Source organism: Arachis stenosperma, chromosome 9 (genome assembly GCF_014773155.1).
Source record: "Arachis stenosperma cultivar V10309 chromosome 9, arast.V10309.gnm1.PFL2, whole genome shotgun sequence".
In the NCBI taxonomy this organism is placed as follows: domain Eukaryota; kingdom Viridiplantae; phylum Streptophyta; class Magnoliopsida; order Fabales; family Fabaceae; genus Arachis; species Arachis stenosperma.
In genome coordinates this window covers 67,441,842-67,513,930 of record NC_080385.1, presented here as the reverse complement: position 1 = coordinate 67,513,930, position 72,089 = coordinate 67,441,842, and the positions used below count along the sequence as shown (strand labels likewise).

At 41.3% G+C, this 72,089-nt stretch overlaps 2 non-coding genes across 2 annotated transcripts; one reads left to right on the top strand and one right to left on the bottom strand.

The window, feature by feature from the left end:
* The first annotated feature begins 35,283 nt into the window (after positions 1-35,283).
* Positions 35,284-35,391, top strand: LOC130952226 (small nucleolar RNA R71). The gene has a single exon (XR_009074406.1). It is a non-coding gene; the product is annotated as a small nucleolar RNA R71 (small nucleolar RNA).
* A 25,326-nt stretch (positions 35,392-60,717) lies between these two features.
* On the bottom strand, positions 60,718-60,825 carry LOC130953837 (small nucleolar RNA R71). The gene has a single exon (XR_009075998.1). It is a non-coding gene; the product is annotated as a small nucleolar RNA R71 (small nucleolar RNA).
* Between the last annotated feature and the right edge of the window lie 11,264 nt (positions 60,826-72,089).

Sequence of the window (72,089 nt, the reverse complement as noted above, 5' to 3'; positions counted from 1 at the left end):
CACCTTCTTCAATTGATCTTCAAGCCTTGGTTTGGGCCTTTGCTCTTGATGGAATTGGGTTGAAGGAGGCCTTGGTTGATTGCTCTTGAAGTTTGGAGAGAGACCCAAGTGAATCAATTGAACCGGATGTGAGTTTTGCAAAGTTGGGTTTTTAAAGTTAGCCTCAAAGTTAGGGGCTAACTTCATGGCTAACTTTTTTTAGCAGCAAACCCCATTCTCTGCACTTCACGTTTGGGCCAACGTTAGGGGGCTAACTTTGTCCCTAACGTTGGCCTTGCTTCATGTTGGAATGGCGCCAACGTTAGCCTCCAAGTTAGGGGCTAACGTTGGCGCTAACGTTGCACACCCCTGGGAAACAATTCAAATGCCAACGTTAGCCTCCAAGTTAGGGGCTAACGTTGGCGCTAACGTGGCTAACCCTTGGGAGCAATTTTAGTTCCCAACGTTAGCCTCCAAGTTAGGGGCTAACGTTGGGGCTAACTTTAATTCCAACTTCATTTGTTCCTGGTTCAATCTCCCTTGATTCATTGTCTCATCTTAGCTTCTAGCCATTCCTTCTCACTTCAATCCTTTTCCAAGCTTTCTTCACCTATCATAAATCAACCAAACTCATCAAAGCTATGCTTGAGATCATGAGATAATCATTATATCCTAATATGCACCAATTATGGCATCAAACCTCATGAAAAAGCATTAATTCACATATGGTTGATTCAATCAAAGGAAGCATGAAAATCTATCTAAATTAGCTTGCTTAAGCCTCAAGAAAGGGCATAATTCAAGTGAAAACAAAAGAAAAAGACTAGTAAAACTAGGCTAAGATGACTTGTCATCAGTGGTGTTGAGCTCTTCTCCACTTGATGTTGTTTTGGAATTGGTTCTTCCAGGATCTTCTTTCCTTTCTTCAAATTCTGTGGTTTGTTGTCTTCCTCTGTGAGTTTTTCTGGGACATTCTTGGTTGTCATGTCTTTGTTGATGGCTTCATCATTCTTTGTTGGCTCAGTGTCATTATGCTTGGTTGCCCCTTGGTTACCATCTGTTAACACTTTTCCACTTCTTAGTTGCACGACCTTGCATTCTTCCTTTGGGTTGGGAATGGTGTCACTAGGTAGTGAACTTGATGGTTTTTCAACAGAAATCTTCTTGGAGATTTGTCCAATCTGCCTCTCTAGGTTCTTCATGGAGGCTTCTTGGTTCTTTGTTGTTAATTCTTGGTTCTTCATCAGTTTCTCCATGAGCAGCTCTAGATTGGTGATTCTCTGTGAGTCTTGTGAGATGGGTTGATTTTGGGGTGTTGATGGATGATGATAGGTGTTTTGGTTAGTTGGGTGGTTATTGGGTGGGTATTAGTTAGAATTGGGGTAGTTGTTTTGTGGTTTTCTGTATGTATTTTGACTAGTGTTTGGCTGGGGGTTGTGGTTTGTGTTTTCCCAATTGTTCTGACTTGTGTTTCTTTGCCATGGTTGTTGGTTTTGATTATGGTTGTCTCCCCATCTGAGGTTGGGATGGTTCTTCCAAGATGGATTGTAAGTGTCACCATAGACTTCATTTGTTCCAGGATTTTGGTTGTGCATGTATTGGACTTGCTCTTGCTGTTGCTCTTCTTGAGTTTCTTCACTTTGCACCCAAGTGGTTGGAGATTGGCTTGTGGTGCTCACTGCTGCCACTTGCAAGCCATCAATTCTCTTAGCCATTTGCTCAAATTGTTGTTGAATCTGCTGCTGCATCATCTTGTTCTGAGCTAGAATTGAATCAACTCCTTCCAACTCCATTACTCCTCTTCTCTGTGATGGTTGGCGTTGTCTTTGATGAGCAAAGAAATATTGGTTATTGGCCACCATATCAATGAGGTTTCGAGCTTCCTCTGTGGTTTTCATGAGCTGTAAAGAGCCTCCGGCAGAGTGATCAAGAGCTTCTTGAGCTTTAAGAGTGAGTCCCTCATAGAAGTTCTGCAACTTGTCCCACTCAGTGAACATCTCTGGTGGACATTTCCTCAATAGAGCCTTATATTTTTCCCATGCTTCATATAAGTTCTCAGACTCCATTTGAGTGAACGTTTGAACCTCAGTCTTCAACCTTAGGATTCTTTGAGGGGGATAAAATTTAGCAAGGAACTTGCTCACCAAGTCATCCCAAGTGTTGATGCTTTCTTTTGGAAAGGTCTCTAGCCATTGAGTGGCTTTATCTCTGAGAGAGAATGGGAAGAGCAGCAACTTGTAGCTATCAGGAGGTACACCATTGGTTTTCACCGTGTCACAGATTCTCAAGAAGGTAGACAAATGTTGATTTGGATCCTCCAAAGGCCCTCCTCCAAAAGAACAATTGTTTTGAACCAGAGTGATGAGTTGTGGCTTGAGTTCAAAATTGTTTGCATTGACATTGGGAGGAAGAATGCTACTCCCACAATGCCTAGCATTTGCAAATGTGTATGAAGCCAAGACTCTTCGTTGATGTTGGTTATTGTTGGCTCCTTCTCCTGGTTGATTGGGATTTGAGGTATCCCCTTCCATTTCTTGGAATTCCTCCTCAGATTCTTCTTCTCCAATAACGTTCTTCCCTCTTTCAGCTCTTCTTATTCTCCGAAGAGTTCTTTGATCAATTTCAGAGAGGATAGGGGAAGATCTTCCTGTACCTGACATACAAACACACAACAATAAACACACAGACCCAGAAAATTAATAAAACTTCAATCTATTGCTAGAATGAGGTTTTAGTTAGTTTAAGCAAAAATTCAAACAGTTAGTGTGTTAGTAAGAATTAGAATAACAGAAAAGAAAAAAATGCTTAATCTAGACCTCCACTTCACTTAATCATTGTCAATCTATTTCAATCCCCGGCAACGGCGCCAAAAACTTGTTGTGTGGAAAGCGATCCAACACAAAACTCACCGGCAAGTGTACCGGGTCGCATCAAGTAATAATAACTCACGTGAGTGAGGTCGATCCCACAGGGATTGAAGGATTGAGCAATTTTAGTTTAGTGGTTGGTTTAGTCAAGCGAATCAAGTGTTGGTTGAGTGATTAGTGTTTAACAGAAGATAAATTGCTTGGAATGTAAAGGGGAAAGGGAAATGTGCAGTAAATTATAAAGCAGGGAAGTAAACTTGCAGAATCTTAAAGAACAAGAAACTAAATGACTGAAACTTAAAGTGCAAGAAAGGTAAATTGCAGTAACTTAAATGGCAGGAAATGTAAATTGCTTGAATGTAAAAGGGAATTGAGGAATGGGATTGCAGGATCCAAACAAAGAAGAAGTAAATTGCAGCAATCAATTAAGTAGAAGATGAATTTAGATCAAACAGAATAGGAAATTAAAGTGCAGCAAGGTTCACAGAAGAACCAAAAGTAAAATTGGGTCTCAGATCTCAAGAGACTAGGTAGCAGAGCCTAGATCTCTATTTGCCTTCCTAGATCCAAGTTAACAAAGCAATTGACAAGAATTAGAAGAGGAAGCAGTAAAGAAAATGTAAATAGATTCAATTATGCAGAAAGAGAAGTAAAGAGAATTTGAATGGGAATTGAGACAGAATTTCCTCAATTTCTCACACCCAAAACTCAGAAACAGAAGATTAGAAATGCTCAGGCAAGAATGAGGAAGAAGAGAGATCAATTCTCCTCCCCAATTCTCAAAAATCTTAGTGAAGTCACCAAGAACAAGTGCCAAAGCTCAAAAGAAAGGTAAAAGTAAAATTCAAAAGTGAAAGTAAAAGTGTGTTTGTAAAAATCCTAATTACATCAAACTAACTCCTATTTATACACTTTCTATTCTTGGATATTGGGATTTGGATGGGCTTTTGAATTGGTGAAGAAATGAATTCAAATGGATTTTAATTTGAATTTTCGGCCCATGAAAAGTGCTCCCAGGAGGCTGCCCTGCCCTTGTGGAGGGCAGGGCAGAAAATTGATGCTTGGTGCATGAGATTGGTGCGGCGATGTGCGCAGAATTTGCTTCTTGGTGCGCAAAGTGCTGCCCTGCCCGCGCCAAGGGCAGGGCAGGAAAAGTTGGTGCTGCCAGGGACGAGCGTAGCGCGCGTTGGTGCTGCCAGGAACGAGACTTGGTGCGCCAGGGACGAAAATTGGTGCGCTAACCACAAGATTCTGCCCTGCCCGCGCAGAGGGCAGGGCAATGTTCCTTCTTTCATGTCCCATGTTCGAATCACGGAGGAAGCACACGCTACAATAATTTCCTTGGTTTCTTGGCACGGTAGTGGACCTTAGTGCCTAGCTTCCTCATGGTCCCTTGTTCGATCCTTGTAGCATGCATGGGTGACATTTTTTTTTTGAATTTCTTCCTTGGAGACCTGATTCTGCCCTCCACAAGGGCAGGGCAAGGTTCTCTTCTTCTTGGTTCTAAGGCACAAAATTGTGCTCTGCCCTTGGAGTGGGCAGGGCAGAGTTGCCTTCTCTTCTTGGTTCTCTTATGTTGCCCTCCTAGAGGGCAGTGTGCCCTTGTGGAGGGCAATGTTGCCTCCCCCTTTGCATGCGGCACGCTTCTTCTCTCCTTTGCCACACTTTCCTTTCCTTGGGCTACACTTCTTAGGCCACGCTTTTCCTTTTCTTTTCTTTTCTTCACCTATAATAAACCAAAACAACCACTCCAAGTATCACTAAATTCAAGAGGCTTATAAATCATTTAAAGTTCAATTAAAATTAGCTTAAACCTCATGGATTAACATTAATTTCATGGTGGTTGCTTGATTTAGAGAAGTTATGCATTTTCACTCCAAATCACTTACTTAGGATGCAAGAAAGTGCATAAATGCTAACAAAACAAGTGAAATTAGCTTGAAAAATGGGTATATGATGACTTGTCATCATGGACCCTTGAGATGAATCTCTCCATCTCTCATGACTTGGAGGTAGAAGCTTTTGTCTTCCCATTCCTCTTTCTAGAGGTTTCTCCGGCCTTAGGTGCCATAAATGGTTATGAAAAAACAAAAAAGCTATGCTTTTACCATACCAAACTTAGAATTTTGCTCGCCCTCGAGCAAAGAAAAGAAAGAATAGAAGAAGAACAAGAAGAAGAAATAGAGGAGAGGGAGAGATGTGTGGGTTCGGTCAAGGGGGAGAAGTGGTGCACGAAATTGCAATCACACTTTTACAATTCCGCACAACTAACCAGCAAGTGCACTGGGTCGTCCAAGTAATACCTTACGTGAGTAAGGGTCGATCCCACGGAGATTGTCGGTTTGAAGCAAGCTATGGTTATATTGTAACTCTTAGTCAGGATATCAATAATTCTCAGGTTTAATTGTGAAAAGTAGAAGAACATGAAATAAATACTTGTTTTGCAGTAATGGAGAACATGTTGAGGTTTTAGAGATGCTCTATCTTCTGAATCTCTGCTTTCCTACTGTCTTCTTCTTCATACACGCAAGGCTCCTTCCATGGCAATCTGTATGTAGGGTTTCACCGTTGTCAATGGCTACCTCCCATCCTCTCAGTGAAAATGTCCAACGCGCTCTGTCACAGCACGGCTATTCATCTGTCGGTTCTCGATCATGTCGGAATAGAATCCAGTGATTCTTTTGCATCTATCACTAACGCCCCACAATCGCGAGTTTGAAGCTCGTCACATTCATTCAATCTCTAGATCCTACTCAGAATACCACAGACAAGGTTTAGACCTTCCGGATCATCAAGAATGGCCGCCAATATATTCTAGCTTATACCACGAAGATTCTGGCTAAAGAATCCAAGAGATATCCACTCAATCTAAAGTAGAATGGAGGTGGTTGTCAGGCACATGTTCATAGGTGAGAATGATGATGAGTGTCACGGATCATCACATTCATCAAGTTGAGGAGCAAGTGATATCTTAGAATGGAAATAAGCGTGTTTGAGTGAAAAACAGTAGTAATTGCATTAATCCATCAAGACACAGCAGAGCTCCTCACCCCCAACCATGGGGTTTAGAGACTCATGCCGTAGAAGATACAATAAGAAATGTGTAATGTGTCATGAGGTCTAGATACAATGTCAAAAGATCCTATTTATAGTGAACTAGTAACCTAGGATATACAGAAATGAGTAAATGACGTAAAAATCCACTTCTGGGGTCCACTTGGTGTGTGCTTGGGCTGAGTATTGAAGCTTTCATGTGTAGAGACTTTTTCTGGAGTTAAACGCTAGCTTTTGTGCCAGTTTGGGCGTTTAACTCCAACTTTTGTGCCAGTTCCGGCATTAAACGCCGGGAATTCTGAAGCTGATTTGTAACGCCGGTTTGGGTCATCAAATCTCAGGCAAAGTATGGACTATTATACATTGCTAGAAAGCCCAGAATGTCTACTTTCCAACGTCTTTGAGAGCGCGCCAATTGGGCTTCTGTAGCTCCCAAAAATCCACTTCGAGTGCAGAAAGTTCAAAATCCAACAGCATCTGCAGTTCTTTTTCAGCCTCTGAATCAGATTTTTGCTCAGGTCCCTCAATTTCAGGCAGAAATTACCTAAAATCACAGAAAAACACACAAACTCATAGTAAAGCCCAGAAAAGTGAATTTTAAATAAAAACTCATAAAAACATACTAAAAACTAACTAAAATGTACTAAAAACAGTGCCAAAAAGCGTATAAATTATCCGCTCATCACAACACCAAACTTAAATTGTTACTTGTTCCCAAGAACCTGAAACTCAAATAGGATAAAAAGAAGAGAACATACTATAGACTCAAAAATATCAATGAAACTTAGCTCCAATTAGATGAGCGGGACTAGTAACTTTTTGCCTATGAACAGTTTTGGCATCTCACTTTATCCTTTGCAGTTTAGAATGATTGGCATCTATAGGAACTCAGAATTCAGATAGTGTTATTGATTCTCCTAGTTAAGTATGATGATTCTTGAACACAGCTACTTTATAAGTCTTGGCTGTGGCCCAAAGCACTCTGTCTTCCAGTATTACCACCGGATACATACATGCCACATACACATAACTGGGTAAACCTTTTCAGATTGTGACTCAGCTTTGCTAGAGTCCCCAATTAGAGATGTCCAGGGTTCTTAAGCACGCTCTTTTTGCCTTGGATCACTTTTTATTTTTTTACCCTTGCCTTTTTGTTTAAAAGGGCTATTGGCTTTTTCTGCTTGCTTCTTTTTTTTTTTTGAATTCACTGCTTTTTCTTGCTTCAAGAATCAATCTGATGATTTTTTAGATCCTCAATAACATTTCTCCTTTTCCATCATTCTTTCAAGAGCCAACAAGTTTAACATTCTTTAATCAACAAATTCAAAAGACATATGCACTGTTCAAGCATTCATTCAGAAAATAAAAACTATTGTCACCACATCAAACTAATTCAACTAGTTTCAGAGATGAATTCGAAATCCTGTACTTCTTGTTCTTTTGTGATTAAAACATTTTTCATTTAAGAGAGGTGATGGATTTATAGGACATTCATAGCTTTAAGACATGAACCTTAAATTTTATTAATCATGAATTAAGAACAAGACTCAAAAATAAATATAAGATAAGACTAATAGTAATTGAAAACAAAAATTTAAATGACTCTAAAATAGACTCCTAATGATAGAGGTTATCACAGAGTTAGGACTCAACAACCTTGATTTTGAGAAATGGATGCTCCCTCAACTTGTGGGGTATTTGACCCTTTAAGGGAGAGCTTCTGACGCTTCAGCTCCTGTAGCTCACGCCCCTGCTTCTCTTGTTCCTTCAGCAATTTGCAGAGCATGCAGTTTTGATTCTGCTATTTTTGCTTAATTTGTTCCATAGTTTCTTGCAGCTTGGAAACAGATGCTTCTAGGCTGGCCCAGTAGTCAATTTCAGGAAGTTCAGGGAAGAAATCCTACGCCCTCCTTTTGATAGAGTTATCTTGCATTTGTCCTTCCATTAACTTCTTGGTGATTGGATGTTCAATTGTACTCCCATCCTCACCCCAGTATCTTTACATAGCAAAGAGATTGAGCTTGGGTAAGCCAGTTTAGCTTTAGTGGAGTTCTTGTTTGCAATTGTGTAAATCTCACAAGCAATTAGATGATGAATCTCCACTTCTTTTCCCAGCATAATGCAATGAATCATCACTGCTTTCTTGACAGTGACCTCAAAACGATTGCTAGTGGGCAATATAGAACGCCCAATGAAGTCTAGCCAACCTTTTGTAATTGATTTGAGATCTCCCCTCTTGAGTTGGTTTGGGACACCTTTTGAATTGGTTGTCCACTTAGTTCCAGGGAGGCATATGTCCTCTAGAACTTGATCCAACCCCTTATCTATTCTCACCATTCTCCTATTAAAGGATTCAGGATCATCTTGTAGTTGAGGCAATTTGAAGACCTCTCTTATTTTGTCCAGATGGAAGTAAATAATTCTCCCTCTAACCATGGTTCTATAGGTATGAAAAGCAGTTCCAGTTATTCTCTACTTATCTGTCAGCCACAGATTTGAGTAGAATTCCTGAACCATGTTTATTCCAACCTTTGTCTCAAGGTTGGTTAGAACTTCTCATCCTCTGATTTGAATTTGCTCTTGGATCTCCGGATATTCGTCTTATTTCAGATCGAATCTAACTTCCGGGATCACTGACCTTAGACCCATTATTTTGTGGTAATGGTCTGCATGTTCTTTTTGGTTAAGAACTTCTCTTGACTCCAAAGATTATTTGGAGTATTCTCTTTCTTACCTCTTGAATTGGTTTGTTTTCCCTTGGGAGCCATCATGGTCTTAATGAGCCTTAGCTTAGTGATCACGGAAAAGCACACCAAACTTAGAGGTTTGCTTGCCCTCAAGCAAAAGAAAGGAAAGAGGAGAGAGAGGGGGAGAGCAAATTCGAATGGTGGGGAGAGGGGGATGGCCGAACATGTATTTATAAGGGAGGGGGAGAGATTTCGAAAATTTTGAAGGAGATTTGAGAAGATATGGAAAAAATTTGAGAAGATATTTGAGTTTTTGAAGAAGATTTGGAAGGGATTTGAAAGAGATTTGAAGAATGATTTAGAAAATTGTTTAATTTTTGAAATTTGAAGGTAAATGATGAAAGTTTGTTAGGTGTTTATGCAGAAAATTATGGATCAAAATAAGAAAGTTTGAAAAATTTGAAGTGGAAAGCAAAATATCTGTCCCCTACCTTTCTGGCGTTAAACGCCCAGAATGGTATCCATTCTGGTGTTTAACGCCCAATTGGTGGCCATTATGGGCGTTTAACGCCCAGCCAGGTGCCCTGGCTAGCGTTAAACGCCAGAAACCCCTTTATCACTGGGCGTTTTGCTGAACGCCCAGGATGCTGCAATTCTGGCGTTAAATGCCCAGAATGGTGCCCATTCTGGCATTTAATGCCCAAAATGGTGCCTTTACTGGCGTTAAACGCCCAGAATGGTATCCATTCTGGCGTTTAACGCCCAGAGTACCCTTTACTGGCGTTTTCTTGCCAGCAAGCTCCTTTTCTCTGCTTTTTTCACTGAATCCTTCTATAACTCTGTGAATTCCTTCAATTTCGATGATCAACCTTGAAGAATATGTATCAAACTTAAATAAAACAGATAACCTACTAATGACTGGGTTGCCTCCCAGCAAGCGCTTCTTTATCGTCTTTAGCTGGACCTTTACTGAGACTCATTCAAGTCTCAGTTTTGAGCATTCCTGCTCAAAATTGCTTTCAAGATAATGTTTGATTCTCTGTCCATTAACAATGAACTTTTTATCAGAATCAATATCCTGAAGCTCAACATATCCATATGGTGAGACTCCTGTAATCACATATGGACCCCTCCACCGGGATTTAAGTTTTCCTGGGAATAGTCTGAGCCTAGAGTTGAAGAGTAGAACTTTTTGTCCTGGCTCAAAGACTCTGGATGACAACTTCTTGTCATGCCACTTCTTTACCTTTTCCTTATAAATTTTTGCATTTTCAAAGGCACTGAGTCTGAACTCCTCTAGCTCATTTAGCTGGAGCAATCTTTTTTCACCGGCTAACTTAGCATCCATGTTTAGGAATCTGGTTGCCCAGTAGGCTTTATGTTCCAGTTCAACAGGCAGATGACAGGCCTTCCCATACACAAGTTGGTTTGGAGAGGTTCCTATAGGAGTCTTGAATGCTGTTCTGTATGCCCACAGAGCGTCATCCAAGCTCTTTGCCCAATCCTTTCTACGGGCAATAACAGTCCGTTCCAGGATTCTTTTTAGCTCTCTATTAGAGACTTCAGCTTGCCCATTTGTCTGTGGATGATACGGAGTTGCTACTTTGTGGCTAATTCCATATCGGACCATAGCAGAGTATAGCTGTTTATTGCAGAAATGAGTGCCCCCATCACTGATTAGTACTCTGGGAACACCAAACCTGCTGAAGATGTATTTCTGGAGGAATTTTAGCACGGTCTTAGTATCATTATTGGGAGTGGCAATTGCTTCCACCCATTTAGATACATAGTCTACTGCTACCAGAATTTAAGTGTTTGAGTATGATGGTGGGAAGGGACCCATGAAGTCAATACCCCATACATCAAACAACTCAATCTCTAAAATCCCTTGTTGAGGCATGGCGTAACCATGAGGCAGGTTACCAGCTCTTTGGCAACTATCACAGTTACGCACAAACTCTCGGGCATCCCATAGAGAGTAGGCCAGTAGAAGCCACATTGGAGGACCTTAGTGGCTGTTCGCTCACTTCCGAAATGTCCCCCATACAGCGATCCATGACAATGCCATAGGATCCTCTGTGCTTCCTTTCTAGGTACACATCTGCGGATCATTCCGTCTGCACATCTCTTAAAGAGATATGGTTCATCCTATAGGTAGTACTTGGCATCTGAAATTAATTTTTTTCTTTGCACTCTACTGTACTCCTGGTGTATGAACCTCACAGCTTTATAATTTGCAATGTCTGCAAACCATGGAGCTTCCTAAATAGCAAAGAGTTGCTCATCTGGAAAAGTCTTAGAGATCTCAGTAGAAGGGAGGGATGCCCCAGCTACTGGTTCTATTCGAGACAGATGATCAGCTACCTGGTTCTCTGTCCCTTTTCTGTCTCTTATTTCTATATCAAACTCTTGCAGAAGCAACACCCACCTTATGAGCCTGGGTTTTGAATCCTGCTTTGTGAGTAAGTATTTAAGAGCAGCATGGTCAGTGTACACAATCACTTTTGACCCTACTAAATAGGATCTAAACTTGTCAATGGCATAAACCACTGCAAGTAACACTTTTTCTGTGGTTGTGTAATTCTTCTGTGCATCATTTAGAACACGACTAGCATAATAAATAACGTGTAGAAGCTCGTTGTGCCTCTGTCCCAACACTGCACCAATGGCATAGTCACTGGCATCACACATTAGTTCAAATGGTAATGTCCAATCTGGTGCAGAGTGACTGGTGCTGTGACTATCTTAGCTTTCAGGGTCTCAAAAGCCTGCAGACACTCTGTGTCAAACACAAATGGCGTGTCAGCAGCTAGCAGGTTGCTTAGAGGTTTTGCAATTTTTGAAAAGTCCTTTATGAACCTTCTGTAAAATCCTGCATGCCCATAGAAAGCTTCTGATTGCCTTAACATTGGTAGGTGGTGGTAATTTTTCAATTACTTCTATCTTTGCTTGATCCACCTCTATTCCCTTGCCTGAAATTTTGTGCCCAAGGACAATTCCTTCAGTCACCATAAAGTGACATTTCTCCCAGTTTAAGACCAGGTTAGTCTCTTGGCACCTTTTCAGGACAAGTGCTAGATGATTAAGACAAGAGCTGAATTAGTCTCCATATACTGAGAAGTCATCCATGAAGACTTCCAGGAACTTTTCTACCATATCAGAGAAGATGGATAGCATGCATCTTTGAAAAGTTGTAGGTGCATTACATAGACCAAAAGGCATTCTTCTGTAGGCAAACACGCCAGAAGGGCAAGTGAATGCTGTCTTCTCTTGGTCCTGAGGATCTACTGTAATTTGGTTGTAACCTGAATAGCCATCCAAAAAGTAGTAATAATCATGACCAGCTAGTCTTTCTAGCATTTGGTCTATGAATGGTAAAGGAAAATGATCCTTTCTGGTGGCTGTATTGAGCCTTATGTAGTCAATACACATACGCCACCCTGTAACTGTTCTTGTGGGAACCAGTTCATTCTTTTCATTATGAACCACTGTCATGCCTCCCTTCTTGGGGACAACTTGGACAGGGCTCACCTAGGGGCTATCAGAAATAGGATAAATAATCCCAGCCTCTAGTAACTTAGTGACCTCTTTCTGCACCACCTCCTTCATGGCTGGATTTAGCCTCCTCTGTGGTTGAACCACTGGCTTGGCATTATCTTCCAATAGGATCTTGTGCATGCATCTTGTTGGGCTAATGCCCTTAAGATCACTTATGGACCACCCAAGAGCTGTCTTATGTGTCCTTAGCACTTGAATTAGTGCTTCCTCTTCCTGTGAGTTTAAAGCAGAGCTTATGATCACTGGAAAAGTGTCACCCTTTCCCAGAAATGCATACTTCAGGGATGGTGGTAGTGGTTTGAGCTCAGGTTTAGGAGGCTTATCCTCTTCCTGAGGAATTTTCAAAAATTCTTTTATTTCCTCTGGTTCCTCCTGATCAGGCTGAACATCCTTGAAGATGTCCTCTATCTCTGATTCGAGACTCTCAGTCGTATTGATCTCTTCCACTAAAGAGTCAATAATATCAGTGCTCATGCAGTCATTTGATGTGTCTGGATGCTGCATAGCTTTGACAGCATTCAACTTGAACTCATCCTCATTGACTCTCAGGGTTACTTCCCCTTTTTGTACATCAATAAGAGTTCGTCCAGTTGCTAGGAAAGGTCTTTCTAGGATGAGAGTTGCACTCTTGTGCTCCTCCATTTCCAGCACTACAAAGTCAGTGGGAAAGGCAAATGGCCCAACCTTGACAATCATGTCCTCAATTATGCTTGATGGATATTTAATGGAGCCATCAACAAGTTGGAGACATATCCGGGTTGGTTTGACTTCTTCAGTCAAACCAAGCTTTCTGATAGTAGATGCAGGTATTAGGTTGATACTTGCTCCAAGGTCAAATAGGGCTGTCTTGGTGCAAGCACCTTCTAATGTGCATGGTATCATAAAGCTTCCTGGATCTTGAAACTTCTCTGGTAAGCTTTTCAGGATGACTGTACTGCATTCTTCAGTGAGAAACACCTTTTTAGTTTCTCTCCAATCCTTCTTATGACTTAAGATCTTTTTCATGAACTTAGCATAAGAGGGTATTTGCTCAAGTGCCTCTGCAAACGGAATCTTTATTTCAAGAGTCCTTAGATAGTCTGCAAAGCGAGCAAATTGTTTATCCTGTTCTGCTTGGCGGAGTTTCTGAGGATAAGGCATCTTGGCTTTATATTTTCAACCTTAGTTGCTGCAGGTTTATTCCCTACAGAGGTGGTTGGAGAAGCCTTCTTAGAGGGGTTACTATCACCACTCTCAGGTGTCTGATTCCTCATTGCCATTTGAACGCCAGGACTGGGTGTAGGATGGGCGTTTAACGCCAGCTTTCCACCCTTTTCTGGCGTTTGAACGCCAGAACTGGGTAAGGAATGGGCGTTTAACGCCAACTTTTCCCCTTTTCTGGCGTTTGAACGCCAGGAGTATTCCTCTCTAGGCTCTTACTGTCCTCAGAGGGATTTTGGGCAGTGGTTTGGTTATCCTCTGTTAGTTGTTCCTTTCTTGGCTTTTTGCCACTTTGAGCAGTGTTATTTAATGTCTTCCCAATCCTTAGTTGAACTGCTTGGCATTCTTCTGTTATCTGTTTAGATAACTGCTGTTTTGTCTGATTCAACTGTGATTCTATATTCTTATTAGCAATTTTAGTTTCTTGGAGCATCTCTTTAAATTCTGCTAACTATTTTGTCATCAGGAGCAATTGCTGATTAAGCTCAACAACCTGTTCTTGAGGATTAGGATCAGTAGTTACTGCCATGGCTTCTTCTTTTGTAGAGGGTTCACTGCTAAAGTACAAATGTTGATTTCTAACAACAGTATCTATGAGTTCTTGAGCCTCTTCAATCGTCTTTCTCATGTGTATAGATCCACCAACTGAGTGGTCTAAAGACATCTGAGCTTTTTCTGTAAGCCCATAGTAGAAGATGTCTAACTGTACCTACTCTGAAAACATTTCAGAGGGGCATTTCCTTAGCATACCTCTGTACCTCTCCCAAGCATTATAAAGGGATTCATTATCCTCTTGTTTAAAGCCTTGGATGTCCAGCCTCAGCTGTGTCATCCTTTTTGGAGGGTAAAATTGATTCAAAAATTTGTCTGATAACTGTCTCCATGTTTTTATACTTGCTGTGGGTTGGTTATTCAACCACCTCTTAGCTTGATCTTTTACAGCAAATGGAAACACTAATAATTTGTAGACATCCTGATCCACCTCTTTATCACGTACTGTGTCAGCAATTTGTAAGAACTGTGCCAGAAACTCAGTAGGTTCTTCATGTGGAAGACCGGAATACTGGCAATTTTGCTGCACCATGATAATGAGTTGAGGATTTAGCTCAAAGCTGCTTGCTTTAATAGGAGGTATACAGATGCTACTCCCATATACAGCTGTAATGGGGTTAGCATATGACCCTAAAGTCCTTCTGGACTGCTCAATTCCACTTAGGTCCATGATGGAGAAAGGGAGATGATATGGATAGCAAGTAGATTATTTTTTTTAAAGTAACCAAAAATAATAAAATAAAATAAATGGAAAATAAAATAAAAATTTGAAAACCAAAAGAGAATAAAATCAAAGCAAATTGAAAACTAAATTAATTAATTAATTAAAAAGATTTTGGAATTAGCAATTAAAAAGATATGATTGAAAAATGTTTTGAAAAAGATTTGATTTTTGAAATGAGGAAAGAGAAAAACAACAAAATGACACCAAACTTAAAATTTTTAGAAAATCAACACAAATTTTCGAAAATTTAAAAGAAAACACAAAGAAGACACCAAACTTAGAATTTTTAAAGGTAAAGAAACAACTAAGACTATGCAAATTCGAAAACTTAAGAGAAAGTAAAAGCATGCAATTGACACCAAACTTAAGATATGAAACTAGACTCAAATAAAAGACTCTAAACCAACAAAATAAAATACTCCTAATCTAAGCAACAAGATAAACTGTCAGTTGTCCAAACTCGAACAATCCCCGGCAATGGCGCCAAAAACTTGGTGCACGAAATTGCAATCACACTTTTGCAATTCCGCACGACTAACTGATACGTAAAATTTTAATTTCACGTACAACCGGCAAGTATACCGGATCGTATCAAGTAGTAAGACTCACTAAGAGTGAGGTCGATCCCACGAGGATTGGTAGATTAAGCAACTTTAGTTAAATGGTAGATCTAGTTAAGCGAACAAAATTTTGATTTCATGAGCATTTTGAGTTTTGTATATAATTGCAAGAATTTAAATGGCAAAGAATGTAAAGAACTAGAATATAGAAATAAAATGAAAGTAAATAACTGAATCTTAAGTTGCAAGAAACTTAAATGACATCAAAAATAAATGGCAAGAACTTAAAGGGTGCAGAAAATTAAAGAACATAAGAGTAAATAGCAAGAATTAAAAGAACAAAATGTAAATGACAAGAATAGTAAATTGGCAGAATGTAAAAGGGGCTTGGGTTATGGGTAATCAAACAACTAGAAGCAAAAGAAATAAGGAGTAATGATAGAGAGGATCATTAGGGATCAGAGATGTTAGTTTTCATGAATTGATGTTAGTCAAATCCTTCTCAATCATGGGTGTAGATCTATGGCAAGTGGGTGATTGAATCCCAATCTCTTGGTGATTCAATCTCTCTCAACATAACCAATTGCCACTCTCGTGATCTAATTGTTCATGAGAAGAGATGAAGCTCATATATTATCCAGCCACACAATTTCTATAATCTCAACCAAGGAGAGTTACATCTCACATACTAACCAAGGTATATTGATTAAAGAAATCATGAAAGGATGAACTCTAAACTGAATTATGTGGCTCATTCCTCAAATTCACCACATAATTCATGTAGATTAACCCCTCTCTCGATGGTGGTTGAATCTATGAAGAGCAAGAGTTCCCTCTTTAGATCAACCACTAGAATTGAGGAGGAAAGATGGGTTCATCAATCCATTCCAACAAACAGAGCTCCTCCCCCTAATGAAAGTGGGGTTTAGTGAGTCATTGCTCCAATTTCAACAACAATTGCCATAAACAAGAATTAAACTAAGTGTAAAGGAAGAAGAAGAAGAAGAATGAAAATGATTAAAGCTTCAAAATGAGGAAGAGAATTCCAATCGAAAACCAAAGAGAGCTCTCCCGGAAGTACCAAAAGAGTTCTCAAAATTCAAGTGCAAAAAGAGTCTAAAAATTGCTAAGTGTTAAAAAGTGATCAAAAGTGTAAAAAGTCCCCTACAAGTACATCAATCTCTTCTATTTATACTACTCTAAAACTCTTCAGAGATCTTCAATTTGGGTTAGCAATGTGGGCTTTCTCATTGTTGAATTCTTGGCTCAATTGGAGGTGTTGCTAGGCTTGGAAAGGAAGGGTTCATTCATCATGATTCTGGCCCATTGGCTTGGCGTTATTGGCACTAACTCCAGGCCAAATGCACGTTGGCAACGTGCAAGACAATTTCCTGGGCATGAAGTATGAGACTTGGGCGTTGCTAGCCCAAGTTGTTGCCAACAACTTGCTTTTCCTCTTCTTGGCCTTACTTTCATGCTAAATGTAGCCCAGAATTTGAGTGTCAACCTTCAGCTTCAATATGGACTATTATACATCATTGGAAAGCTCTTGATGTCTATTTTCTAATGCCACTGGAATCACCTCAATTGGACTTTCCTAGCTCAAGTTATGGTTCCTCAAAGAAGGTAAGGTCAAGCTGCCAAGTTGTTGTGAATAACGCACCCTCAACCCCAAGTTGGCAACGTGCCCGTGCATCACTCTCCCAAGGCAAGGACTTGGGGCTGGCGTTGTTGCAAAACACGCCCCCCTTGTGGCACGTTGGCAACGTGCTCGACCCACACCCCAAAGCCAATCTCTAGCTTTCTTGAATTTCACTTCATGTTCTTGTTTTTAGGGCCTAAAGATGACTCTGGTTTGGCTTCAATTTTGTGCTCCATCATAGACTATTATATATGGTTGGAAAGCTCTGAATGTCAGCTTTCCAATGCAACTAGAAGCACTCAATTTGGATCTCTGTAGCTCAAGATATCTTCCATTGAAGAGGACATGGTCAGGCTGCCTTGTTGGAGTTGTTGTGAATAACGCCCATACATTTCAAGTTAGCAACGTGCACCATAATTTCCTGGCGTTGTTGTGAATAACTCCTTCTCTTTAGCACGTTAGCAACGTGCTCGAGCCCTTCTCAAGGCTCCATGCTTGCTTCCTGGCGTTGGCAACGTGCATGGCAAGGCCATTGGGCGTTGGCAACGTGTTTGGTGCGCTTGTGGGCGTTTGGAACTTGGTTGGCACGGCTGGTGGGCGTTGACAACGTGCATGGTGAGGCTTGGCGTTGGCAACTTGATTTTGGCGTTGGCAACGTTAGCAACTTGGTTGGCAAGGCTTGGCAACGTTAGCAACTTGGTTGGCAAGGCTTGGCAACGTTAGCAACTTGGTTGGCAAGGCTTGGCAACGTTAGCAACTTGATTTTGGCGTTGGCAACGTGAATGGTGAGGCCATTGGGCGTTGGCAACTTGGTTGGCAGCAAGACTTGGTGCCTAGCCAAGCAACCATTCCTGGCGTTGTTGCCAAACACGCCAATGCTTCCTAGCTCCAACAACGTGCTCGAGCTCCTTTTGGTGCCAAAATTGCTTGTGTGTGGCGTTGGCAACGCCCTCCTCAAGTTAGCAACGTGCTTCACTTCATCCAGGGCCAAGCTTGTGTGTGGCGTTGGCAACGCCAGCTTCAAGTTGGCAACGCCAACTTTGCTTCCTCCAGGGCCAAGCTTGCCTTGCTTGTGTGTGGCGTTGGCAACGCCAGCTTCAAGTTGGCAACGCCAACTTTGCTTCCTCCAGGGCCAAGCTTGCCTTGTGTTGTGGCGTTGGCAACGTGGATCTCAAGTTGGCAACGCCAACTTTGCTCCTTGGTTGCCTCCAGGACCAAGCTCTTTGTGTGTGGGCGTTGTCCTCAATAACGCACACTATATCCAAGTTGGCAACGCCAACTTCATTTTCCTGGCGTTGGCAAGAATAACGCCCCTTGTATCCAAGTTGGCAACGCCAACTTCTTGCCCAGCTTGCATCATTCTTGCTTCCATGCTTCCTTGTTTCATCACCTATCATCAACAAGGGAAATAGCTTCAAAGTCTCACCAATTCATGCAATAAATTTCATGAGATTCATTCATACTCATTCATATATGCATTCCTTAAAGCATTTGCATGAATTTGGCTAGAATTAACATGTTCCTTGATATCATCATGCATGGAAACAAAACTCATAAAAGGACTTGTTTATTTAGAGAAAATGAGTGAAATTAAGCTAAAACTAACTAAACTAACTAACTAATAATGCAAATATGCATTTGCATCACAACACCAAACTTAAAGTATTGCTTGTCCTCAAGCAAAATATAAAGGACTTTGTCACAAGAATTTAAGATGTAAGACTTGAATGTTCTTCCAGAGAGTAATTTCTCATTGAGCATGTCATCCTCACTTGTGTGGTCATTAATTTATTGTAATTGAACACAACTATCCAACTTTTTCAATTAAAATGCTTGCTTCACTACTAAATTGGTTAACTTCACTATACTTCTTTCATACCTTAGCACATGATCCTTGAACCAATTTTTTTGCTTATTTCTTTTTCCTTCTTTTCTCTTTTTTTTTTTTTCAATTAAGCTCGAAATCTTGTCTTAAGGCGGCTCTTTAGCATAAGCTTTCAATCAACAATCCCGAACCAGTTGGTTCAAGTTGTTAAGTGTTGAGACACTCTTAAAGATTTACTCACTCAAGCCTCTTTCCTTAACACATTCAGTCACAGGCATATAACATTGAAATTTTGTTTGGATAGTGGTGTCCAGCACCTCTTTAGGTTGCTAAATGTTCTGTTATAGAGCTACTCTTGATTGTGGGTTTTTCAATCGATAATCCCGAGTTAGTTAACTCAAGTTACCGGGTGATGAAGCACCCCTCGGATTTACTAGCCCAAGTATGTCTCTTAACATCAATCACCACAGACACATATCCAAATTTTGTCATTGATGCCTAGCCTTTCATTCTTTGTACTCTATTTTCTTTATTGTCAAGGTTATTTGTGCTTTTACTGATAAAGTCCTTGTGATCCTTAACCAAACTAGTCTTGTATTAGCAAGCATTCTTTTGAATTTCTTGAACATTGCTTCTTTCACAATAAACATACTAGCACTTTTCTCATAGGACAACATGATTCTTTTTAAGCTAGAATTCTCTCTGTTCTTGCATCAAACTACATCTTTTATTCCAATGACAAGTAAAAGTACTAAAGACAAGCAACCATTCCAAGTCTGTGAGTGGTGATGCATGGAATGGGCAACATAAAAGACAATGCTGACAATGCTTCATAAAGAAAATGCATCCTAGAAGGTATACCATATTTCAGACATACATCTTCTTTATTTAAAACATAAAGAAACATAAAGAAAAATAAAGGAACTTCACCACCTTTAGTCTTCATGTCCCTTTTCCTTTGCTTGATTCTCCTTGCTTTCCTTTGCCCTTTGGATCTTGTTTCTTTTTACTTCTTAACTCTCCTTGTTGCTTTGTTGTTGAATCCCCCTTTGGATCTTCTTTCTTTTTGCTTCTCTGTTCTCCTTGTTGCATTGTTGTTGCATTCCCTTCTTCTTGCCAAATTCCTGAGCTTATCATTGTCTCCTTTAGCCTCCGTTGATTAAATCTCACCCTTGCAAGCTCCTGCTCTTCAAATATCTTGCGAGCTTCATTAAAGGTTTTAATTTGTGGGTTGATCAATGGGGGTGTGGAACAGAGGTAACTGAGCTTTTCTTGGGTGCATATGTCATAATCAAGTCTGTCCTTATGCCTGGCTTCCCTGAACATTCTATTTTCATTGAAATCTCTGTAGAGTGTTTCATGTCTAGCATCCAACCTATGGAGAAGTTCTCTTTGCTGAGCTTGCTCCATCCTTAGTTGAGCTTGTTCTTGTATGACTTTCTCCATGGCTCTTTCATGTTCCAGAGTTGAATTTTTGATGGCTTCCTGCATCTTGGCATATTGTTCTTGTTGTAGCTCCATCATGTGTGTTTGGTATTCATTTTGTTGGTCCATCCATTGAACTTGAACCCCTCTTTGTTGATCCATCAATTGCCAAAGGTCCCTTTGTTGTTGAGCTTGTTCCTCTTGGCTTCTTTGAATGTGTGAATATTGCCCAGAAATCCCTTCCAAGGCGGCTTGGAGTTGGTTCATGTTCAAAGTGTGGGGTTCTTCCATTTCTTGAGGCTCCTCCTCTTGTCTTACTTCTTTCCTTTTCTTCCTTCTTGCTAAAGGTTGCCTTTCCAATTGGGTTGTGGTGATGAACTCCAACCTTTCTCGGGTGAGAGGCTTTCCAATAGAGACCAAATCAGTTTCTCCAAATTCTTCAAGAGGCACTCCAGCTTCTTCACATAGGCGCAGAATAGTACTAGGATATCCTAGCCAGCTGTCTTGTTTGACTTTTTGAGCTATGTCAATGATGTTCTTGGCTATAATGTCTCCAACATTGATTTCTCCTCCTTTCATTATACAATGGATCATTATTGCTCTATTCACGGTTACCTCAGAATTATTTGAAGTGGACATCAATGATCTCCTCACTATGTCATGCCATCCTTTTGCTTGAGGTATGAGATCACCTCTCCGAAGCTTGAGTGGTTGTCCATGTGAATCCAACACCCAATCCGTGCCTATTCTGCATAAGTCACTCACCACATCCACATATCTTGGGTTATTTTCAACCCTTTCTTCATAGCTAGCTCGTTTGAACTGTTTGTGCTTGACCCTTAGCACCCTATTGATGGTGTCTGGGCTAAAATCAACATCCACACCTCTTACATAGCTCATGTATGGTTCTTCATCATCATATTCTCTTATCACATTAGTGTAGAACTCATGGATGAGAAGCATGCTCACTTCTTGAGGTTGGTCACAGAGAAGCTCCCATCCCCTTTTTCTGATTATTTTTTGTATTTCAGGGTATTCATCTTTTTTTAGCTTGAATGGTAGCTCTGGAACAACATCTTTGCTTGACATCCAACTAAAGATCCGCTCATTGTGTTTGGATTTGAATCTTCTTTCATCAAATTCATCTTCTCTCATATCCCTTGATGATGAGGCCATTGAAATTCACTTGCAAGGGTTGAATCTTCCACACCAAACTTAGATGAATGCTTGTCCTCAAGCACAAGGAAAATGGTTGTGAATGGGAGAGATGTATGGCCACAACGTGACTTGGGTAGGCTAAAAAATGATGGTGAGGGGAATGGAGTGTTTCGGTTATGTGAGGAGGTGTGATGCTTCAAGAGTTTTGTTGGGTAAAGGTGAGGTTCATGGCTAGAATTTGTGAAACATGGAATAGGTTGGAGGTTGAGTGTGAGTTCGGGTACTTGAATGAGGTTATGGGTGTGGAAGAATGAGTGATGAAGAATGAGGTTTGATGAATGTGATTGAAGTATTTAAAGTGAACTTTGGTGAGGATGCATGGTTTAAGGCTCGGTCATGGCATGGGAAGCATGCTTCCTTGTGCCCAATGCATGTTGAGTTGTTTTTCTCCATGCACAAAGTTCCAAACTCATGTGACTCCAATGCATCCGTGACCTTTCTTCCAAGATTCCCATCACTTCTTTTTTTCATTATATGCTTCCAAGATTCCCCATCACTTCTTTCTTTCTTTCCTGCAACAAAATTCCAAAAGCTTGAGATTCTTAAAGTGACATTAATAGCTAAAAGCTTATGATGATATTCCTATGCAAAATTGACTAAACTAACATTGAAATTTATGATTTGATTCCCTAATCTAATTTTTTCTAGCATTAGTAATGTAAGTAAAGACACCAAACTTAGTTTGTGACTAAGTGTTTTATGGAATTAATTCCAAAGATAGCCACATTAAACTTAGTATTTTACCTATATTACATGCTATTTCATGTTTTTTTCCTTTTTTTTTTTATATAACTAAAATAGATGACAAACATTCATAGCCTAGCATTTTCATGTATGTATGGACACCAAACTTAGTTTGTGGCTAAGTGTTGTAGAACACACATTTGCCATTACTTCAAGATTGGCCACACCAAACTTAGTACCTTGCATACACCATGTACTAGTCTACTTGATCATTATTGGTTACTAAAATATGAAAATAAAAGACTCCCTGTGCATGGGTTGCCTCCCATGAAGCGCTTTGTTTATTGTCCTTAGCTTGACATTGCAACTTCTTTGCTCATGTTAAGAGTTGCACACTCTCTTCCTTGCTCCAAGGGCCACCAAAATAGTGCTTCACCCTATGTCCATTGGCTGTGAAGGTTTGTTTTGAGGCTTCATCAAGCAATTCAACATAGCCATGAGGTGATACTTTGGTGATGGTGTATGGACCAGTCCATCTAGACCTCAGCTTCCCAGGGAAGATCTTCAATCTTGAATTGAATAACAACACCTTTTGGCCTGGTTCAAATGTTCTTTGAGAGATCCTCTTATCATGCCATCTCTTTGCTCTCTCCTTGTATATTTTGGCATTGTCATATGCCTCCAATCTAAACTCCTCAAGTTCATTGAGTTGTAGCAACCTCTTCTCTCCTGCTGCTTGAGCATCTAAATTCAGAAGTTTGGTGGCCCAAAAGGCCTTATGTTCAAGCTCCACAGGGAGATGGCATGCCTTTCCATACACCAGCTGAAATGGAGATTTTCCTATGGGTGTCTTGAAGGCTGTCCTATATGCCCAAAGTGCATCATCCAGCTTCCTAACCCAGTCCTTTCTTGTTGTTCCCACAGTCTTCTCCAAGATCCTTTTTAGCTCTCTGTTGGCAAGTTCAGCTTGCCCATTGGTTTGTGGGTGGTATGGTGTAGCCACTTTGTGAGTGACACCATATTTGTGGAGTAAAGAATTGAGTTGCTTGTTGCAAAAGTGGCTTCCCCCATCACTTATAAGTCCTTTGGGCACTCCAAATCTAGTGAAGATGTTCTTCTTGAGGAATTGCAAGACCACGTTGGTATCACATGTGGTGGTGGCTATTGCTTCTACCCATTTGGAGACATACTCTACTGCTACCAAGATGTATTTGAATGTGTAGGATGGAGGAAAAGGTCCCATAAAATCTATTCTCCATAGATCAAAGAGTTCCACTTCCAAAATGAACTTTTGAGGCATCTCATTTTTCTTTGACAAACCCCCTGTTCTTTGACACTCATTGCATTGGCTCACAAACTCCCTAGTATCCTTGAAGATTGAAGGCCAATAGAAACCACTTTGAAGGACCTTTGCAGCCGTTCTTTCAGCCCCAAAATGACCACCATAATTGGAGTTGTGACAATGCCATAGTATGTCCTTCATCTCATCCTCTGACACACATCTTCTTATCATACCATCTGGGCATCTTTTGAACAAGAATGGGTCATCCCAAAAGAAGAACTTAGCCTCATGCAACAGCTTCTTGACTTGTTGTTTTGTGTACTCTTGTGGAATGATTCTTCCTGCCTTGTAGTTGGCCATGTCTGCAAACCAAGGGACATGTTGAATGTGCAAGAGATGCTCATCTGGAAATTCTTCATTTATTGATGGAAAGTTGTCTTGGCATGCATCTTGTGGCACCCTTGATAAGTGGTCAGCAACTTGATTTTCATTGCCCTTTCTATCTTTGATCTCTATGTCAAACTCTTGTAGGAGTAGCACCCATCTGATTAGCCTTGGTTTGGCATCCTGTTTTGACATGAGATACTTAAGAGCAGCATGGTCAGTATACACTAAGACTTTGGATCCAATCAAATATTGTCTAAACTTATCAAAAGCATATACCACAGCTAGTAGCTCTTTCTCTGTTGTGGTGTAGTTCTTTTGAGCTTCATTCAACACCTTACTTGCATAGTAGATAACATGAAGCTTCTTTTCCTTCCTTTGCCCCAACACAGCGCCAATTGCAAGGTTGCTTGCATCACACATAAGTTCAAAAGGTAGTCCCCAAATTGGGGGTGTGATGATTGGTGCTGTGGTGAGCTTAGCCTTTAGAGTTTCAAAAGCATGCTTGCATTCATCATCAAAGATAAAAGGATTTTCTACCACCAACAAATTGCTTAGTGGCTTTGCTATTTTGGAAAAATCTTTGATGAATCTCCTATAAAATCCAGCATGTCCTAAGAAACTTCTAACAGCTTTCACACTAGTTGGCAAAGGAAGTTTTTCTATAATTTCTACTTTTGCCTTGTCAACTTCTATACCCTTTCTTGAAATTTTATGACCAAGAACAATGCCTTCGGGTACCATGAAATGGCATTTCTCCCAATTCAAAACTAAATTGGTTTCTTGGCACCTTTTCAAGACTAGGGTAAGATGATGCAAGCAAGTATTGAAGGAATCACCAAAAACAGAGAAATCATCCATAAAGACTTCAATAAATTTTTCTACCATGTCTGAGAAGATTGATAGCATGCACCTTTGAAAGGTAGCTGGGGCATTACACAGTCCAAATGGCATTCTCCTATATGCAAAGACTCCAAAGGGACAAGTAAAGGAAGTCTTCTCTTGATCCATGGGGTCAACCACAATCTGGTTATACCCAGAATATCCATCAAGAAAACAGTAATAAGCATGGCCAGCCAACCTCTCAAGCATCTGGTCAATGAAAGGTAGAGGAAAGTGATCTTTCCTTGTGGCATCATTCAACCTCCTATAGTCTATGCACATCCTCCACCCTGTCACTGTTCGTGTTGGGATAAGCTCATTCTTCTCATTCACAATGACAGTCATCCCCCCTTTCTTGGGTACTACTTGCACTGGACTGACCCATGGGCTGTCAGATATAGGGTAGATGATCCCAGCTTTACACAACTTCAGAACTTCCTTTTGAACAACCTCCTTCATTGTGGGATTCAATCTTCTTTGAGGTTGTACTACAGGTTTGGAATTCTCCTCCAAGAGTATCTTGTGCATGCATATGGCAGGGCTTATGCCCTTCAAGTCATCAATGGTCCACCCCAAAGCCTCTTTGTGAGCTCTCAAAACCACAAGGAGCTTTTCTTCTTCTTCTGCATTCAATGTGGAATTGATGATTACTGGGAAGCTTTCTTTCTCACCAAGGAACGCATATTTAAGATGAGGGGGTAGTGGTTTCAACTCTTGTTGTGGTGCCTCTTCTTTGGTAGCTTCACTTGGTTCCTTTGATGCTTCTAATTTGTTCTCTTCTTGTCCCTTGATGTTATGGACTTCCTCATGTTGCATTTGATGGTTTGTGTCAAGTACTTCTTCAACCAAAGAGTCCACTACATCAATTCTCATGCAATTTTCTTTCTCAACAGGGTGTTGCATTGCTTTGAAGACATTTATGGTCATTTGTTCATCATGCACCCTGAAGATCATCTCTCCCTTTTCCACATCAATGATTGTTCTAGCTGTAGCCAAAAAGGGTCTACCAAGAATGACTGAATTATTCCCCTCTTCATCCATGTCTAGGACCACAAAATCAGCTGGAAATATGAAGTTTCCCACCTTCACCAAGAGGTTCTCAACTACTCCATTTGGTACTTTGATGGATCTGTCAGCAAGTTGAAGTGACATCCTTGTGGGTTTGAGCTCTTCAATCATCATTTTCTTCATCATGGTGAGGGGCATTAAGTTAATGCTTGCTCCCAGGTCACAAAGTGATTTGTCAACAGCCATGCTCCCAATCGTGCAAGGTATGAGAAAGCTGCCAGGGTCTTTGAGTTTTGGAGGTAACCCTTGTTGAATGATGGCACTACACTCTTGATTGAGAACCACGGTTTCTTTTTCTTGCCAACTTCTCTTCTTGGTGATCAATTCCTTAAGAAACTTTGCATATAATGGCATTTGTTCTAGAGCTTCTGCCAATGGGATGTTGATTTCAAGTTTCTTGAAGATCTCTAAGAACCTTGGGAATTGTTGGTCCTTTGCTCCTTTGTGTATCCTAGTTGGGTATGGAAGCTTGGGTACATAAGCTTTTACCCCTTCTTGTTGTGGATTCACATTCCCATTGCAATCACGGTTGCTTCCTTGTCCAGGTGGGTTGCTTTGTGGCTTGACAACTTCTTTGCCTTTGTTAGATGTTGAACCCTTTTCTTCATCTTTCCTTTCCACATGTACTTCCACTGTGTCTTGCTCCTTGGGTTTTATTGCTTCTTTGTTTGAACTTTCACCAACTACCTTGCCACTCCTTAACTGCAAAGCCTTACATTCTTCTCTTGGGTTGGGTATTGTGTCACTTGGGAGAACATTGGTTGGTTTCTCGGCTTGTTTGGCCAATTGTCCCACTTGTCTCTCAATGTTCTTCATAGTGACCGCTTGTTCTTGTTGTCCCTTAGCTAAAGCTTGAGTGGTTTGAGCAAGTGCTTGCAAGGTTGCTTCCAGACTTGAGATTCTGGCCTCACGATGGTCAATGGGAGGTATGATGGGGGTTGATTGTTGTTGGAAGTTGTTGGTTGGATTAGTGTGGTAGTTTTGTGAGTTGGATGATGGCGCAGAGAAGTTATTTTGGTGAATTTGTGAGTTATGATGGGGGTGTTGATATGTGTTTTGTGTTTTTCTATATTGGTTAGTGTTGTTGGTATGGTGATTTTGGTTGTTTGTGGTACGGGTGTGATTGTGGTTGTTGTTCTTTTGCCAATGGTTTTCTCCCCACTTTAAATTGGGATGATTCTTCCAAGATGAGTTGTATGTATCACCATGGAATTCCTCCTGAGAATTTGAAGTATTCTGCATGTATTGAACTTGTTCTTGTGGTTGTTCAACCGTGGTCCCTTCACCTTGGCCCCATTCAAGTGATGGTTGATTTGTTGTGTTCACTGATGCAAGTTGCATACCATCCATTCTCTTTGTTATCATCTCCATTTGTTGTTGGATTTGTTGGTGCATTAACTTGTTTTGTGCCAAGATAGCATCAACACCTTCAAGCTCCATTACACCTTTCTTTGGGGTCGGATTATGCTGCCTCTCTGATGAGTAATAATATTGATTGTTTGCCACAATCTCAATGAGGTCTTGAGCCTCCTCAGCAGTTTTCATCATGTTGAGTGATCCTCCTGATGAGTAATCTAGTCCCTTCCTTGCTTCTGGATTTAGGCCTTCATAGAAGTTTTGGAGTTTGACCCAATCACTAAACATGTCAGGTGGGCATCTTCTCATTAGTGCCTTGTACCTTTCCCAGGCTTCATATAATGACTCCCCATCCATTTGCCTAAAAGTCTGAACCTCTGTCTTCAACTTGATGATCTTTTGAGGTGGGTAGAACTTTGCTAGAAATCTTCTCATCACTTCATTCCAATCATTGAGGCTTTCCTTGGGGAATGACTCTAGCCATTGAGTGGCTTTATCCCTCAAAGAGAATGGGAATAGCAACAACTTGTAGACATCTGGATGCACTCCATTTGTCTTCACAGTATTGCATATCCTCAAAAAACAGATAGATGTTGATTTGGGTCTTCAAGAGGTCCCCCTCCATAAGAGCAATTGTTCTGTACCAAAGTGATGAGCTGAGGTTTCAACTCAAAGTTATTGGCCTGAACGGTTGGAGTGGCAATGCTGCTCCCACAATGTCTTGGATCAGGGATGGTATACGAAGATAACACCCTTCTAGCGTGTCCACCATTATTGTTGACCCCTCCAGGAGGATTTTGTATCTCATCCTCCATGACTTGGTCTTCTCCCTCTGATTCCTCTGACTCCTCTTCACCAACTATGAACTTTCCTCTTTCTGCTCTCCTTATCCTTCGGAGGGTTCTCTCGTCCTCAATATTACGTCTACTAGCTCCTGACATACACAAACAAAACCAAACTCACAAGTGAGACACTCTAGAACTAGAGTGAAATTGGGGTTAGTGAAACAAAATATCAAACAGTTAGTGGGCTTAACAAGAATACTAAAGAAAAATGCTTAATCTAAATCACCGTTCACCTAATCATTGTCAATCTTTCCAATCCCCGGCAACGGCGCCAAAAACTTGATACGTAAAATTTTAATTTCACGTACAACCGGCAAGTATACCGGATCGTATCAAGTAGTAAGACTCACTAAGAGTGAGGTCGATCCCACGAGGATTGGTAGATTAAGCAACTTTAGTTAAATGGTAGATCTAGTTAAGCGAACAAAATTTTGATTTCATGAGCATTTTGAGTTTTGTATATAATTGCAAGAATTTAAATGGCAAAGAATGTAAAGAACTAGAATATAGAAATAAAATGAAAGTAAATAACTGAATCTTAAGTTGCAAGAAACTTAAATGACATCAAAAATAAATGGCAAGAACTTAAAGGGTGCAGAAAATTAAAGAACATAAGAGTAAATAGCAAGAATTAAAAGAACAAAATGTAAATGACAAGAATAGTAAATTGGCAGAATGTAAAAGGGGCTTGGGTTATGGGTAATCAAACAACTAGAAGCAAAAGAAATAAGGAGTAATGATAGAGAGGATCATTAGGGATCAGAGATGTTAGTTTTCATGAATTGATGTTAGTCAAATCCTTCTCAATCATGGGTGTAGATCTATGGCAAGTGGGTGATTGAATCCCAATCTCTTGGTGATTCAATCTCTCTCAACATAACCAATTGCCACTCTCGTGATCTAATTGTTCATGAGAAGAGATGAAGCTCATATATTATCCAGCCACACAATTTCTATAATCTCAACCAAGGAGAGTTACATCTCACATACTAACCAAGGTATATTGATTAAAGAAATCATGAAAGGATGAACTCTAAACTGAATTATGTAGCTCATTCCTCAAATTCACCACATAATTCATGTAGATTAACCCCTCTCTCGATGGTGGTTGAATCTATGAAGAGCAAGAGTTCCCTCTTTAGATCAACCACTAGAATTGAGGAGGAAAGATGGGTTCATCAATCCATTCCAACAAACAGAGCTCCTCCCCCTAATGAAAGTGGGGTTTAGTGAGTCATTGCTCCAATTTCAACAACAATTGCCATAAACAAGAATTAAACTAAGTGTAAAGGAAGAAGAAGAAGAAGAATGAAAATGATTAAAGCTTCAAAATGAGGAAGAGAATTCCAATCGAAAACCAAAGAGAGCTCTCCCGGAAGTACCAAAAGAGTTCTCAAAATTCAAGTGCAAAAAGAGTCTAAAAATTGCTAAGTGTTAAAAAGTGATCAAAAGTGTAAAAAGTCCCCTACAAGTACATCAATCTCTTCTATTTATACTACTCTAAAACTCTTCAGAGATCTTCAATTTGGGTTAGCAATGTGGGCTTTCTCATTGTTGAATTCTTGGCTCAATTGGAGGTGTTGCTAGGCTTGGAAAGGAAGGGTTCATTCATCATGATTCTGGCCCATTGGCTTGGCGTTATTGGCACTAACTCCAGGCCAAATGCACGTTGGCAACGTGCAAGACAATTTCCTGGGCATGAAGTATGAGACTTGGGCGTTGCTAGCCCAAGTTGTTGCCAACAACTTGCTTTTCCTCTTCTTGGCCTTACTTTCATGCTAAATGTAGCCCAGAATTTGAGTGTCAACCTTCAGCTTCAATATGGACTATTATACATCATTGGAAAGCTCTTGATGTCTATTTTCTAATGCCACTGGAATCACCTCAATTGGACTTTCCTAGCTCAAGTTATGGTTCCTCAAAGAAGGTAAGGTCAAGCTGCCAAGTTGTTGTGAATAACGCACCCTCAACCCCAAGTTGGCAACGTGCCCGTGCATCACTCTCCCAAGGCAAGGACTTGGGGCTGGCGTTGTTGCAAAACACGCCCCCCTTGTGGCACGTTGGCAACGTGCTCGACCCACACCCCAAAGCCAATCTCTAGCTTTCTTGAATTTCACTTCATGTTCTTGTTTTTAGGGCCTAAAGATGACTCTGGTTTGGCTTCAATTTTGTGCTCCATCATAGACTATTATATATGGTTGGAAAGCTCTGAATGTCAGCTTTCCAATGCAACTGGAAGCACTCAATTTGGATCTCTGTAGCTCAAGATATCTTCCATTGAAGAGGACATGGTCAGGCTGCCTTGTTGGAGTTGTTGTGAATAACGCCCATACATTTCAAGTTAGCAACGTGCACCATAATTTCCTGGCGTTGTTGTGAATAACTCCTTCTCTTTAGCACGTTAGCAACGTGCTCGAGCCCTTCTCAAGGCTCCATGCTTGCTTCCTGGCGTTGGCAACGTGCATGGCAAGGCCATTGGGCGTTGGCAACGTGTTTGGTGCGCTTGTGGGCGTTTGGAACTTGGTTGGCACGGCTGGTGGGCGTTGACAACGTGCATGGTGAGGCTTGGCGTTGGCAACTTGATTTTGGCGTTGGCAACGTTAGCAACTTGGTTGGCAAGGCTTGGCAACGTTAGCAACTTGGTTGGCAAGGCTTGGCAACGTTAGCAACTTGGTTGGCAAGGCTTGGCAACGTTAGCAACTTGGTTGGCAAGGCTTGGCAACGTTAGCAACTTGATTTTGGCGTTGGCAACGTGAATGGTGAGGCCATTGGGCGTTGGCAACTTGGTTGGCACCAAGACTTGGTGCCTAGCCAAGCAACCATTCCTGGCGTTGTTGCCAAACACGCCAATGCTTCCTAGCTCCAACAACGTGCTCGAGCTCCTTTTGGTGCCAAAATTGCTTGTGTGTGGCGTTGGCAACGCCCTCCTCAAGTTAGCAACGTGCTTCACTTCATCCAGGGCCAAGTTTGCTTGCTTGTGGCTTGTGTGTGGCGTTGGCAACGCCAGCTTCAAGTTGGCAACGCCAACTTTGCTTCCTCCAGGGCCAAGCTTGCCTTGTGTTGTGGCGTTGGCAACGTGGATCTCAAGTTGGCAACGCCAACTTTGCTCCTTGGTTGCCTCCAGGACCAAGCTCTTTGTGTGTGGGCGTTGTCCTCAATAACGCACACTATATCCAAGTTGGCAACGCCAACTTCATTTTCCTGGCGTTGGCAAGAATAACACCCCTTGTATCCAAGTTGGCAACGCCAACTTCTTGCCCAGCTTGCATCATTCTTGCTTCCATGCTTCCTTGTTTCATCACCTATCATCAACAAGGGAAATAGCTTCAAAGTCTCACCAATTCATGCAATAAATTTCATGAGATTCATTCATACTCATTCATATATGCATTCCTTAAAGCATTTGCATGAATTTGGCTAGAATTAACATGTTCCTTGATATCATCATGCATGGAAACAAAACTCATAAAAGGACTTGTTTATTTAGAGAAAATGAGTGAAATTAAGCTAAAACTAACTAAACTAACTAACTAATAATGCAAATATGCATTTGCATCACTAACCAGCAAGTGCACTGGGTCATCCAAGTAATACCTTACGTGAGTAAGGGTCGATCCCACGGAGATTGTCGGTTTGAAGCAAGCTTTGGTTATCTTGTAACTCTTAGTCAGGATATCAATAATTCTCATGTTCAATTGTGAAAAGTAGAAGAACATGAAATAAATACTTGTTTTGCAGTAATAGAGAACAGGTTGAGGTTTTGGAGATGCTCTATCTTCTGAATATCTGCTTTCCCACTGTCTTATTCTTCATACACGCAAGGCTCCTTCCATGGCAAGCTGTATATAGGGTTTCACCGTTGTCAATGGCTACCTCCCATCCTCTCAGTGAAAATGTTCAACGCGCTCTGTCACAGCACGACTATTCATCCGTCGATTCTTGATTATGTCGGAATAGAATCCAGTGATTCTTTTGCGTCTGTTACTAACGCCCCACAATCGCGAGTTTGAAGCTCGTCACAGTCATTCAATCCCTGGATCCTACTCAGAATACCACAGACAAGGTTTAGACCTTCCGGATCCTCAAGAATGGTCGTCAATATATTCTAGCTTATACCACGAAGATTCTGGCTAAAGAATCCAAGAGATATCCAGTCAATATAAAGTAGAACAGAGGTGGTTGTTAGGCACACGTTCATAGGTGAGAATGATGATGAGTGTCACGGATCATCACATTCATCAAGTTGAAGAGCAAGTGATATCTTAGAATGGAAATAAGCGTGTTTGAGTGAAAAACAGTAGTAATTGCATTAATCCATCAAGACACAGCAGAGCTCCTCAACCCCAACCATGGGGTTTAGAGACTCATGCCGTAGAAGATATAATAAGAAACGTGTAATGTGTCATGAGGTCTAGATACAATGTCAAAAGATCCTATTTATAGTGAACTAGTAACCTAGGATATACAAAAATGAGTAAATGACGTAAAAATCCACTTCCGGGGTCCACTTGGTGTGTGCTTGGGCTGAGCATTGAAGCTTTCATGTGTAGAGACTTTTTTTGGAGTTAAACGCCAGCTTTTGTGCCAGTTTGGGCTTTTAAATCCAACTTTTGTGCCAGTTCCGGCGTTAAACGCCGGGAATTCTGAAGCTGATTTGTAATGCCGGTTTGGGTCATCAAATCTCGGGCAAAGTATGGACTATTATACATTGCTGGAAAGCCCAAGATGTCCACTTTCCAACGCAATTGAGAGCGTGCCAACGGAGTATCTGTAGCTCCAGAAAATCCACTTTGAGTGCAGGGAGGTCAGAATCCAACAGCATCTGCAGTCCTTTTTCAGCCTCTGAATCAGATTTTTGCTCAGGTCCCTCAATTTCAGCCAGAAATTACCTGAAATCACAGAAAAACACACAAACTCATAGTAAAGCCCAGAAAAGTGAATTTTAAATAAAAACTCATAAAAACATACTAAAAACTAACTAAAATGTACTAAAAATATACTAAAAATAGTGCCAAAAAGCGTATAAATTATCCGCTCATCAAGAAGAGAGGGTTGTGTTGTGTGAAAATAAAGAAGGATGGAGGGGTTAATATATTGGAGGGAGAGGGAATGGGGTTCTATCATTTATGGTGGGTTTGGGTGGGAAAGAGATTTTGAATTTGAAGGTAGGTGTGGTTTATGGGGAAGAGTGGGTGGATGTGATTGGTAAAGGGGTAATGAAGAAGAGAGATTGAGGTGATTGGTGAAGGGTATAGTGTTATTGGATTGTGTGAAGAAGAGAGAAGTGGGGTAAGTGAGGATCCTGTGGGGTCCATAGATCCTGAGGTGTCAAGAATTTATCATCCCTGCACCAATTAGGCGTGTAAAACGCCCTCTGCCTACAATCATGGCATTTAACGCCAGACTGAAGCTTGTTTCTGGCGTTAAATGCCCAAATGTAGCATGTTTCTGGCGTTTAATGCCAGCTTTCCTCAGGGTGCAATCCTGGCATTTGAACGCTAGACTGCTGCTTGTTTCTGGCGTTCAACACCAGATTCATGCTCTGTTCTGGCGTTGAATGCCAGCCAGATGCTCCTTACTGGCGTTTAAACGCCAGTAAGCTTTTCCTCTAGGGTGTGCTATTTCTTCTGCTATTTTTTATTCTATTTTTAATTTTAGTAATTGTTTTGTGACTCCACATGATTATGAACCTAATAAAACATAAAAGAACAATAGAAATATAGATAAATAAAAATTGGGTTGCCTCCCAATAAGCACTTCTTTAATGTCAATAGCTTGATAGTGAGCTCTCATGGAGCCTCACAAATCATCAGAGCATTGTTGGGACCTTCCAACACCAAACATAGAGTTTGAATGTGGGGGTTCAACACCAAACTTAGAGTTTGGTTGTGGCCTCCCAACACCAAACTTAGAGTTTGATTGTGGGGGCTTTGTTTGACTCTGTATTGAGAGAAGCTTATCGTGCCTCTTTTTCATGTTTACAGAGGGATACCCTTGGGCCTTAAACACAAGGTAGTCCCCATTCAATTGAAGGACTAATTCTCCTCTGTTAACATCAATCACAGCTCCTTTTGTGGCTAGGAAGGGTCTTCCAAGGATGATGCATTCATCCTCTTCCTTCCTAGTGTCTAGGATAATGAAATCAAAAGGGATGTAAAGGCCTTTAACCTTTACTAACACGTCCTCTACTAATCCATAAGCTTGTCTTATTGACTTGTTTGCCATCTGTAATGAGAATGTGGCAGCCTGTACCTCAAAGATCCCCAGCTTCTCCATTATAGATAGTGGCATAATATTTATACCTGACCCCAGGTCACACAGAGCCTTCTCAAAGGTCATGATGCCCATGGTACAGGGTATTAAGAACTTACCAGGATCTTGTTTCTTTTGAGGTTAAATTTGCTAAACCCATGTATCTAGTTCACTAATGAGCAAGGGAGGTTCACCTTCCCAAGTCTCATTACTAAACAACTTGGCATTCAGCTTCATGATGGCTCCTAGATATTGAGCAACTTGCTCTCCAGTTACATCTTCATCCTCTTCAGAGGAAGAATAGTTCTCAAAGCTCATGAATAGTAGAAGAAGGTTTAATGGAATCTTTATGGTCTCTATATGAGCCTCAGATTCCTTTAGGTTCTTAATAGGGAACACCTTCTTGTTTGGGAGACGTCCCATGAGGTCTTCCTCATTAGGATTCACGTCCTCCTCTTTCTCTCTAGGTTCGGCCATTTTGATTATGTCAATGGCCTTGCACTCTCTTTTTGGATTCTCTTCAGTATTGCTTGGGAGAGTACTTGGAGGAGTTTCAGTGATTTTTTTACTCAGCTGGCCCACTTGTGCCTCCAAATTTCTAATGGAGGGTCTTGTTTCACTCATGAACCTTAAAGTTGCCTTAGACAGATCAGAGACTATATTTGCTAAGCTAGAGGGGCTCTGCTCAGAATTCTCTGTTTATTTCTGAGAAGATGATGGAAAAGGCTTGCTATTGCTAAGCCTATTTCTTCCACCATAATTAAAGCCTTGTTGAGGCCTTTGCTGATCCTTCCATGAGAAATTTGGATGATTTCTCCATGAGGAATTATAGGTGTTTCCAAAGGGTTCACCCATGTAATTCACCTCTGCTATTGCAGGGTTCTCAGGATCATAAGCTTCTTCTTCAGAAAATGCCACTTTAGTACTGTTGGATGCATTTTGCCCTCCATTCAGACTCTGAGAAATCACGTTGACTTGCTTAGTCAACATTTTGTTCTGAGCCAATATGGCATTCAGAGCATCAATTTCAAGATCTCCCTTCCCCTGAGGCGTCCCATTACTCACAGAATTCCTCTCAGAAGTGTACATGAATTGGTTATTTGCAACCATGTCAATGAGTTCTTGAGCTTCTGTAGGCATTTTCTTTAGGTGAATGGATCCACCTGCAGAATGGTCCAGTGGCATCTTAGAGAACTCAGATAGACCATAATATAATATATCCAAAATGGTCCACTCTGAAAGCATGTCAGAAGGACAACTTTTGGTCATCTGCTTGTATCTTTCCCATGCTTCATAGAGGGATTCACCATCTTTTTGTTTGAAGGTCTGAATATCCACTCTAAGCTTGCTCAGCTTTTAAGGAGGAAAGAACTTAGCCAAGAAGGCCGTGACCAGCTTATCCCAAAAGTCCAGGCTATCTTTAGGTTGTGAGTCCAACTATGTTCTAGCTCTGTCTCTTACAGCAAAAGTGAAAAACATGAGCCTGTAGACTTCAGGATCTACTCTATTAGTCTTAACAGTCTCACAGATCTGCAAGAAGTCAGTTAAAAACTGATAGGGATCTTCTGATGGAAGTCCATGGAACTTGCAATTCTGTTGCATTAGAGCAACTAGTTGAGGCTTCAGCTCAAAATTGTTTGCTCCAATGGCAGGGATTGAGATGCTTCTTCCATCAAACTTGGAAGTAGGTGTAGTATAATCACCAAGCATCCTCCTTGCATTATTGTTGTTGTGTTCGGCTGCCATATCCTTTTCTTGTTCGAAAATTTCAGTAAGGTTGTCTCTGAATTGTTGTATTTTAGCTTCTTTTAGTTTCCTCTTCAGAGTCCTTTCAGGTTCAGGATCAGCTTCAACAAGAATGCCTTTTTCCTTGTTCCTGCTCATATGAAAGAGAAGAAAACAAAGAAAATTTCGAATTTTCTATGTCACAGTATAGAGATTCCTTTATGTGAGTAGAAGAATAAAAGAATATAAGAAGGAAAAAGTAAGAATCCAAACACAAGGGGGAAGAGTGGGTTCGAATTCTTGAGTGGAAGAGAGGTGTTAGTAGATAAATAAATAAATAGAAAGAGATGAGAGAGGGAGAAATTCGAAAATAAATTTTGAAAAAGGGTTAGTGATTTTCGAAAATTAAGAGAAGAGAAACAATTAAAATTAAAATTTGAAACAATTAGTTAATTAAAAAATTTTGAAAAAGAGAGAGGTAATTTTCGAAAATTACAGAGAGGAAAGTAGTTATGAGGTTTTGAAAAAGATAAGAAATAGTAAAACAAACAAAAAGTCAACTAGTTAGTTGAAAAAGATTTGAAAATCAATTTTGAAAAGATAAGAAGTTAGAAAAGATTTTTGAAATCAATTTTGAAAAAGATATGATTTGAAAAAGATATTTTGAATTGATATGATTGAAAAAGATATTTTGGAAAAGATTTGATTTTTTTAAAATTAAAATTGATTACTTGACTAACAAGAAACTAAAATATATGATTCTAGAATTTAAAGATTGAACCTTTCTTAACAAGAAAGTAACAAACTTCAAATTTTTGGATCAATCACATTAATTGTTAGTAAAGTTTTCGAAATTTTGAAATAAAGATAAGAAAAATATTTTGAAAAATATTTTTAAATTTTCAAAAATCGTAAAAGAAAAATGAAAAAGATTTGATTTATGAAAAAGATTTTAAAAAGATAAGATTTTTAAAAATGAAAATTTGACTTGACTTATAAGAAATAGCTAAGTTTTAAAATTTTTTGACTAAGTCAACTCAAATTTTCGAAAATTATGAGCAAAATAAGGAAAAGATAATTTTTTTATTTTTGAATTTTTAATGATGAGAGAGAAAAACACAAAAATGAGTCACAACATGAAAATTATGAATCAAAACACATGATGCATGCAAGAACACTATGAATGTCAAGATGAACACCAAGAACACTTTGAAGATCAAGATGAACATCAAGACTTATTTTTGAAAAATTTTCAAGAAAAGAAAAACTTGCAAGACACCAAACTTAGAAATCTTTAATGCTTAGACACTATGAATGCAAAAATGCATATGAAAAACAACAAAAAACACAAAACAAGAAAATATCTAGATCAAACAAGAAGACTTATCAAGAACAACTTGAAGATCATGAAGAACACATGCATGAATTTTCAAAAAAAGAATGCATAAATTTTAAAAAACATGCAATTGACACCAAACTTAAAATTTGACTCTAGACTCAAACAAGAAACACAAAATATTTTTTTGATTTTATGATTTTATTAAATTTTTTTTGGTTTATTCGAAAATTACTTTTTGGAAAAACGAAAACAAAGAAAAAAATTTTTTGAAAGTTTTTTGAAAAGTTTTTGAAAAGAAAATTACCTAATCTGAACAACAAGATGAACCATCAGCTGTCCAAACTCGAACAATCCCCGGCAACAGCGCCAAAAACTTGGTGCACGAAATTGTGATCATCAACAATGGCGCCAAAAACTTGGTAGTGCTCTCAAACGTGAATCACACTTTACCACAACTTCGCATAACAAACCAGCAAGTGCACTGGGTCGTCTAAGTAATACCTTACGTGAGTAAGGGTCGATCCCACGGAGATTGTTAGTTTGAAGCAAGTGCTCATACCCTGGGTCGAGCTGACCGACCCGGGATGTTCGACAGACAAAGCGACCGACCTCTTCAGGTCAGGACAACCCGACCTCTTCCCAAAGAACTCGGTCAAGTCCCCAGAAAGCCCAAAGAAGGGCCCAAATAGAGGAACACGCCCCAAATCCTAAGGCAGCCCAAGCCTTCAGAAAGAATGGCGGTTCCCCTAAAAGATAAAGATGACCTCACTTAAAGATAAGATAAAGATAAGGTAAGATAACTAACTTATCTTATCCACAGAAGGCCACATCTCACCATTATAAATACACTGGAGCACCCAGGTATAACTCATACTCTGATTCTACTCAATACCTGCTTAATACCCTTGCTAACTTAAGCATCGGAGTCCCTTGCAGGTACCCCCACCCTCCGGGGACGAAGGATCAGCGCCATCTCCAAGTCCTACAAGTCGAACACACCAGCTCCGGCCGCTATACACCTGCCGGATACGTCGGCTCCGACCAACACAGAAGATCTCGACCGAGATCGACCTACAGTTTCAGGTAACCCTCGGAACAGTAAGCTATGGTCATCTTGTAAATCTCAGTCAGGCAGATTATAATGGTTATAAAGGTTTTCGAAATTTATAATGAATAAATCATAAAATAAAGATAGAGATGCTTATGTAAATCATTGGTGGGAATTTCAGATAAGTGTATGGAGATGTTGTGTTCATTCTGAATATCTACTTTCCTACTGCCTTCATCCAATCCTTCTTATTCCTTTCCATGGCAAGCTGTATGTAGGGCATCACCGTTGTCAATGGCTACTTTCCATCCTCTCAGTAAAAATGGTCTAAATGCTCTGTCACAGCATGGCTAATAATCTGTTGGTTCTTAATCATGTCGGAATAGAATCTATTGATTCTTTTGCGTCTGTCACCACGCCCAACAATCGCGAGTTTGAAGCTCGTCACAGTCATTCAATCCTTGAATCCTACTTGGAATACCACAGACAAGGTTTAGACTTTCCGGATTCTCAAGAATGGCTGCCAATAATTCTAGCTTATACCATGAAGATCCTAATTAAGGAACCCAAGAGATACACGCTCGTTCTAAGGTAGAACGGAAGTGGTTGTCAATCACGCGTTCATAGGTGAGAATGATGATGAGTGTCATGGATCATCACATTTGTCATGTTGAAGTGCAATGAATATCTTAGAACAAGAATAAGCTGTATTGAATTAGAGATAGTAGTAATTGCATTAAAACTCGAGGTACAGCAGAGCTCCACACCTTAATCTATGGTGTGTAGAAACTCCACCGTTGAAAATACATAAGTGATGGTCCAGGCATGGCCAAATGGCCAACCCCCATAAACGTGATCAAAGGATCATAAGGTAATCCAAAAATAATCCAAAGATGTCTAATATAATAGAAAAATGTCCTATTTATACTAGACTAGTTACTAGGGTTTACAGAAATAAGTCTAAATGCAGAAATCCACTTCCGGGGCCCACTTTGGTGTGTGCTTGGGCTGAGCTTGAGCTTTACACGTGCAGAGGTTTCTTTTGGAGTTAAACTCCAACTTGTAACGTGTTTTTGGCGTTTAACACTAGTTTGTAACGTGTTTCTGGCGTTTTACCCCAGAATGCAGCATTGAACTGGCGTTGAACACCAGTTTGCGTCGTCTTGATTCGAATAAAGTATAGACTATTATATATTGATGGAAAGCTCTGGATGTCAAATATTAAACGCCGTTAAGTGCGCGCCATTTGGAGTTCTCTAGCTCCAGAAAATCCATTTCGAGTGCAAGGAGGTCAGAATCCAACAGCATTAGCAGTCCTTTTTCAGCTTGAATCAGATTTTTGCTCAGGTCCCTCAATTTCAGCCAAAAAATACTTGAAATCACAAAAAAACACACAAACTTATAGTAAAGTCCAGAAATGTGAATTTTGCATAAAAATTAATAAAAACATCCGTAAAAGTAGCTAGATCCTACTAAAAACTACCTAAAAACAATGCCAAAAAGCGTATAAATTATCCGCTCATCACTATGGTACAGGATATCAAGAATTTACCAGGATCTTGTTTCTTTTGAGGTAGAGTTTGCTGAACCATATATCTAGTTCACTAATGAGCAACGGAGGTTCACCTTCGCAAGTCTCATTACCAAACAACTTGGCATTTAGCTTCATGATGGCTCCTAGATATTGAGCAACTTGCTCTTTAGTTACATCTTCATCCTCTTCAGAGGAAGAATAGTTCTCAGAGATCATGAATGGTAAAAGGAGGTTCAATGAAATCTCTATGGTCTCTAGGTGAGCCTTAGATTCCTTAGGTTCCTCAGTTTGGAACTCCTTTTTGTTCAGAGGACATCCCAGGAGGTCTTCCTCACTGGGATTCACGTCCTTCTCTTCCTCTTTGGATTCGGCCATTGTGATTATGTCAATGGCCCTGCACTCTCTTTTTGGATTCTCTTCTGTATTGCTTGGGAGAGCACTAGGAGGAGTTTCAGTAATTTTCTTACTCAGTTAACCCACTTGTGCCTCCAAATTTCTAATGGAGGACCTTCTTTCACTCATAAAACTTAAAGTGGCCTTAGATAGATCAGAGACTACGTTTGCTAAGCTAGAGAGGCTCTGCTCAGAATTCTCTGTCTGCTGCTGAAAAGATGATGGAAAAGGCTTGCTATTGCTAAGCCTGTTTCTTCCACCGTTATTAAAGCCTTGTTGAGGCTTTTGTTGATCCTTCCATGAAAAATTTGGATGATTTCTCCATGAAGAATTATAAGTGTTCCCATAGGGTTCACCCATGTAATTCACCTCTGCCATTGCAGGATCCTCAGGATCATAAGCTTCTTTAGTACTGTGGATGCATTTTGCCATCCATTCAGACTCTGAGAAATCATGTTGACTTGCTGAGTCAACATTTTGTTCTGAGCCAATATGGCATTCAGAGTGTCAATTTCAAGAACTCCCCTCTTCTAAGGCGTCCCATTACTCACAGGATTCCTCTCGATGGTGTACATGAATTGGTTATTAGCAACCATATCAATGAGTTCTTGAGCTTCTGTAGGCATTTTCTTCAGGTGAATAGATCCACCTACAGAATGGTCCAATGACATCTTAGACAGTTCAGACAGACCATCATAGAATATATCCAGGATGGTCCATTTTGAAAGCATGTCAGAATGACACTTTTTGGTCAACTGCTTGTATATTTCCCAAGCTTCATAGGGGAATTCACCATCTCTTTGCTTAAAGGTTTGAACATCTACTCTAATCTTACTCAGCTTTTGAGGAGGAAAGAACTTGGCCAAGAAGGTCGTGACCAGCTTATCCCAAGAGTTCAGGCTATCTTTAGGTTGAGAGTCTAACCATACTCTAGCTCTGTCTCTTACAACAAAAGGGAAAAGCATAAGCCTGTAGACTTCGGGATCAACCCCATTGGTCTTAATTGTATCACTGACCTGCAAGAATTTAGTTAAGAATGGAAAAGGATCTTCTGATGGAAGTCCATGAAACTTGCAATTCTGTTGCATTAGAGAAACTAATTGAGGCTTTAGCTCAAAATTGTTTGCTCCAATGGCAAGGATTGAGATGCTTTTTCCATGTAGGTTGGAACTTGGTGTAGTAAAATCACCAAGGGACTTTCTTGCATTATTATTGTTATTATTTTCGTCTGCCATCTCCTTTTCTTGTTCAAAAATTTCAGTTGGGTCCTCTTCAGAGTACTGTGCTTTAGCTACTCTTAGCTTCCTCTTCAAGGTCCTTTCAGGTTCAGGATCAGCTTCAACAAGAATCTTTTTTTCTTTGTTCCTACTCATATGAAAGAGAAGAAAACAAAGAAAGAAGAGAAATCCTCTATGTCAAACTATAGAGATTCTTTTATGTGAGTAGAAAAAGAGGAGAATAGAGGAAAGAGAAGAAAAAATTCGAACACAGAAGAGAGGAGAGGGTTCGAATTTTTGAGATGAAGAGAAGTGTTAGTAAATGAATAAATAAATAGAAGAAGATGAGAGGGAGAGAAAGTTTTTGAAAATTGTTTTTGAAAAATTGGTTAGTGATTTTCGAAAATTGAGATAAGAAATACAAATAAAATTAAAATTTGAAACAATTAGTTAATTAAAAAGAATTTTGAAAAAGGGTGAGGAATTTTCGAAAATTAGAGAGAGAAAAGTACTTAGGTGGTTTTGAAAAAGATAAGAAACAAACAAAAAGTCAATTAGTTAGTTGAAAAAGATTTAAAAATCAATTTTCAAAAGATAAGAAGTTAGAAAAGATTTTGAAATTGATTTTGAAAAAGATATGATTTATATTTATGTTGGAAAAGATTTGAAGAGGAAATTAAAAAGATTTGATTCTTAAAATTAAAATGGATTACTTGACTAACAAGAAACTAAAAGATATGATTCTAGAATTTAAAGATTGAACCTTTCTTAACAAGAACGTAACAAACTTCAAATTTTTGAATCAATCACATTAATTGTTAGTAAAGTTTTTGAAAATCATGTAATAAAGACAAGAAAAGATTTTGAAAAATATTTTCAAATTTTTGAAAATCATAAAAGAAAAATGAAAAAGATTTGATTTTTGAAAAAGATTTTGGAAAGATAGTGTTCCGAGGGTTACCTGAACGTGTAGCTCGGTCCTTCTTGGTAAGGCCCGAAATAGGGGTCTGTGACCCGAGCTCTTTTGTATTGGACGGCGGGGGGTTGTACCTGCAAAGACACTCCGATGCTTAAGTTAGCAGGGGTCCAAGCAGATATCAAGTAGAATTAGAGTCTGAGTTATACCTGGGTGCTCCAGTGTATTTATAATGGTGAGATGTGGCCTCCTGTGGATAAGATAAGTTAGTTATCTTATATCTTTATCTTATCTTTAAGTGAGGTCATCTTATCTTCAAGGGAACCGCCTTTATCTTTCTGGGCTTTGGCAGCCTTTAGATTGGGCTTGTGTTCCTTCGTTTTGGGCCTGCTTTGGGCTCCTTTGGTGAGTTGGCCGAGCTCTTTGAGAAGAGGTCGGGCATTTGGCCGAGCTCTTTGAGAAGAGGTCGGGCATTTGGCCTGACGAGGTCGGGCATTTGGCCTGACGAGGTCGGTCAGCTTGTCACTAAACATCCCGGGTCGGACAGCTTGACCCAGGGTATGAACAGTGCCCCTGCTTGAGTTCGATCTTTCCGTGAGATCGTGCTCTCTTTTGGGGAAGTCGTACTCAAGCATCCTGACTTTGGTCGATCTTGAGTAGTTTTATCTTTGTGCGAGTTTGGCTTTTGCCTTTTTTAGTTTGTTGAGAGGTCTTTTCAGCCTTCTTCCGACTTTGTTTGTCTTCACTGTTCGGGCTTTTTAGTCATAATCCAACAACTTTTTAGGTATAGTTCCTGATGGGAAACCTTTTATAGTCTGTTTGGATGACCTTTTAGCGCCGTTTTGATTTGTGCTTTTGCTTTTTAAGTAGTGTCTTTTTTCAAGACTTCGTACCTTTTAGCAAAGCATTCCTGGCATTCCTCTGGCCGTTGCGAGATGTCTTTGTTCCCTTTGTGGATCTTTGTAGAGTGTCGGTATTTTGTTGTCCGACCTCTTTTGATCACTGCCGGTTTTGTCCACTTTCTGCTTGGTTGAGGTGGTCCTTGGGGCTAACTTGTCCGACGACTTTTTAGTGTTCTTTGGTAGAACCTTTTTAGTTGGTCTGAACAATTTTGATAGCCTTGTCATGGAGCTGTGGCTTTTTGGGCAAAGCTATGTCCCTTTTAGCGCACGCTTTTCGCCTTTTACTTTCATTGTGCTCCTTTTCTCTTTTTCCTTCTGTGCCTGGGTTGCCCCGGAAAGAGGCGCCGCCATTTGTTTTGCTTGCACGGGGGGGGCTCTTTCTTTTATTTTCGTTTTTCGGGTTGCCGCTTTAAAAAGAACTTCTTTTTCTTGCTTCTGCTGAATTTGCTTTTGTCTGCATGTCATGTGATTTGTTGGCTTGCTGTCTGTATTTTTCTTTTGTAGGCAAGATTTTTTTATGTCTCGAAAGGTGTTTCAAGCAATGTCGACCAAGATTCCGAGTGGTCTAGGTTGGGTAGATCCTGCCCCTTTAAAGGTTCCGTCTGTTGTAGATTCTGAATATCTGAATAGGTTCCGTAGGGAGTGTAGTATTTGTGAGAATAGGGAGTCTGAGCGTGATTACGAGTTGGTAGCCCCGGAGTCCGAAGAGAGGGTGTGTTTTCCGCCTTTAGAGAGCTCCGAGAAACTATTCTTCTATGCCTACGACTGTTTCTTCTCAAAGCTAGGTGTCCGACTTCCATTTTCCGAGTTGGAGTCTGAGGTTCTTTGGTCCTGTAACCTTGCCCCTACACAGCTCCATCCAAACTCGTGGGCGTTTTTGAAGTTATTCCAACTTTTGTGTCAGATTTTGGGTGTCTCTCCTTCTGTTTCTCTTTTTCGTATCTGTTTGTTCTGACGAAACCAGGGTCGGGTGGGGGGAAGGTGTCTTGGGTCTCCTTTAGGGCAAACGCCGGAAAGAAGTTCTGTACCTTGTATGATGAGTCTTTCCACGATTTCAAGAATTACTATTTCAAAGTCCGGGCTGTGGGAGATGTCCGACCTTTCTTTTTAGATGAGAGTGGGGAGCCTTCTTTCCCTCTTAGTTGGCAAGAGAGTGTAGTGTCGGTCAAGTACACTTTTGAGAGTTTAGATGAAGTGGAACAAGCTTTTGTCGGTGTGCTGAACAGTCTATGGGGTCGGGCACCTCACTTGGATACGAAGAAGATGTTGGGAAATCCGAGCCTTCTCCGTTCCGAGTTAGGTAGTTCCCGACCTCTTTTTGAGATTTCATTGTTGTACTTTTGGCTTTATTTTGGTTTTTCTTGTTTGTGATAGTTTCTTTCTTTGTGTTTCTGCAGAGATGTCTTCTCAGGCTGAGTCGATGAAGTTTCTTCGTCGGGCGAAAAAGTCCGCCGCAGCTCGGAATATTGAGGCTGAGGTTTCTGCCCGATCTTCCCCGCAGAAGACTACCGTTGGTGTTCAGACTCGGTCGAAGACCATTCCGACCCCTAAGTTCCGAGCTATAACTCAGGATCCTCCGACCTCCGGACCCGGTCAGCTCTCCCCGTCCTCGACCTCGGGTCCTCCCCCCAAGAAACAGAAGATTTCTCGAGAGCCTGCTGGTTTCAACGACAAGGATTTTGATGCTCTCGGTTGGGTTGAGCAGCACATTCTCCCCCAGTCTTACATTTCTACTGATGATGCGTCTACGGAGTACATGGCGCGGAGTTGTGTTCGGATGGCTAGCCTTCACGCCGCTATTGCTCGGGAGTTCAAGAAGGCTCCTCTTGGGGAGACCAGTTCCCGACTTGAGAGGGCCCGGTCCGAGCTTGACAAGATTAGTCAGCTGAAGGATGCCAGGATTGCCGAGCTGGAGGAGTCTTTGGAGGATGCAAAGACTAAGGCTACCGCGGCTGTGGCGGCGGCGAAGACGTCTGAGGAGACGGTGAGGGTGGCGACGGAGAATTATTCTAAGCTGCATGCTGAGCTTCAGGAGACGAAGGAGAAGCTGCAGTCGGCTCGGGATGATTACTATGAGCTGGAGGATAATGTGGCCAAGGGTATGGATGCTATGTTTGCAAACTTAAGGGATCAGGTCCGGGTTCTTGCTCCCGACCTGAATTTGACCCTATTCAGCACTGATAACATAGTTGTGGAGGGAAAGATTGTTCCAGCTCCTGCCGAGGATGAGGTCCCGGTGTCCGATCCCCAGGCTCCAGTGTCTGATCCCGAGGTGCTGGTTGAGAACCCGCCCTCACCTTTGGCTGTGGATAGGTCGGGTGTGGAGGTTTCAAGTCGGGATGACGGTGCTGTCGATGCAGTCCCAGTTTCTGTTTTTGATGCTGAGACTGGAAAGTATTCCATTGGTCCTCAGTGATCTTTTGTTTTCTGCTCTTTTGCCCGACCTGTGGGCTTTATGTTTTTCGCCAACACTTTGAACATTTATTTTAGCTACTCTGTAGCTTTATTATGCCATGTTTTGTGTTTTTGCTTTCTCGTATTCGCTTTCGTGCTTTTTAGTTGTTTTTGGATAACAACTTTTTAGCTAGCGATTTTGATGTCTCGTACTCGCTTTTTGCTTTTTAGTTGTTTTTGGATAACAACTTTTAGCTTAGCGGTTTGATGTCTCGTACTCGCTTTTTGCTTTTTAGTTGTTTTTGGATAACAACTTTTAGCTTAGCGGTTTGATGTCTCGTACTCGCTTTTTTGCTTTTTAGTTGTTTTTGGATAACAACTTTTAGCTAGCGGTTTGATGTCTCGTACTCGCTTTTTGCTTTTTAGTTGTTTTGGATAACAACTTTTAGCTTAGCGGTTTGATGTCTTGTACTCGCTTTTTGCTTTTTAGTTGTTTTTGGATAACAACTTTTAGCTAGCGGTTTGATGTCTCGTACTCGCTTTTTGCTTTTTAGTTGTTTTTGGATAACAACTTTTAGCTTAGCGGTTTGATGTCTTGTACTCGCTTTTTTGCTTTTTAGTTGTTTTTGGATAACAACTTTTAGCTAGCGGTTTGATGTCTCGTACTTCGCTTTTTTTGCTTTTTAGTTGTTTTTGGATAACAACTTTTAGCTAGCGATTTTGTCTTCTCGTGCTCGCTTTTTTGCTTTTTGGTTGTTTTTGGGCAACAACTTTTTAGCTAGCGTTTTCGAGGTCTTGTACTCGCTTTTTTGCTTTTTAGTTGTTTTTGGATAACAACTTTTAGCTAGCGGTTTGATGTCTTGTACTCGCTTTTTTGCTTTTTAGTTGTTTTTGGATAACAACTTTTAGCTAGCGGTTTGATGTCTCGTACTTCGCTTTTTTTGCTTTTTAGTTGTTTTTGGATAACAACTTTTAGCTAGCGATTTTGTCTTCTCGTGCTCGCTTTTTTGCTTTTTGGTTGTTTTTGGGCAACAACTTTTTAGCTAGCGTTTTCGAGGTCTTAGTTCTGTGCCGTTTCAGGGCTTTCTTTCTTGGGTCCGAGTTTGTTCTCGGACCTCGGGATCCTTTAGTACCTCCTTTAATTAGGTCCGACTTCGTGGTTTGGTCGGCCTTTTTAAGTTATTTTTGTAACGTCTTTTTGTTCGGCTTTTCCAGCCGTTTTAGAGTTACTTTTATAACTTCTCACATTAATTTGAACCTCGTCGCTTCATCTTTGCCGACCTTGTATGGCCTTTGGCAAATGATTTTTTGCGTTTTGTCGAGCATAAATTAATGCGCCTTGGTGGGGTACTTTTTAGGATATGCTTCATAACGAGAAAGAGAAAATAAAGAAATTTGGTTAGTATTAAAGGAAAATATGTACAAAGTTTTTACCCTTTTTTACTAGGTCGGGTGTCCTACTTAACCGGGTGGCTCATTAAAAAACCCTCGTGGGGAAAAAGAGTACACCTCGGGTTAAGTTTACTCTAGCTGTAGTACCGTCTTAGGTTACAGGCGTGCCAGGCTCTGGGCAGCTCCTTGCCTTCTAGGTCGGAGATCTTGTAGTAGCCTGTCCCTAAGACTTCTGTTACCTTGTATGGCCCCTTCCAATTCGCAGCTAGCTTTCCTTCTCCCGATTTTTGTGTTCCGATGTCGTTTCGGATTAGAATCAGGTCGTGAGTGGAGAAGCTTCGTTTTATCACCTTTTGGTTGTATCTGAGGGCCGTTCGTCGTTTTAAGGCTTCTTCTTTGATCCGGGCTCTTTCTCGGACCTCGGGTAGGAGGTCGAGCTCTTCCTTTTGTGCCCGAGGATTGTTTTCTTCGTTGTAGAAGATGGTTCTGGGTGATCCCTCATCTATTTCGACGGGAATCATTGCCTCCATTCCGTAGGCTAGTCGGAATGGGGATTCTCCCGTTGTAGAGTGCGGGGTTGTCCGATATGCCCATAATACCTGGGGGAGTTCGTCGGCCCATGCCCCTTTGGCTTCTTGGAGTCTTCGTTTCAATCCAGCCAAGATGACTTTATTTGCAGCCTCTGCTTGTCCATTGGCTTGTGGGTGCTCGACCGATGTGAACTGCTGTTTGATTTTCAGCTCGGACACCAAGTTCTGAAAACTTGTGTCTGTGAACTGTGTTCCATTGTCTGTTGTGATGGAATAGGGGACTCCGAACCTCGTGACAATGTTTTTGTATAGGAATTTACGGCTTTTCTGAGCCGTAATGGTGGCTAAGGGTTCGGCTTCGATCCACTTTGTAAAGTAGTCGACCCCTACTATGAGGTATTTGACCTGCCCCGGGCCTTGTGGAAACGGGCCGAGTAGGTCGAGTCCCCATTTCGCGAAGGGCCATGGTGCTGTGATGCTTATGAGGTCTTCGGGCGGTGCTTTGTGAAAATTGGCGTGTTTTTGGCAGGGGGGACATATTTTCACAAAGTCCGCCGTGTCTCTTTGTATGGTTGGCCAGTAGAACCCGGCTCTGACTATTTTCTTGGATAGGGCCCGAGCTCCGAGGTGGTTCCCACACATTCCTTTGTGGACTTCTTCGAGGACGCTTTTTGTTTCTGAGGTCGGGACGCCCCTTAGGAGGGGATTTGCGAATCCTCTTCTGTATAACACGTCGTGGATTAGCGTGTAATTCTGGGCGTCCTTTGTAAGCCTTTTAGCTTCTCTTTTTTCAGCGGGGAGAGTTCCCGACTTTAGGTAGTTGAGTATGGGGGTCATCCATCCTTGTTGTTGGTCGGATATGTTCAGTATTTCTTCCTCTCTTAGTACGGACGGAGATTGTAGAGTTTCTTGGAGGAGACTTCTATTGTTTCCTCCGGGCTTGGTGCTAGCAAGTTTTGAGAGGGCGTCGGCTCGGGCATTTTGCTCCCGGGGTATGTGCTGGATTCGTATTTCCGGGAAGTGCTGCAATTGTGCCTGTGTTTGGTCCAGGTATTTTTTCATAGTAGGATCTTTGGCCTGGTAACTTCCATTTACTTGTGATGTGACGACCTGGGAGTCGCTGAAAATTGTGATCCTCTCTGCTCCGACCTCTTTGGCTAGCTTTAGTCCTGCTAGTAGGGCCTCGTACTCGGCTTGGTTATTTGAGGCCTGGAACTCGAATTTTAGGGATAGCTCTATCCGTGTTCCTTGATCGCTTTCGAGTATGACACCGGCTCCGCTCCCTGCCTTATTTGAGGACCCGTCGACATATAAATTCCATGAGAGTGGGGTCCCTGGGGTCTCGGTGTATTCTGCTACGAAGTCGGCTAGATACTGGGACTTTATGGCAGTTCGGGCTTCGTAGTGGAGGTCGAACTCAGACAGCTCCACCGCCCATTGTAGGATTCGTCCTGCCATGTCTGTCTTTTGTAGGATGTGTCTCATCGGTTGGTTTGTCCGGACTTTGATGGTGTGGGCTTGAAAGTAGGGACGGAGCCTTCGAGCTGTGAAGACTAGCGCGTAGGCGAATTTCTCTATTTTCTGATAGTTTAATTCAGCTCCTTGCAGCGCCTTGCTTACGAAATATACGGGGTGTTGCCCCTGGTCGTTTTCTCGTATTAGTGCCGAAGCGACTGCCCGATGTCCGACCGAGAGGTATAGTACGAGTTCTTCTCCTTTTAGAGGTCGGGTTAGGATCGGTGGCTGCCCGAGGAATTCTTTGAATTCTTGGAAGGCCTTTTCGCACTCCGGGGTCCACGAGAAGGGTTTCCCTTTCTTTAGGAGTGAGTAGAGAGATAGTGACCTTATTGCTGATCCTGCCAAGAATCTTGATAGGGCGGCTAATCTTCCGTTCAGTTGTTGTACCTTTTTGACACACGTCGGGCTCTTCATATTGAGTATCGCTTGGCATTTGTCCGGGTTTGCTTCGATGCCTCTTTGAGTCAGCATGAAGCCTAAGAACTGTCCGGCTTCTGCGGCGAAGGTGCACTTTGTCGGATTAAGCCTCATATTGTGTTTTCTGAGGGTACGGAAGATACTACTGAGGTCGGCCACCAAGTTTTTGTCTTCTTGTGTCTTTACTAGCATGTCGTCGACGTATACCTCTAGCTGTAGCCCGATGTGTTCTGAGAACACTTTGTTCATTAGTCTCTGGTATGTTGCCCCTGCGTTCTTCAGCCCGAAGGGCATTACTATGTAGCAGTAGTTTGCCTTTGGGGTTATGAACGAGGTCTTTTCTTGGTCGGGTCCATACATCGGGATTTGATTATATCCTGAGTACGCATCCATGAAGGAGAGGTATCTGTAGCCCGAAGCTGCGTCGACTAAAGCGTCGATGTTTGGTAGTGGATATGGGTCTTTAGGACAAGCTTTGTTGAGGTCTGTGTAGTCGACGCACATCCTCCACTTTCCATTGGGCTTTTTTACCAGAACTACGTTTGCGAGCCATAGGGGGTACTTTACCTCCCTAATAAACCCTGCATCTAGTAGTGCTTGTACCTGTTCCTCTATTGCCTGCATGCGTTCGGGCCCGAGTTTCCTTCGCCTTTGTTGGACAGGTCGGGATCCCTGATACACTGATAGTTTGTGGCACATTAGGTCGGGGCTTATGCCTGGCATATCGGAGGCTTTCCAGGCGAAGAGATCGGAATTCTCCCTTAAGAGGTTTGTGAGCTCCTTTTTTAGGCCTGCCTCGAGGTTTGCCCCTATGTTTGTTACTTTCTCGGGTGTGTTCCCGATTTGGACCTTCTCGGTTTCCCCTTCTGGCTGTGGCCGAAGATCTTCTCGGGTTTGGACTCGCCCGAGTTCTATGGTGTTGACCTCTTTCCCTTTTAGGCTCAGACTTTCGTTGTAGCATCGCCGTGCTAGCTTTTGGTCGCCTTTTAGGGTAGCGATTCCCTTTGCGGTAGGAAACTTCATGCAGAGGTGTGGGGTCGAGACTATAGCCGCTAGTCTGTTGAGGGTTGGTCGTCCGATGAGGGCATTGTATGCTGAAGTGACGTCGACCACAATGTAGTCGATGTTTAATGTTTTGGTTTGCTCGCCTTTTCCAAAGGTGGTGTGTAACGAGATGTATCCCAGGGGTCGAATTGGGGTATCTCCTAGTCCAAATAGGTCGGTGGGATAGGCTTTTAGCTCTTTTTCTTCGAGTCCGAGCTTGTCGAAGGCCTCTTTGAACAGGATATCTGCCGAGCTTCCTTGGTCGATCAGGGTTCGATGTAAGTTGGCGTTGGCTAGGATGATGGTGATCACCATAGGGTCGTCGTGTCCGGGTATTACACCAAGAGCATCTTCTCGGGTAAACGAGATAGTAGGTAACTCGGGTAAGGGGTTGTCTTCTCGGGCATGGTAGACTTCTTTGAGGTGTCTCTTTCGTGAGGATCTGGATGTCCCTCCACCTGCAAAACCTCCGTTTATCATGTGTATGTGCCTTTCAGGGGTTCGTGGGGTTGGTTCGGTCCGATCTTCGTTGTCTCTCCGCCTTCTCTTTCTGGTTTCTTCATCTTTCTCAGCTATGTATCTGTCGAGTTTTCCTTCTCTAGCTAGCTTTTCTATAACATTCTTCAGGTCGTGGCAGTTGTTAGTAGAATGACCGTAGAGTCTATGATATTCACAGTATTCGGACCGATCCCTTCCCGCTCTTTTGTGCTTCAGAGGTTTGGGTGGTGGGATCTTTTCGGTGTGGCACACTTCTCTGTAGACGTCTACCAGAGAGACTCGGAGGGGGTGTAGCTGTGGTATTTCCTTGGCTTGTCCGAGCTGGACTCTTCCTTCTTTTTCTGATCCCGATCTCGATCTCGGGGCGGGTAGGTTGACTCCTTCCTGGAAGGTTCTCTCAGTCGTGAGGTTTCTTCCATGTTGATATATTTTTCCGCTCGCTCCTGCACTTCGTACAAGGAGGTCGGGTATCTTTTGGATAGGGATTGGCTAAACGGTCCTTCTCTTAGGCCGTTTGCTAGTCCCATGATGGCTGCTTCTGTGGACAAGTGTTGTATGTCCAGGCAGGCTTTGTTGAATCGCTCCATGTACTCTCTGAGAGTTTCTTGGTTGCTTTGTTTGATCCCGAGTAGGCTGGGGGCGTGTTTCGCCTTGTCCTTTTGAATGGAGAACCTAGTTAGGAATTTTTTGGTCAGGTCTTCAAAGCTGGAGATTGATCCTGGCGGTAAGCTGTCGAACCACTTCATGGCTGACTTGGTGAGAGTGGTGGGGAAGGCTTTGCACCGAATTGCGTCGGATGCGTCGATTAAGTACATTCTGCTCCTGAAGTTGCTGAGGTGGTGACTTGGATCGGTGGTGCCGTCGTAGAGGTCCATATCTGGTGGCTTGAAGTTTCGCGGTACCTTCTCCTTCATGATCTCTTGTGTGAAGGGATCATGATTACTTTCGGGAGTGGTGCCGCGTGTTGTCCGATCTTTCAGATTGGCTTCTATCTTTCGTAGTTTTTCTTCTAATTCTCTGCGTTTGCGAGCCTCCCTTCTTAGATCCTGTTCAGTCTCTTTCTGCTTTTTTATGTCCTCTTCGAGTTGTCTCAGCCGGCTTTGTTGTGCCCGGACTGTCTCCAGAATCTCTGAACTCTTTTCCCTTCCAGGATTTTGTGGATCCTTGTTAGGGAGTGTACCTTTTGGATGATTCTGTTTGTTTCCCCCTGGAGTGTGTGGTGATAGAGGGCGGTCTGGTCGTTCTCCGGTGTCAACTTCCTCTTCTTGTTCTGATGTAGGATGGTCATTGTTGGGAGAGTCGTCCGCCATGGTAAAGGGATGACTTCCAGGTCCCCGGCAACGGCGCCAATGTTCCGAGGGTTACCTGAACGTGTAGCTCGGTCCTTCTTGGTAAGGCCCGAAATAGGGGTCTGTGACCCGAGCTCTTTTGTATTGGACGGCGGGGGGTTGTACCTGCAAAGACACTCCGATGCTTAAGTTAGCAGGGGTCCAAGCAGATATCAAGTAGAATTAGAGTCTGAGTTATACCTGGGTGCTCCAGTGTATTTATAATGGTGAGATGTGGCCTCCTGTGGATAAGATAAGTTAGTTATCTTATATCTTTATCTTATCTTTAAGTGAGGTCATCTTATCTTCAAGGGAACCGCCTTTATCTTTCTGGGCTTTGGCAGCCTTTAGATTGGGCTTGTGTTCCTTCGTTTTGGGCCTGCTTTGGGCTCCTTTGGTGAGTTGGCCGAGCTCTTTGAGAAGAGGTCGGGCATTTGGCCGAGCTCTTTGAGAAGAGGTCGGGCATTTGGCCTGACGAGGTCGGGCATTTGGCCTGACGAGGTCGGTCAGCTTGTCACTAAACATCCCGGGTCGGACAGCTTGACCCAGGGTATGAACAGATAGGATTTTTAAAAATTAAAATCTTGACTTGACTAACAAGAAACAACTTATTTTTAAAAAATTTTGACTAAGTCAATCCAAAGATTTCGAGGGTTACCTGAAACTGTAGGTCGATCTTGGATGAGATCGTCTGTGTTGGTCGGAACCGACGTGTCCAGTAGGTGGGTATCGGCCGGAGCTGGTGTGTCCGACTTGTTGGACTTGGTGGTGGTGCTGATCCTTCGTCCCCGGAGGGTGGGGGGTACCTGCAAGAGACTCCGATGCTTAAGTTAGCAAGGGTATTAAGCAGGTATTGAGTAGAATCAGAGTATGAGTTATACCTGGGTGCTCCAGTGTATTTATAATGGTGAGATGTGGCCTTCTGTGGATAAGATAAGTTAGTTATCTTATCTTATCTTTAAGTGAGGTCATCTTTTCTTTAAGGGAACCGCCCTTCTCTCTGTAGGCTTGGGCCGCTTTAGGATTTGGGGCGTGTTCCTCTATTTGGGCCCTTTGTTTGGGCTTTCTTGCGACTTGGCCGAGTTCTTTGAGAAGAGGTCGGGTTGTCCTGACCTGAAGAGGTCGGTCGCTTTGCCTGTAGAACATCCCGGGTCGGACAGCTCGGCCCAGGGTATGAACAGTGCCCCTGCTTGAGCTCGGTCTTCTCTTTTTGAGGCCGAGTCCTTGACTTCGGTCCTTCTTCGGTGAAGCCGAACTCAAGCATTTTGTCGATTCCTTTGCAACAGCTTTTGAATTAGAACGTTTCCTCTAAAGGCGCGCGCTTTTATATCGGCGTTTTGGGAACGTGCGAGGGTTTAATGCTTTCCTTAATTTTAGCATTAATTGCCCCGTTTCCTTTTGGCTCTTTATTTCGATTTTTGAAAGCCCAGAAACGGTTTCTCTTATTTTACCCTTTTCATAACTTCTCTACTCCGTTCTCTCCACTCTTCTATTTTTTTTGTTTTGCGCCTCTCCTTTTTTCTGTGTTTGCGTCGTCGTTTGGCGTTTCTGGAGCTTCTGTTTTCGCCTGGAGTTTTATGTTCCCAGATTTCCATCATCAGTTTCTTTGAAGCTCGCTGCCCTTTCCAGGTTGGTACTAGCTTTCTTGCTTCTTTCGTAGCTTCGTCTTTAGTTTTTTGGTGAAGTTCTGTTTTTGCATGTTTGAAAGCTTTGAACCTTTTTGTGATCTTTGCTTTTGTTTCCTTCGCTGTAAACGTGTTTTGCTTTCTTTCATGCTCTTTTTGGCATTTTTGTCGAGGCTTTTCTAGGGTTTTGTTGCTTCTGACAGAGAATCTGCATCCGTTCCTTGCTTTTGGAAGTTTGCTTTTTGCCTGATCTTTGAAAAAAGGTTGCATCTTTAATGGTCACTGCTTGGCGTGTTTGATGTTTGGGATTGCTTGGCAGGCTTGTAATGATTTGCTGTGTTTTTCTTTGGTGAAAAGCGTTTGTTGTTTTGAATCCTTTTTGAGAAATGATAGGATGTGAGCTGTAGAGTATTTCTGGAAACCTTGCTTTGTTACTGCCGCCAAAGGATGCCCCAGGACTTTTGGTTTGAGTCCTGGGGTTTTCCTTTTCGCTGTTTCATCTACTGACCGAGTTGTTTTCTCCCTTTGTCCGAGATGTTTGTAGTAACCCTTATCTTCTTTTCTTACTTTGTAGGATTAGTTGGCCTCATGTCTTCTCGCAATAACATTGTAGAGATGTCTTCCAGAGTTCCCGAGGGGATGTCTGATTGGTTGGACTCCCTTGTTTTGTTGTGTGTTTCTGTTGTGGATGCTGAATTTTGCACAGAGCTGAGGAAGCGCCATAGGATTTGTGGTAACATTGCCCGTGAGGAGGATTACGAGCTTGTTGCCCCTGATTCTGACGAGAGAGTGTGCTTTCCGACTTCTTTTGAGGGAGAACGCCCCTTCTTTTATGCTTATGAATACTTTTTTAGCCAGTTGAACGTTTCTTTTCCTTTTACTGCTTTTGAGACTGATCTGTTGTGGTCGTGTAACATTGCTCCATCCCAGCTTCACCCCAATTCCTGGGGTTTTATTAAAATTTTCTAACTTCTCTGTAGTGAACTAGATGTAACACCTTCCCAGACCCTTTTTATTTACTTGTTTGTTTCTGCCAAGCCTGGCGGTTCTTCAAAAAAGAAAGCTTCTTGGGTTTCTTTCTGGTCCGCCCAGGGCCATAAAGTGTTTGCAATGTATGATGAGTCCTTTAAGGACTTCAAGAACTACTTTTTTAAAGTTCGAGCTGTTGAGGGGGCCCGCCCCTTTTTTCTTGATGAAAATGACGAGCCTGCTTTTCCTCTAGAGTGGCAAAACAATATAAGAGTGCCACGTTACACATGGGAAATGCTTAGTGAGGTTGAGCGGGCTTTTGTAGTTGTTCTTGAATATTTGTGGGGGAAGCCTCCCCATCTGGATACGAAGAGATTTCTGAATGATCCGTCCTTGGTTCGGCCTGCTTTGGGTATTTGTTTGTCTATTGGTCCGACTTGCCTCTATATTTATTTCCTTTTTTGTTCCTTTTTTATAACTCTTTGTCGTGGTTGTTTTTGTGTTTGCAGAGATGTCTAAGAACAATGACTCCATGAAGGCCTTCAAGAAGGCGAAGAAGGCAACTGCTGCTTTAAACATTTCGGCCAAAGTGGTCAGCGAGGGGTCTTCCCAAGCTCTAGTTAAACCTCCTATTCCGAGTTCTCCCGGGCCGAGGAAAGTAATTCCTATTCCTCGGGTTCGTCTGGTCGATCCTCCACAATCTTCTACAGCAGCTCCTGGTGCCCCTTCTAGCAAGAAGCAAAAAACATCCGAGCCTTTTAACTTGGATGCCCCAGACTTTGATGCCATTGAGTTTGTTGACCAGCAAATTGCCCCCTATGGTGGGCTTTCCATGGACAACGTGTCTCTTCTAAAGCATTTGTATTTTATTACCCAAAATAGTGTGAAGATGGCCCATATGGGTGCGGCTATTTTTCGAACAATTCAGGGGATTCCGGTTCATGCTACCAAATCTTTTATGGAGGAGGCCAAGTTAGAATTTGATCGAATCAAGGGTCTGAAGGAGGAGTTGGAGGTGAAGTTAGCCAAGGTGGAGAAGGAACTGGAGGGTGAGAAGGCCAGCTCTATTGCCCTTGCTGCTTCTCTGAAGCTGGCCGAAGACATGGCTTTGAAACATAAGGATAGCTATGTCTCGGCTTATAGGGAATTGATGCGTCTTCGGGAGGATTTGGAAACAGCTCGGGTTAATTATGGTGAGCTTCAGGGTCACCTTGTGGGTAGTGTAACTGCTGCCTCTGAGGAGCTCAAGCACTCCATAAGACCTTCAAGAGGAAGAACAAGCCGCCATCACTAAGGTGGACCCGTTCTTTAATCTCCTTGTTCTTTATTTTCCTGTTTTTCGAATTTTAGTGCTTATGTTTATCTATGTTTATGTCTTGTGATCATTAGTGTCTTAGTGTCTATGCCTTAAAGTTATGAATGTCCTATGAATCCATCACCTTTCTTAAATAAACAATGTTCTTAATTGAAAAGGAGAAGAATTGCATGAATTTTGAATTTTATAACAGTTTGATTATTTTGATGTGGTGGCAATACTTTTGTTTTTTGAATGTATGCTTGAACAGTGCATATGTCTTTTGAATTTATGGTTCATGATTGGTTGGCTCTTGAAAGAATGATGAAAAAAGAGACATGTTACTGAGGATCTGAAAAATCATAAAAATGATTCTTGAAGCAAGAAAAAGCAGTGAAAACAAAAAAAAAAAGAGAAGCGAAAAAAAAAAACGAAAAAAAAGGCAGAAAGAGAAAAAGAAAGAAAAAGAAAGAAATAAAGTTGTGATCCAAGACAAAAAGAGTGTGCTTAAGAACCCTGGACACCTCTAATTGGGGACTCTAGCAAAGCTGAGTCACAATCTGAAAAGGTTCACCCAATTATGTGTCTGTGGCATGTATGTATCCGGTGGTAATACTGGAAGACAGAGTGCTTTGGGCCACGGCCAAGACTCATAAAGTAGCTGTGTTCAAGAATCATCATACTTAACTAGGAAAATCAATAACACTATCTGGATCCTGAGTTCCTAAAGAAGCCAATCATTCTGAATTTCAAAGGATAGAGTGAGATGCAAAAACTATTCAGAGGCAAAAAGCTAAAAGCCCCGCTCATCTAATTAATACTGATCTTCATAGATGTTTTTGGAATTCATTGCATATTATCTTCTTTTTATCTTATTTGATTTTCAGTTGCTTGAGGACAAGCAACAATTTAAGTTTGGTGTTGTGATGAGCGGATAATTTGTACGCTTTTTGGCATTGTTTTTAGTATGTTTTTAGTATATTTGGTTGAGTTTTTAGTATATTTTTATTAGTTTTTAGTTAAAATTCACTTTTTTGGACTTTACTATGAGTTTGTGTGTTTTTCTGTGATTTCAGGTATTTTTCTGGCTGAAATTGAGGGACCTGAGCAAAAATCTGATTCAGAGACTGAAAAGGACTGCAGATGCTGTTGGATTCTGACCTCCCTACACTCGAAGTGAATTTTCTGGAGCTACAAAAGCCCAATTGGCGCGCTCTCAACGGCGTTGGAAAGTAGACATCCTGGGCTTTCTAGCAATATATGATAATTCATACTTTACCCAAGATTTGATGGCCCAAACTGGCGTTCAAAGTCACCTTCAGAATTCCCAGCGTTAAACGCCGGAACTAGCACCTAAGTGGGAGTTAAACGCCCAAACTGGCACAAAAGCTGGCGTTTAACTCCAAGAAGAGTCTCTACACGAAAATGCTTTAATGCTCAGCCCAAGCACACACCAAGTGGGCCCGGAAGTGGATTTTTATGTCATTTACTCATCTTTGTAATTCTTAAGCTACTAGTTCCCTATAAATAGGACCTTTTACTATTGTATTTTCATCTTGGTTTTTCTGGTTCCCTCTCTGGGGCCGAAGCCAATGATCACTCTTGTTCTTATGTATTTTCAATGGTGGAGTTTCTACACACCATAGATTAAGGTGTGGAGCTCTGCTGTACCTCGAGTATTAATGCAATTACTATTGTTCTTCTATTTAATTCAGCTTGTTCTTGTTCCAAGATATCACTTGTTCTTCAACTTGATGAATGTGATGATCCGTGACACTCATCATCATTCTCACCTATGAACGTGTGACTGACAACCACCTCCGTTCTACCTTAGATTGGGTGAATATCTCTTGGATTCCTGATACACGATGCATGGTTGATCGCCTGACAACCGGGCGCTAGCCTGACGAACGAGCCAGCCATTCCGTGAGATCAAAGTCTTCGTGGTATAGGCAAGAACTGATGGCGGCATTCAAGAGAATCCGGAAGGTCTAACCTTGTCTGTGGTATTCTGAGTAGGATTCAATGATTGAATGACTGTGACGTGCTTCAAACTCCTGAGGGCGGGGCGTTAGTGACAGACGCAAAAGAATCACTGGATTCTATTCCGGCCTGATTGAGAACCGACAGATGGATAGCCGTGCCGTGACAGGGTGCGTTGAACATTTCCACTGAGAGGATGGGAGGTAGCCACTGACAACGGTGAAACCCTTGCATAAGCTTGCCATAGAAAGGAGTAAGAAGGATTGGATGAAGACGGTAGGAAAGCAGAGAGACGGAAGGGACCAAGCATCTTCATACGCTTATCTGAAATTCCTACCAATGAATTACATAAGTATCTCTATCTTTATCTTTATGTTTTATTCATCATCTATACCCATTTGAGTCTGCCTGACTAAGATTTACAAGGTGACCATAGCTTGCTTCATACCAACAATCTCCGTGGGATCGACCCTTACTCGCGTAAGGTTTATTACTTGAACGACCCAGTGCACTTGCTGGTTAGTTGTGCGGAGTTGTGATAGAGAGTTGAGATTGCAATGAGCGTACCATGTTGATGGCACCATTGATGATCACAATTTCGTGCACCAAGTTTTTGGCGCCGTTGCCGGGGATTGTTTCGTGTATGGACAACTGACAGTTCATCTTGTTGCTTAGATTAGGTATTTTTCAGAATTCTTAAGAATGAGTTCTAGAGTTTCATGATGATCTATTGAAATCTAGCTGGCTGAGAAGCCATGTCTAATCTCATTGGACCGAGGTTTCAACTGATCATCACAAGAGCTTTTTGATCTCTATCAATCTTGCTATTGGAGCAATGATCTGCTAAGGCTTGGCTGGCCATTGGCCATGTCTAGTGTTTTGGACCGAAGCTTTCTTTGAAAGCTTGGCTGGCTGTGAAGCCATGTCTAATTCCTGGACCGGAGTCTTAGACTAGCATTGCAATGATTCCTAGAATCCAAATTAAGAATTCTGAAACCTTTATTTTCTATTTCCATATAATTTTCGAAAAATCCAAAAAAATTTCAAAATCATAAAAAACCAAAAATATTTTATGTTTCTTGTTTGAGTCTAGTGTCTAATTTTAAGTTTGGTGTCTTGCATGCATTGTTTATTTGATCTTGGTTCTATTTTCAAGTCAATAGTACAGGGAACTGAAGATTCAGAACATGCAGCAGAGGAATTACACAGAAAAAGCTGGGCGTTCAAAACGCCCAGTGAAGAAGGACAGACTGGCGTTTAAACGCCAGCCAGGGTGCCTGGTTGGGCGTTTAACGCCCAAAAAGGTAGTGCATTGGGCGTTAAACGCCAGAATGTGCACCATTCTGGTCGTTTAACGCCAGGATGGCACAAGGGGGAGGATTTTGTTTTCAAATCAATTTTTTTTCCAAGTTTTCAAAGTTTTTCAAAATCAAATCTTTTTCAAATCATATCTTTTCAATCAAATCTTTTTCAAAATCAATTTCTTTCCTTTTTCAAAGATACTTGCTAACAATTAATGATTTGATTGAACAATTCAAGTATGTTGCCTTTTCTGTTGAGAAAGGTTTAATGTTTGAATCATATCTTTTCTTGTTAGGCAAGTCAGTAATTTTTAAAATCAAATCTTTTTAAAAATCGTTTTCAAATCATATCTTTTCAATCATATTTTTTTTTTAAAAAAAAAAACCATAACTTTTCAATCAAATCTTTTTAATCACATATTTTTCAAAATAGTTTTCAATCATATCTTTTTAAATTCTAATTTCAAAATCTTTTTCAAAAATTACTTGATTTCTTTCCCACTCCTGGTTTTCGAAAATCAATTAAAGTTTTTCAAAATGTTTTCAAAAATCTTTCGCTTAATTTTCGAAAATTTCTTCCTCTCTTCTCACATCCTTCTATTTATGGAGTACCACTCCTTCTCAATGCACAATTCGAACTCTATCTGATTAAGTTCGAATTCTTCTACCTCTTCCTTCTAATTTTCTTCTTCTCTGACACCTCAAGGAATCTCTATACTGTGACATAGAGGATTCCATATTTTCTTGTTCTCTTCTCTTTCATATGAGCAGGAACAAAGACAAAGGCATTCTTGTTGAAGCTGACCCTGAACCTGAAAGGACCTTGAAGCGAAAGCTAAGAGAAGCTAAGGCACAACTCTCTGTAGAGGACCTAACAGAAATCTTCAAAGAAGAAGAACCCATGGCAGCCGAAAACAACAACAATGCCAACAATGCAAGGAAGGTGCTGGGTGACTTTACTGCACCTACTCCCGACTTCTATGGGAGAAGCATCTCTATCCCTGCCATTGGAGCAAACAACTTTGAGCTTAAGCCTCAATTAGTTTCTCTAATGCAACAGAATTGCAAGTTCCATGGACTTCCATTGGAAGATCCTCATCAGTTCTTAGCTGAATTCTTGCAAATCTGTGACACTGTCAAGACTAATGGGGTTGACCCTAAGGTCTACAGACTTATGCTATTCCCTTTTGCTGTAAGAGACAGAGCTAGGACATGGTTGGACTCACAACCTAAAGAAAGCCTGGACTCATGGGAAAAGCTAGTCAATGCCTTCTTGGCAAAGTTCTTTCCACCTCAAAAATTGAGTAAGCTTAGAGTGGAAGTCCAAACCTTCAGACAGAAGGATGGAGAATCCCTCTATGAAGCTTGGGAAAGATACAAACAATTGATCAGAAAATGTCCTTCTGACATGCTTTCTGAATGGAGCATCATAGGTATTTTCTATGATGGTCTCTCTGAACTGTCCAAGATGTCTTTGGATAGCTCTGCTGGAGGATCTTTTCATCTGAAGAAGACGCCTACAGAAGCTCAAGAACTAATTGAAATGGTTGCAAATAACCAATTCATGTACACTTCTGAAAGGAATCCTGTGAACAATGGGACAAATCAGAAGAAAGGAGTTATTGAGATTGATACTCTGAATGCCATTCTGGCTCAGAACAAGATATTGACTCAACAAGTCAATTTGATTTCTCAAAGTCTGTCTGGAATGCAAAATGCACCAAGCAGTACTAAGGATGCTTCATCTGAAGAAGAAGCTTATGATCTTGAGAACCCTTCAATGGCAGAGGTGAATTACCTAGGAGAACCCTATGGAAACACCTATAATTCTTCATGGAGAAATCATCCAAATTTCTCATGGAAGGATCAACAGAGACCTCAACAAGGTTTCAACAACAATAATGGTGGAAGAAACAGGTTTAGCAATAGCAAGCCTTTTCCATCATCTTCTCAGCAACAGACAGAGAATTCTAAGCAGAACCACTCTGACTTAGCAACCATGGTCTCTGATCTAATCAAAACCACTCAAAGTTTCATGAATGAAACAAGGTCCTCCATTAGGAATTTGGAGGCACAAGTGGGACAGCTGAGCAAGAAAGTTACTGAACTCCCTTCTAGTACTCTTCCAAGCAATACAGAAGAAAATCCAAAAGGAGAGTGCAAGGCCATCAACATGGCCGACTTGGGAGAAGAAGGAGAAGCAGTGAACGCCACTGAGGAAGACCTCAATGGGCGTGCACTGGCCTCCACTGAGTTCCCCAATGAGGAACCATGGGAATCTGAGGCTCAAAATGAGACCATAGAGATTCCATTGGACTTGCTTCTGCCATTCATGAGCTCTGATGAGTATTCTTCCTCTGAAGAGGATGAGTATGTCACTGAAGAGAAAGTTGCTAAATACCTTGGAGCAATCATGAAGCTAAATGACAAGTTATTTGGAAATGAGACTTGGGAGGATGAACCCCCTTTGCTCACCAAAGAACTGGATGACTTGTCTAGGCAGAAATTACCTCAAAAGAGGCAGGACCCTGGGAAGTTCTCCATACCTTGTACCATAGGCACCATGACCTTCAAGAAGGCTCTGTGTGACTTAGGGTCAAGTGTAAACCTCATGCCTCTCTTTGTAATGGAGAAGCTAGGGATCTTTGAGGTGCAAGCTGCAAGAATCTCACTAGAGATGGCAGACAATTCAAGAAAACAAGCTTATGGACTTGTAGAGGATGTTTTGGTGAAGATTGAAGACCATTACATCCCTGCTGATTTCATAGTCCTATAGACTGGGAAATGCATGGATGAATCCATCATCCTTGGCAGACCCTTCCTAACCACAGCTAAGGCTGTGATTGAAGTTGATAGAGGAGAATTGATCATTCAAGCGAATGAAGAATCCTTTGTGTTTAAGGCTCAAGGATATCCCTCTATCACCATGGAGAGGAAGCATGAAGAGCTTCTCTCAAATCAGAGTCAAACAGAGCCCCCACAGTCAAACTCTAAGTTTGGTGTTGGGAGGCCACAACCAAACTCTAAGTTTGGTGTTGAACCCCCACATTCAAACTCTAAGTTTGGTGTTGGGAGGTTCCAACATTGCTCTGAGAAAATGTGAGGCTCCATGAGAGCCCTCTGTCAAGCTACTGACATTAAAGAAGCGCTTGTTGGGAGGTAACCCAATGTTATATTTTATCTATTTTCCTTTGTTATTTTATGTTTTTTGTAGGTTGATGATCATGAGAAGTCACAAAATCAATTGAAAAAGCAAAAACAGAATGAAAAATAGGAAGAAAAACAACACACCCTGGAGGAAGAACCTACTGGCGTTTAAACGCCAGTAAGGCTAGCAGATGGGCGTTTAACGTCCAGTCTGGCACCATTCTGGGTGTTTAACGCCAGAAAGGGGCACCAGACTGGCGTTAAACGCAAGGAAAGGGCAAGAACCTGGCGTTAAACGCCAGAAATGGGCACCAGCCCGGCGTTTAACGCCAGAATTGGCTCAAAACGCAATTTTGCATAGCATTTGGTGCAGGGATGACTTTTCCTTGACACCTCAGGATCTGTGGACCCCACAGGACCCCCACCTACCCCACTACCCTCTCTCTTCTTCTTCACCCATTCACCAATCACCTCAACCACTCTTCCCCAAAAACCCTTCACCTATCAAATCCCATCTTCCCCTTCACCACTCACATCCATCCTTCATAAAACCCCACCTACCTCACCATTCAAATTCAAACCACTTTCCCTCCCAAACCCACCCATAATGGCCGAACCCTACCCTCTCTCCACTCCTATATAAACCCATCTTCACTCCTTCATTTTCACACACCCTAAACACTACTTCTTCCCCCTTTTGGCCGAACCACACAACCTCCTCCATCTCCTCCATTTTCTTCTTCTTCTCCTCTCTTCTTCTTCTTTTGCTCGAGGACGAGCAAACCTTTTAAGTTTGGTGTGGTAAAAGCGTTGCTTTTTGTTTTTCCATAACCATTTATGGCATCCAAGGCCGGAGAAACCTCTAGAAAGAGGAAAGGGAAAGAAAAAGCTTCCACCTCCAAGTCATGGGAGATGGAGAGATTCGTCTCAAGGGTGTATCAAGACCACTTCTATGAAGTGTGGCCTTGAAGAAGGTGATCCCCGAGGTCCCTTTCAAACTCAAAAAAAAAGGTCAACTTTGATCAAAGGTTGGACCAAGTCCTCATAGACATTTGTGAAGGGGGCGCCCAATGGAAGAGAGATTCAAGAGGGAAGCCGGTTCAACTGAGAAGGCATGACCTCAAGCCCATCACTAAGAAAAGGATGGAGCAAACAAGAGATCCCACTCATCATGAAATCCCTGAGATACCTCAAGGGATGCACTTTCCTCCACAAAACTATAGGGAGCAAATCAACACCTCCATAGGAGAATTGAGTTCCAACATGGGACAACTAAGGGTGGACCACCAAGAACATTCCATCCTCCTCCATGAAATTAGAGAAGATCAAAGAATCATGAGAGAGGAGCAACAAAGACAAGGAAGAGACATTGAGGAGCTCAAGCACTCCATAAGACCTTCAAGAGGAAGAACAAGCCGCCATCACTAAGGTGGACCCGTTCTTTAATCTCCTTGTTCTTTATTTTCCTATTTTTCGAATTTTAGTGCTTATGTTTATCTATGTTTGTGTCTTGTGATCATTAGTGTCTTAGTGTCTATGCCTTAAAGTTATGAATGTCCTATGAATCCATCACCTTTCTTAAATAAACAATGTTCTTAATTGAAAAGGAGAAGAATTGCATGAATTTTTAATTTTATAACAGTTTGATTATTTTGATGTGGTGGCAATACTTTTGTTTTCTGAATGTATGCTTGAACAGTGCATATGTCTTTTGAATTTGTGGTTCATGATTGGTTGGCTCTTGAAAGAATGATGAAAAAAGAGACATGTTACTGAGGATCTGAAAAATCATAAAAATGATTCTTGAAGCAAGAAAAAGCAGTGAAAACAAAAAAAAAGAGAAGCGAAAAAAAAAACGAAAAAAAGGGAGAAAGAGAAAAAGAAAGAAAAAGAAAGAAATAAAGTTGTGATCTAAGACAAAAAGAGTGTGCTTAAGAACCCTGGACACCTCTAATTGGGGACTCTAGCAAAGCTGAGTCACAATCTAAAAAGGTTCACCCAATTATGTGTCGGTGGCATGTATGTATCCGGTGGTAATACTGGAAGACAGAGTGCTTTGGGCCACGGCCAAGACTCATAAAGTAGCTTTGTTCAAGAATCATCATACTTAACTAGGAGAATCAATAACACTATCTGGATCCTGAGTTCCTAAAGAAGCCAATCATTCTGAATTTCAAAGGATAGAGTGAGATGCCAAAACTATTCAGAGGCAAAAAGCTAAAAGCCCCGCTCATCTAATTAATACTGATCTTCATAGATGTTTTTGGAATTCATTGCATATTCTCTTCTTTTTATCTTATTTGATTTTCAATTGCTTGAGGACAAGCAACAATTTAAGTTTGGTGTTGTGATGAGCGGATAATTTGTACGCTTTTTGGCATTGTTTTTAGTATGTTTTTAGTATATTTGGTTGAGTTTTTAGTATATTTTTATTAGTTTTTAGTTAAAATTCAATTTTTTGGTCTTTACTATGAGTTTGTGTGTTTTTCTGTGATTTCAGGTATTTTCTGGCTGAAATTGAGGGACCTGAGCAAAAATCTGATTCAGAGACTGAAAAGGACTGCAGATGCTGTTGGATTCTGATCTCCCTGCACTCGAAGTGGATTTTCTGGAGCTACAGAAGCCCAATTGGCGCGCTCTCAACGGCGTTGGAAAGTAGACATCCTGGGCTTTCCAGAAATATATGATAGTCCATACTTTGCCCAAGATTTGATGGCCCAAACCGGCGTTCAAAGTCACCTTCAGAATTCCCAGCGTTAAACGCCAGAACTGGCACCTAAGTGGGAGTTAAACGCCCAAACTGGCACAAAAGCTGGCGTTTAACTCCAAGAAGAGTCTCTACACGAAAATGCTTCAATGCTCAGCCCAAGCACACACCAAGTGGGCCCGGAAGTGGATTTTTATGTCATTTACTCATCTTTGTAATTCTTAAGCTACTAGTTCCCTATAAATAGGACCTTTTACTATTGTATTTTCATCTTGGTTTTTCTGGTTCCCTCTCTGGGGCCGAAGCCAATGATCACTCTTGTTCTTATGTATTTTCAACGGTGGAGTTTCTACACACCATAGATTAAGGTGTGGAGCTCTGCTGTACCTCGAGTATTAATGCAATTACTATTGTTCTTCTATTCAATTCAGCTTGTTCTTGTTCCAAGATATCACTTGTTCTTCAACTTGATGAATGTGATGATCCGTGACACTCATCATCATTCTCACCTATGAACGTGTAACTGACAACCACCTCCGTTCTACCTTAGATTGGGTGAATATCTCTTGGATTCTTGATACACGATGAATGGTTGATCGCCTGACAACCGAGCGCTCGCCTGACAAACGAGCCAGCCATTTCGTGAGATCAGAGTCTTCGTGGTATAGGCAAGAACTGATGGTGGCATTCAAGAGAATCTGGAAGGTCTAACCTTGTCTGTGGTATTCTGAGTAGGATTCAATGATTGAATGACTGTGACGTGCTTCAAACTCCTGAGGGCGGGGCGTTAGTGACAGACGCAAAAGAATCACTGGATTCTATTCCGGCCTGATTGTGAACCAACAGATGGATAGCCGTGCCGTGACAGGGTGCGTTGAACATTTCCACTGAGAGGATGGGAGGTAGCCACTGACAATGGTGAAACCTTGCATAAGCTTGCCATGGAAAGGAGTAAGAAGGATTGGATGAAGACGGTAGGAAAGCAGAGAGACGGAAGGGACCAAGCATCTTCATACGCTTATCTGAAATTCCTACCAATGAATTACATAAGTATCCCTATCTTTATCTTTATGTTTTATTCATCATCTATACCCATTTGAGTCTGCCTGACTAAGATTTACAAGGTGACCATAGCTTGCTTCATACCAACAATCTCTGTGGGATCGACCCTTACTCGCGTAAGGTTTATTACTTGGACGACCCAGTGCACTTGCTGGTTAGTTGTGCGGAGTTGTGATAGAGAGTTGAGATTGAAATGAGCGTACCATGTTGATGGCGCCATTGATGATCACAATTTCGTGCACCAAACTTCTTGGCCAGATCGTCGAAACTCGAGATGGATTTTGGAGGTAGGTTGTCAAACCATTTAATGGCTGTCTTGGTGAGAGTTGTTGGAAAGGCTTTGCAGCGAACTGCATCTGAGGCATCTGTGAGGTACATTCTACTTCTGAAGTTGCTGAGATGTTGGTTCGGGTCCGAGGTGCCGTCATATAGAGTCATATCCAGAAGCTTGAAATCTTTTGGAGTTTTGGTCTTTATAATTTCTCTGGTGAATGGATCTTAATCTTTCTGAGAGCTATCTTCTGCGGATGATCGAGTAGCTTTAGTTTTAAGATCGGCTTCGAGTTTTACAAGCTTATCTTCTAGTTCTCTGCACCGCCTTATCTCCCGGCGTAGATCTTCTTCCTTTTCACGTTGATGTTGGGCTTCTTTCTCGAGTTGCTCCAATCGATTTTGAAGTGCTTCTATTACTCCTGGATTTGATGAATTTTTGTCTCCATTGGTTTCTGGACTATCTTTGAGTATTGTCTCCGCGATTTTATGCGGCGTTCTATCTTCCAAACCTGAATCGTGGTCGTTGTCATGGTCATCTGCCATGTCAATGGGATGACTTCCAGGTTCCCCGGCAACGGCGCCAATGTTCTGAGGGTTACCTGAAACTGTAGGTCGATCTTGGATGAGATCGTCTGTGTTGGTCGGAACCGACGTGTCTGGCAGGTGGGTATCGGCCGAAGCTGGTGTGTCCGACTTGTTGGACTTGGTGGTGGTGCTGATCCTTCGTCCCCGGAGGGTGGGGGGTACCTGCAAGAGACTCCGATGCTTAAGTTAGCAAGGGTATTAAGCAGGTATTGAGTAGAATCAGAGTATGAGTTATACCTGGGTGCTCCCGTGTATTTATAATGGTGAGATGTGGCCTTCTGTGGATAAGATAAGTTAGTTATCTTATCTTATCTTTAAGTGAGGTCATCTTATCTTTAAGGGAACCGCCCTTCTCTCTGTAGGCTTGGGCCGCTTTAGGATTTGGGGCGTGTTCCTCTATTTGGGCCCTTTGTTTGGGCTTTCCTGTGACTTGGCCGAGTTCTTTGAGAAGAGGTCGGGTTGTCCTGACCTAACGAGGTCGGTCGCTTTGCCTGTAGAACATCCCGGGTCGGACAGCTCGGCCCAGGGTATGAACAGATAGGATTTTTAAAAATTAAAATCTTGACTTGACTAACAAGAAACAACTTATTTTTAAAAAATTTTGACTAAGTCAATCCAAAGATTTCGAATTTTATGAGTGAAACAAGGAAAAGATATTTTTTGATTTTTAAATTTTTAATGATGAGAGAGAAAAACACAAATATGACCCAAAACATGAAAATTTTGGATCAAAACACATGATGCATGCAAGAACACTATGAATGTCAAGATGAACACCAAGAACACTTTGGAGATCAAGATGAACATCAAGACTTTTTTTTTTTGAAAATTTTCAAGAAAAGAAAAACATGTAAGACACCAAACTTTGAAATTTTTCATGTTTAGACACTATGAACGCAAAAATGCATATGAAAAACAACCAAAAACACAAAACAAGAAAATTTAAAGATCAAACAAGAAGACTTGTCAAGAACACCATGCATGAATTTTTTTTCAAAAAAATGCATAAATTTTAAAAACATGTAATTGACACCAAACATGTAATTGCATAAATATTTTTGGTTTTTATGATTTTAAATTTTTTTTTTGTATTTTTTTCAAAAATATTTCTTTCGAGAAGCAAAAACAAAGAAAAAAATTTTGAAAGATTTTTGAAAATGTTTTGAAAAGAAAATTACCTAATCTGAGCAACACGATGAACCGTCAGTTGTCCAACCTCGAACAATCCCTGGCAACGGCACCAAAAACTTGGTGCGCATAAATTATGATCATCAACAATGGTGCCAATAGACTTGGAGCTCTTAAACGTGAATCACACTTTATCAGAACTTCGCACAACTAACCAGCAAGTGCACTGGGTCGTCCAAGTAATACCTTACGTGAGTAAGGGTCGATCCCACGGAGATTGTTGGTATGTAGCAAGCTATGGTCATCTTGTAAATCTCAGTCAGGCAGATTCAAATGGTTATAATGGTTTTTGAATATAAAGATAAATAAAGCATAAAATAGAGATAGAGATACTTATGCAAATCATTGGTGGGAATTTTAGATAAGTGTGTGGAGATGTTGTGTTCCTTCTGAATCTCTGCTTTCCTACTTCTTTCATCCAATCATTCTTACTCCTTTCCATGGCAAGCTGTATGTAGGGCGTCACCGTTGTGAATGGCTACTTCCCATCCTCTCAGTGAAAATGGTCCAAATGCTCTGTCACAGCACGGCTAATCATCTGTCGGTTCTCGATCCTATCGGAATAGAATCCAATGATTCTTTTGCGTCTGTCACTACGCCCAACAATCGAGAGTTTGAAGCTCGTCACAGTCATTCAATCCCTGAATCCTACTCGGAATACTACAGACAAGGTTTAGACTTTCCGAATTCTCAGGAATGCTACCAATGGATTCTAGCTTATACCACGAAGATTCTGATTAAGGAATCCAAGAGATACACGCTCGTTCTAAGGTAAAACGGAAGTGGTTGTCAGTTACGTGTTCATAGGTGAGAATGATTATGAGTGTCACGGATCATCACATTCATCATGTTGAAGTGCAGCGAATATCTTTGAACAAGAATAAGCTGAATTGAATAGAAAATAGTAGTAATTACATTAATACTCGAGGAACAACAGAGATCCACACCCTTTATCTATGGTGTGTAGAAACTCCACCGTTTGAAAATACATAAGTGATGGTCCAGGCATGGCCGAATGGCCAGCACCCCCTAAATGGCATATGAATTCGAAAATAGGGAAAAAGACCCCTAGTACAATAGTAAAAAGTTTTATTTATACTAAACTAGCTACTAGGGTTTACAGAAATAAGTCTAAGTGCAGAAATCCACTTTCGGGGCCCACTTTGGAGTGTGCTTGGGCTAAGCTTGAGCTTTACACGTGCAGAGGCTTTTCTTGGGGTTAAACGTCAAGTTGTAACGTGTTTTTGGCGTTTAACTCTGGTTTGTGACGTGTTTTTGGCGTTTTACTCCAAAATGCAGCATGAAACTGGCGTTGAACTCCAGTTTGCATCGTCGAAACTTGAATAAAGTATGGACTATTATATATTGCTGGAAAGCCCTGGATGTCTACTTTCTAAAGCAGTTGAGAGCACGGCATTTGGAATTCGTTAGCTCAAAAAAGTCCATTTCGAGTGCAGGGAGGTCAGAATCCAACAGCATCAGCAGTCCTTTGTCAGCCTCCTATCAGATTTTTGCTCAGGTCCCTCAATTTCAGCTAGAAAATACATGAAATCACAGAAAAATACAAAAACTCATAGTAAAGTCCAAAAAAGTGAATTTTGCATAAAAACTAATAAAAACATCCCTAAAAGTAGCTAGATCCTACTAAAAACTACCTAAAAACAATGCCAAAAAGCATATAAAATTATCCGCTCATCAATCAACACGAAAGATAAAAAAAGAGAGTTTGAGAAGGTGTAACAGAAAATTTTTTAAAAACCAGCTGAAAAATCTTGATGAAGCCCCAAGAATTCGGATGAAGTTGAGAGGGGGTTACGTTACAGGACCATAACAGGTCAGTTTCAAAAGAAGTAAAAGGAAAGATGATGTTCATTTGGCTGAAAAAGAAGTCATATGCATAGAAAAAGGGACGTCCCCCCTGAGTCAGGACAGGGAAGCAAACTCTATCATCAGAATCAGGTGCCACTAACTCATAATTGCTCTCCTGATCCTCACTGCTACAAATACAGTGGTGTCTTCTAAGCACTACACAAAATTCAGAATTGGCTAAAGAAACACACAGCAACACAAGGGAGTCCAGCCAATCGGACATCCCCTCAGGAACCTTAGAAGACGCCTCGACAAAATTTTTGCCAGAAGACATGGCCAACTAGTCCTACAAACAAGAAAAGAAGATTGGATTACTAAAAAGGCAAAAACATCTCGGACGAAATAAAAATAACTCGGACAACATAATCCAGCGCAGTACAAACAACAAAAAGAAATCCGATGACCCACACCAAAAAGATCCAGGGGAATCCTTTGGAGGCAGTTAACGGAACAAGGACTCAGGAAAACCTACAAGACTAACATCCCAACAAAACTCTCAGCAAAGATAAAGAAAAGCCCTCTCTCAAAAAGTGACATCCCAAGAAGAAAAGAAAGACATTACCCCAAAAAAGCTACAAATCAAACAAAGTCATCAAAATAACTACCTTCCAAATTCACAGTCTCAGCTTATCAGCAAACGGAACTACCAAGCAGCAAAACGTATCAAGAAGAAGTCATCAAAGACGCCACCTTTTTTAGAGAAATAAATCCCACCCCAAACAGGCAAATGACATAAAATCAAAATGAGCCATCAAAAAATCGTTACTTCCTACAAAGGTTCGTCAGCAAAGTTACTGTTCATACCCAAAGTCATCACAATTACTAACATGGCAAAAAGACATCGAAGGAACAATCTTTCCATGAAAACAAAGGCCTCAGTGACAACATGCATCACAGCAAAATTAAACTTTACCAAAAACTGGATGCAAAGCAATGAAGGAAGTAAAAAAGCGGAAAGAAGAACCAACCTGGAAAAAGCAGAAAGCTTCGACGAAGTTAAAGGTAGAAGATGGAATCAGGAGTCACCCTTTCACAATAAGGAAAGCACTGATAATCGCCAAGCAACGTCGCATGAAAAAATACAAAAACTGCAAACTTCATAAAACAGAAAGAGAGAAAGAAAAGCGAAGTTACGGAGAAGAGAAACCATTTTTTAAGCGTGAAATTCAAAAACAGAGAGGCTAAGAGAAACGGGGCAATTAAAAACCAATTAATAAGGGTATTAAACCCTTGCACATTCCCAAGGCTATGAGCGCTAAATACAAATGCGCGCTTTTAAGAAGAAGCAAAAGAAAAACATTCCATATTAAAAAAGGAGGACCCTACAAAGAAGAAATCAACAAAATGCTTGAGTTCGGCTTCACTATAAAAGGATCGAAGTTCTAAAACTGAAGACTCGACCTTAAAACAGAAGACCGAGCTCGAGCAGGGGCACTGTTCATACCCAGGGTCGAGCTGTCCGACCCGGGATGCTTTACTGACAAGTCGACCGACCTCTTCAGGTAAGGACAATCCGACCTCTTCTCAAAACTACAAGAAAAACACCCATTCAGGTACACTTAAAAAGTGTAGCTAAAAGTGAAAAAAATGATGCCTTAGGCGACTGCTACGCTTTTTGGGCTACAGCTACGCTTTTTGGGGTGTTTCCTATTCGGCCGTTGCCTATTCTCAAAGGCTACGCTTTTCTGCACCAAGGGCTACGCTTTTGGTGTTTTGGAATAGGCTATGCTTTTCAAGTGATGCTGTTCAGGACCAAAGGCTACACTTTTCAGCTTTCATTCTTCCAGAATAGGCTACGCTTTTCAACGCTACTGCATCACTTATAAAGCGTAGCCCCATTGTATACC